General features: G+C 43.2%; 4 protein-coding genes and 1 long non-coding RNA gene across 5 annotated transcripts in view; all 5 read right to left on the bottom strand.

Moving 5' to 3' along the window:
• Positions 1–37,209: 37,209 nt before the first annotated feature.
• LOC120982248 (C-reactive protein-like) lies at positions 37,210–44,099 on the bottom strand. Its single transcript, XM_040412264.1, has 3 exons — positions 44,024–44,099; positions 39,503–39,558; positions 37,210–39,201 (listed from the first exon to the last, which is right to left on the bottom strand). The coding sequence occupies exons 1-3, from the start codon at positions 44,056–44,058 to the stop codon at positions 38,603–38,605; spliced, it is 690 nt and encodes a 229-aa protein (XP_040268198.1). The 5' UTR covers positions 44,059–44,099; the 3' UTR covers positions 37,210–38,602.
• Positions 44,100–44,604: 505 nt separating this feature from the next.
• Positions 44,605–45,386, bottom strand: LOC120982250. Its single transcript, XR_005774866.1, has 2 exons — positions 45,097–45,386; positions 44,605–44,880 (listed from the first exon to the last, which is right to left on the bottom strand). It is a non-coding gene; the product is annotated as an uncharacterized LOC120982250 (long non-coding RNA).
• Positions 45,387–46,349: 963 nt separating this feature from the next.
• LOC120982247 (C-reactive protein-like) lies at positions 46,350–48,487 on the bottom strand. Its single transcript, XM_040412263.1, has 3 exons — positions 48,408–48,487; positions 47,743–47,798; positions 46,350–47,292 (listed from the first exon to the last, which is right to left on the bottom strand). The coding sequence occupies exons 1-3, from the start codon at positions 48,437–48,439 to the stop codon at positions 46,679–46,681; spliced, it is 702 nt and encodes a 233-aa protein (XP_040268197.1). The 5' UTR covers positions 48,440–48,487; the 3' UTR covers positions 46,350–46,678.
• Positions 48,488–51,566: 3,079 nt separating this feature from the next.
• On the bottom strand, positions 51,567–55,567 carry LOC120982246 (C-reactive protein-like). The gene is made up of 3 exons (XM_040412262.1): positions 55,345–55,567; positions 53,267–53,322; positions 51,567–52,242 (listed from the first exon to the last, which is right to left on the bottom strand). Exons 1-3 carry the CDS (start codon positions 55,380–55,382, stop codon positions 51,629–51,631), a joined length of 708 nt encoding a protein of 235 aa, XP_040268196.1. The 5' UTR covers positions 55,383–55,567; the 3' UTR covers positions 51,567–51,628.
• A 7,719-nt stretch (positions 55,568–63,286) lies between these two features.
• Positions 63,287–71,892, bottom strand: part of LOC120981532 (SH2 domain-containing adapter protein D-like) — a 14,305-nt gene continuing 5,699 nt past the window's right edge. The window contains exons 3-6 of the mRNA XM_040411068.1: positions 67,909–68,091; positions 66,618–66,822; positions 66,420–66,533; positions 63,287–63,473 (exon numbers count right to left, since the gene is read on the bottom strand). Coding sequence (XP_040267002.1) covers positions 63,287–63,473; positions 66,420–66,533; positions 66,618–66,822; positions 67,909–68,091 — 689 coding nt within the window. The remainder of the gene's footprint in view (positions 63,474–66,419; positions 66,534–66,617; positions 66,823–67,908; positions 68,092–71,892) is intronic.

Genomic DNA, 71,892 nt, shown 5'->3' with positions numbered 1-71,892 from the left:
CATTGAGAACTTGTGGTCAATCCTCAAGAGGCGGGTGGACAAACAAAAACCCACTAATTCTGACAAACTCCAAGAAGTGATTATGAAAGAATGGGTTGCTATCAGTCAGGAATTGGCCCAGAAGTTGATTGAGAGCATGCCCAGTCGAATTGCAGAGGTCCTGAAAAAGAAGGGCCAACACTGCAAATACTGACTCTTTGCATAAATGTCATGTAATTGTCGATAAAAGCCTCTGAAACGTATGAAGTGCGTGTAATTATATTTCACTACATCACAGAAACAACTGAAACAAAGATCTAAAAGCAGTTTAGCAGCAAACTTTGTGAAAACTAATATTTTTGTCATTCTCAAAACTTTTGGCCACGACTGTACGTGATGTGATAGCCGGGCCCCTGCTACAATCGCAGCACGTGCGGGGTTTACAGAGGGAGGGGTCTGCGCTGGCAGGGGGCTGATGGTTGCCATGGCAGCTTCAATGCATTACACAGGCATCGGGAGCCTGCCAGCTACGGAAGCCCAGGAGATCCAGTCTGAGGGCTGGGTCTCCTAGGCAACTGTCAGCGTCTTACTGTTCAATGACGCTGACATTTCAATGTATTGTACTGAATTGAAACAGGGACAAATATAAAAAATGAAAAATAGGGTTTTTTTATAATAAAAAAAGGAAAGTTTCAAGTAAAAAAAAAAAAGCGTCCTTTTCCCAAAATAAAGTTAAAAAAATTGTAAAAAATAGGGAAGATAGGAAAAGTAGACATATTAGGTTTCGCCGCATCCGTATTGACCGGCTCTATAAAAATATCACATGACCTAACCCCTCAGGTGAACACTGTCAAAAAAATTAAATTAAGACTGTTCTAAAAAAAACATTTTTTTGTCACCTTACATTACTAAAAGTGCAACACCAAGCGATCAAAAAGGCGTATGCGCCCAGAATAGTACCAATCTAACCGTTATCTCATCCCGCAAAAAAAATGAGCTACTACCTAAGACAATCGCCGAAAAAAAAATATGGCTCTCAGACACTAAAACCTGATTTTTTTGTTTCAAAAATCCTTTATTGTTTTAAATGAAAAAAAAAAGACATATTAGGTATCGTTGCGTCCGTAAAAACCTGCTCTATAAAATTATCACATGACCTAACCCCTCAGATGAACACCGTAAAAAATATATTATTAATAATAGGATGATAAAAACTGTGTCAAAAAAGCAATTTTTTGTCACCTTAAGGCCTCATGCACACGGTCCTCAAAACACGGATGGCGTCAGTGCGCATTTGTGGAACGGCACGGACAGCCTTTAATATAAATGCCTATTCTTGTCCGCAAAGCGCGGATAAGAATAGGAAGTTATATTTTTTTTAGCGGGGCCACAGAATGGAGCAACGGATGCGGACAGCACACGGAGTGCTGTCTGCATCTTTTACGGCCCCATTGAAGTGAATGGGTCCGCTTCCAAAATGGCGGCTCGGATGCAGACCAAAATAATAGCCGTGTGCATGAGGCCTAAGGCTCATGCAGATGTCCGTGAAACACGGTCCGTGAGATACCGGACTGGCATTACAGGAGTGCACAGCGTCATAGCAACCAATGACACCGTGCGCTCCTGCAATGCCAGTCTGGTATCTCACGGACCGTGTTTCACGGACGTCTGCATGAGGCTTTACATTACAAAAAGTGTAATAGCAAGCGATCAAAAAGTCATATGCACCCCAAAATAGTGCCAATCAAACCGTCATCTCATCTCGCAAAAATTATACCGCCCAAAAAATAAAAAAAACTATGGCTCTCAGACTATGGAGACACTAAAACATGATTTTTTTGGTTTAAAAAATGATATTATTGTGTAAAACTTAAATAAATAAAACAATGTATACATATTAGGTATTTTGACATCCGTAAGGACATGCTCTGTAAAAACATCACATGACCTAACCCCTCAGGTGAACACCGTAAAAAAATAATAATTTAACTGTCAAAAAAGCCATTCATTGTCACCTTACATCACAAAAAGTGTAATAGCATGCGATCAAAAAGTCATATGCACCCCAAAATAGTGCCAATCTAACAGTCATCTCATCCCGCAAAAAAGATACCCTACCATGAACATGATTTTTTTTGTTCCAAAAATGCTGTTAATGAGTAAAACTTAAAAATTTTTAAAAAGTATACAGGTATTAGGTATCACCACGTCCATAAGAACCTGCAGTATAAAAAAAATCACATGACCTAACCCCTCAGGTGAACATCATAAAAAAAAAAAAGTGTGTCAAAAAAGCCATTTTTTGTCACCTTACATCACAAAAAGTGTAATACCAAGCGATCAAAAAGTCATATGCACCCTAAAATAGTACCAATCAAACCAACATCTCATACCAAAAAAAATTGCCCCTACTTAAGATAGTCTCCCAAACAATAAAAAAAATATGGCTTTCAGGATATGGAGACACTACAAAATATTTTTCAAAAATGCTTTATTATGTAAAACTGAAATAAACAACCAAGAAAGTAGTCATATTTGGCATTGTCGCATCCGTAACAACCTGCTCTATAAAAAAAGCACATGATCTAACCTGTCGGATGAACATTGTAAATAGCAAAAAATAAAATCGGTGTCAAAACAGCTATTTTTTGTTACCTTATCTCACAAAAAGTGTAATATAGAGCAGCCAAGAATCCTATGTACCCTAAAATAGTACCAGCAAAACTGCCACCTTATCCTGTAGTTTCCAAAATGGGGTCTTTTTATGGAGTTTCTCCTCTAGGGGTGCATCAGGGGGTTTTCAAATGTGACATGGCAACTTAAAATAATCCCAGTCAAATCTGCCTTCTAAAAACCATATGTCATTCCTTTCCATCTTCACCCTACCGTGTGCCTGTACAGCAGTTTACGACAAAATATGGGGTGTTTCTGTAAACTACAGAATCAGGGCAATAAATATTGAGTTTTGTTTGGCTGTTAACCCTTGCTTTGTTAGCGGAAGAAAAATGGATTCAAAAGGAAAACCTGCCAAAAAAGTGAAATTCTGAAATGTTGTCTACATTTTCCTTTAATTCTTGTGGAACACTTAAATGGTTAACAAAGTTTGTAAAATCTGTTTTGAATACCTTGAGGGTGTAGTTTCTAAAATGAGGTGATCTATGGGTGGTTTCTAATATGTAAGCCTCAGAAAGTGACTTCAGACCTGAACTGGTCCTGAAAAAAATTGGGTTTTGGAAATTTTCTTAAAAATTTTAAGATTTGCTTCTAAACTTCTAAGCCTTCTAACTTCCCCAAAAAATAAAATGTAATTTTCAAAATGATCCAAACTTAAAGTAGACATATGGAGAATGTAAAGTAATAACTATTTTTTGAGGTATTAATATCTATTTTAAAAGTAGAGAAATTGAAATTTGCTAATTTTTCAAAATTTTTGGTAAATTTTATATTTTTTTATAAATAAAAATGAAATATTTTGACTTAATTTTGCCACTGTCATGAAGTACAATATGTGACGAGAAAACAATTTTAGAATGACCTGGATAAGTAAAAGCGTTTTAAAGTTATTACCACTTAAAGTGACACATGTCAGATTTGCTAAATTACGCTGGGTCCTGAAGGTGAAAAATGCCTGTGTCCTGAAGGGGTTAAGAAGAATTCACTCTTTAGTGATGGTGTGGATAAGATCAAACTAATTCTACATGATCAATGGGAGATGGCAGTCATCTGAGAGCCAGTAAAACACCCTTCAGTGCTACACAGCCTTCTTTTCTACCTCCTACTTTGAAAGTGGGAGGGGTGCAAGGTGGAGGAAGAGAAATGGGGGGCGGGTGAGGGCCACTGTCTAAGGGTATTAAAGGGGTTCATATTTATGGCCTATCCTCAGAACAGGTCATCAACATGAGATTGGCAAGGTTCTCACTCCTGGCACCCCTACCGATCAGCTGTTTGCGAAAGCTGCAGTGCTCAACTGAGCTCTGGTGAGCACCACAGCCTCCTCACAGCTTACCAAGCATAGCACCATCTTATGTGACTGATGAACATGAAATCAGGAGTGTTGCGGCCTCTTCCTACAGCTGATCTGCGGGGGTACCAGCAATATTTAAATCCTGGACAAGCCCTTTAAACAGGGAGTCATTTAGGACCCTAAAGAGCCAGCTGATCTGAATGACCTGCTTGACCTGATATTCATCACTATCACCTATCCGCTATTGTGGATGCTTGAAACTGCATGTACAGACATACTTTCGTGCACCCTAATGCTTTGCTCAGATGGCCGTAAAGTGAACGGATTTTATTATTCACATCACAGCAGCAAATCATGGTCTGATCATGCGTCTAAAGACTCAAACCAACAACATAATACATGGGATTATTCCAGTTGGGATGGAATTTGTGCCTGCAATACAGGCACTCAAATACGTCCAAATTAGGGTCATCTGAAAAGGGGTAACCAGTCAAACCAGAGACTCATCCAGAAGGAAGAGGCACCCGCCTGTAGACATCTGTTTCGAGTTCTTGCACCTCTTTAGTACATAGCATGGTAGTAGATGAAATGCCTTTGACACTAGTTTCGGAGTACTGAGAGATCCAGTTGTGTATGGAGACTAAGGGTACGACCACAGTGTGGTGGTTTCATGGTTGCAACGCAGCCAAGCGGTGGTCGAACCGTGCTGCAGCTGCCTCTAATTAAACTAATGAGACCCTGCTCAGTGGGTCTGTATTGATAATGGCCATGTTGTATTGAAGCGGCTACGTGGCTATTAACTATATAGACCCACTGAGCAGTGCGGTCTCCTTAGGCTCAGTGGGAAAAACATGTAAATTAGCCCACCTCCAGAAAGAAGAAAGCTACTTTATACCAGCGACTTCTTGCATGTGTGCATAGATTTTTATGTGCCTGTGTTTATAAAGTACCTGGAGTGTGCATAGAGATGAGGGGGGCCTAAAAGATTAAAATGGGGTCATATTATGGTGCTGGTTCACACAACCAAAATCCTAATTACCTGGGGCAGGAGGACTTGGGCAAACTTAACTTCATCACCAAATCCCATCACTTTCTGCTTGCCGGCACCACTCATCATATCAGAAATGTAGCCAGTCTGGGCTGGGTCCCTTTCCTTCAAGGGCGCCCTACAACCGCATTATCTGCCTTCATAGTAGGTATACCCTTGGAACCAGCACACCATGAATATTAGGTAGAAAAGGCCTTGGTGATGTTGGTTCCCAGTTCACCTTTGGTTCGCAGTAGGTGAGACTACAATTTAGTAATAACATGTAACATTTCAAAGGCTTTATTCCCTGTTAGTTCAGCCATGTTTGACATTTCCTTTTCTAACACTGAATGTGAGAATTGCTTTCAGCTGTCTCGAGTGAAATGCCATGGAAAAACATCACCGGTTGTACCTTTCATACTGTTTTTACATGGTCAGTGCTCCTTCATGTGTTTCTTATTGAAAAGAACTTCACTCATTCTTCCCCCTGATGACCTGACCCATACAGAAGGATAAAATGTTCATATTTGTTAATGAAAAATCTTCTCTGTGGGTTTTTTTACTACAAATATGTAGCAAGACTTGATCGTGTGATATAAAATAGTATTTTGAGCTTTAGGAAGTTTAGATCTATTTCTTACTGAAATCTCTTCAGAAGAGTATCTTTTTGAGAAGATCACCACCAAGGTTGGTCTGGCCTATTAAAAGCCCAAGTGTCTGACAAAATAATGGTTCCCAAGGGAGTTTAATGGGATGCTGGCTCATCTCTGGTTTCTCTCTTACCGACCCAACTAGTATATTTTCCTTTTTTTTAACTTGTTTGCTGCTGTCTTGACCTAGGCCTGTCTATCAACTAATTACAAAGTACCCTGCCTGCCTAGAACTGTGGTTTGTCTAACTACAATTCCTGTCTGCTGCTTTGGTTCTACGTATTGCTGTCTTCGGACCTTCCATTTACCAGCCATTGCTAAAAGAGACTACTTTGGGGTGTTGCAAGCTGGGGACTCCTTGCAAGAAATTCCATACCACATTGTTAGGATTAAGGGAGAAGAATTCAAAAACCTTTAAACTCCTCTCCCTGGTTAAGCTCTGTGTCAAATCAGTTGGCAACCCAGTGGGACTCCTTTTACTTATAAGGTCCAACAGTAGAAAACCAAATCTGGAGGTGGATTTGAATCACCTAGCACTAGGGTCTATTTCTTAAGGGCTGATTCACATGAAAACTATAAGACCTCATTCATAGGCATGGATAGGTTCTGTATCGTTGGAAGATAGTTTTCTCTAGTAGACCCAAGGAATCCTAGTCCCACATTGACCACCTCTAATCTAGACCAGAATGTTTTTACATATTATGGTGTCACGGATGAAGTTAGCAGATAGCTGGAACATATAAATAAATGAGCGACTGGCTTGATCCCAAACTAAGGAGCTTATAGGTGAGCCCTATAAAACCCTAAGAGCTCTCCCTGACTGCTATGCACATGCAAGGGTCTGTATGGTAGACGATTGCATGCCCGCGTACCTAATACTGTGTGACACCTGAAAACCCTATAATAGTGAGGGGACGCGACCACCAGTCAGGGTCACCTAGAATCAAGCCAGCAAGGAAACACAATAAAGTAAATGACTTATCTAAACAAACAGCAGAAGCAGCCTCCAGCAGTGAACACCTCATCCAGGAAGTAGTATAAACCGCAAAGTGAGGCAGTATGGGAGGGATTATAAAGGAAGACGATTAGTCGAAATAACTGACACCTGGCAGAAGGAAAAGAGATGAGAAAGGGAAACCAAAACAAAGAACATCATACAAGAGGGAGAGAAGAATGTCTGCCAGACCTTCTCACAGAACTGGCGGTGACATATGGATTTTCTTATATTTTTGGTATATTAATCCTCTTGTTTGAGAATACCGGCATCCAAGATAAATCATGAAAGTTATCACAAGATGGTATTTGAAAAACAGAGAGGTAATATAAGGTACACTGTATTCACTCAGGACATTTTTGGTTCCTCATCATTTTTCTTTTCTTAAATCTTCATTCAACTTTTCATACATAGTATTTACCATTTTCAGGATTATGATAAAACAGATACCATTATCTGCCTTACCCCTCCCTCTTCTGTTTGTACTGCAGAAAGTTACAACAGCCTGAGCCTCTTACCAGCTGCTGTTACTGGATCCCTGCAGCTGCTCTGTCTATTTGTGTGGTGTCACAGTACTATGTTTGTGTGCTGTAATATAGTACTATTTATGCTTGTGACAGAGCACCGCTATACTGTAGTCTTTCTGCCATAAATGACAATGCAATTTAACACTTTACCACTGATACTTTTTATAGGAGATGGTACATAGAGTGAAGAAACACCTAGCTAGAGCTCTGCTGGTTGACTATGTGGTTGACTATGTGGTAACTAGGGTTGAACGAACCCGAACTGCAAAGTTCGGATTCATTCCGAACTTTGCGATTTTGGTTACCCGGACCCGAACCCGGAGTTTTTCACTGAAGTTCGGTGTTAGGGTGATTTTATTATTTTCCATTATAACATGGTTACAACTGAAAATAATAGCATTCTTAAGACACGTGGTGAGCGCGGTGATGTCATCGCAGGTCCTTTTGCAGGTCCTGCAGAAAGAAGAAAGAAGAGGATACCGGCTGCACGATCAAGTGGATGAGGTTAGTTTTTTTTTATTATTTTTAAACCCTCAATGGCCACTTTAGTTAGCATTCTGTCTTAAGAATGCTATTATTTTCCGTTATAACCATGTTAAAATGGAAAATAATAAAGTGAAGTTCGGGTCCCCCATTGACCTTAATGGGGTACGGGTTCGGAACCCGAACTTGACCCCGAACTTTGACCTGAAGTTCGGCTGAACCCGGCGAACCCGAACTTCCACGGGTTCGCTCATCCCTAGTGGTAACTGGAAATGTATTGTACAAATGTCTACAAAACATACAGAGTACCGATGGTTGCAGTTCTCAAGATTCTTGCACCACTTCTTCCTCTAGGTGCCATTATTCATTTTACAGCCTGACAAACATACCTCTGCTATAGTTATAACAACTGTGATAGTATTATTTGGCACCTCAAAATCATGTGGCAATCAGTCAGATTATTGTAGTGTATGCCTAGTAATATAGTGAGATCATGATTGCAATACATATCACGTCGCTGCGATCATGAACAAAAGCAGTAGCTGCTGGGTGAATCATGTGGTCGATCATAAGCTTGACCTAACTTGTCCTTATGGTTTATGAGTGAGAACTGTGAGCTGTACATTAAATCCACAGAGGGCAGTAATAATTTAGATATATATGTTGAGCCTAAGAGATATGATTTAAGACTGGAGGGGTGAGAGGCATGGCTGGTGGCGAGACGTGTCTTCTGTTAGCTCAGTTTCTGATGGGCATGTCCTCTGTGTACTCCTTGAAGATGAGGAAATCAATAAAAGCAAATAGAAATCCTGAGAGAACCCTAGAGGATCCTAAAGTATGCATTGGACAGGTACCTTGAGCACTACGTAGAGCGATGATCAGATAATTTTTTTTACTGTTTTACCTGCCCACTGTTAAGTAATTTGTCTCCTTTACAAAATTGGCTGCTTCATAGGAACCCAAAGCACCATACTGTCAATTGTCACTCTGTAGCTTTTGTGTAGACGAGGAAGTTTAGTGGATCGGTCCAATCACATGGATATCAAGGATCCACCGACTTTTTCATCAAACATTTGTATTCCATTACAACCAACCATAGTAATGTGAAGGCAAAACTTAGTAAAAAATAGACTTCCAGTTGAAGACCTAAAAGATTGCTCCTTAAAAAAAAGCCAGCATGTATCAGCTACAGATGAAGACTTTGAAAAGAATAATATGAAATATGATGTATGTTCATTATTCTCCATAGCAAAAGTCAAGTACTTGATGTGGATCACATCTCCCAAGCAATTCTCCTCACAGCTGCAAACCAGACATGAGGTCTATACCAGTTCTCAGTTGCCCAAGGAGTCATAAACCTCGAGGTCACTCAATGCTAGAGGTCCTTTTCAAGCCATTATGTTAGGTTTTACATAAATTATCAGGATTTGCGCCCAACAAAAGATTTTCATTGCTTACTAGGAGACACTAAAGAATGCCATATTATTACATGCCTCCATGTTGTCTTGGTCCAGGTTAATACTGGTAGAGTACACTTGCTTCTCAACCTTACAGGTTATACTTCATAATACTACATTGACTTCAAGACACATAGTACTGCCCTAAAAAAGATGCAGATTCCTAAAAAAGGGGTATTCCTTATTCCAAACTTGAAGTAGATGAGGATCTCCCATGCTTCTGAGTTCCTTGACTTTTCAAAGGATGCTAAATCGTCAAGTGATCTCCATTAATGAAACACTAAAAAGCTACTTGACTTGGACCTTCTGAAATGTCTTTCATTCATCTCTCGTTTCATCTCTCTTCTGGAGCCCCAGTGAGAAATGTGTACAAGCTCTCTATATTCTGAGATAACAGCTCACATAACAGGGTCATAGTTAGGGTTTTCAAAACAGCCCGCAAAGAAAGTTCTCTCTATACCAAAACATAGCGGTCCACAGAGTGCTGTCCATATACTATGACAGAACATTCTGCAGTGGCCGGGTTTAAAGTGGCCCACAATGCTATACTGAGTCCCCCAGACACCCCAATGGGAAATATGTCCAGAAAGATAAGGGTTGAAGTAAACCAGTGTGCTTCTTTAATGCAGGAAGTCAAGTGCAAAACAATATATGCTTCTCCAGTGTCTCCTCTGGTAGAAGAAGATTCTGTGCTGAGGAAAGGCCTGAGCTAGCGGTCTCTTTCTTAGACGGCTAGTACCCTGGCTAAAGGGCTAGTGGCCCAGGGTCTGTCGTTCAGTTATCCGACTGGCTCCCTGATCAAAGGGCTGGTGACAGAGGGTTTATGGCAGAGTATGCCCGTCTCAGCATCCTCTTCTAGTTACTTGTGCAAACAGGCAGAGTCTCTCCAACTAAACACTAGTCCCTATCTGCAGGCAAATAGGGGTCTGACAGCTAAACTTTGATATGGTTTCTAACTGATCTAGACACTGCTAGTGGGAGGTGTGAAGCTGAAGATGCACATCCTAAAAGAAACAATTTTGCAGTTCAAAGCTAGCAAAGACTTGTATTGGGCCTCAGTTCACATCAATGGGAATGAGAAAGCAGTTATTAGTTATGATTTCATAAACAGTCTGACAGAGCTAAACCAGATGGTCAAAAGTTCACTATGTCTGTCTTTTCCCTCCAAAACTCAGCTCTTTACAGTTCTTTGTGACAGCAGTGGAAAATTACTAGTTTCTCAGTGTACAGGCTGGAAATTCCCAAAGTCTCTTAGTGTGAACTGGTTGTGCATTAACCCTTTCCACAAGTCAGTGCCAATACAGTACAATAACAGTGCAAAACATTACAGTTCACATAGAGAGCTCTCAATATACCAAGGCACAACAGTCCATACAGAGAGCTCTCCATTGACTAAGACAGAAAAGTCCACATAGACAGCTCTCTGTGTAGCTAAAAAAGAAAAGTCCACATAAATTGTTCTCCATATACCAAGACAGAACCGTCCACATAGAGTTGCCTCCGTATACAAAGACAGAACCGTCCACACAGAGTGCTCTTTGTTTACCAAGACAGAACAGTCCACATAGAGAGCTCTCCATATACCAAGACAGAACAGTCCACATAAAGAGCTCTCCATATACCAAGACAGAACAGTCTACATCGAGAGCTCTCCATATACCAAGACAGAACAGTCCACATAGAGCTCTCCATATACCAAGACAGAACTGTCCACATCGAGAGCTCTCCATATACCAAAACAGAACAGTCCACATCGAGAGCTCTCCATATACCAAGACAGAACAGTCTACATCGAGAGCTCTCCATATACCAAGACAGAACAGTCTACATCGAGAGCTCTCCATATACCAAGACAGAACAGTCTACATCGAGAGCTCTCCATATACCAAAACAGAACAGTCCACATAAAGAGCTCTCCATATACCAAGACAGAACAGTCCACATAGAGCTCTCCATATACCAAGACAGAACTGTCCACATCGAGAGCTCTCCATATACCAAAACAGAACAGTCCACATAAAGAGCTCTCCATATACCAAGACAGAACAGTCTACATCGAGAGCTCTCCATATACCAAGACAGAACAGTCAAGTAACAGAACAAATAAACAAAATTTTGTTGTCACCATTCCAAGATTTACAGGAGAGCATAATGATATTACATTCCTCTACACAGAAAATCTAGGACATGTTCAAGGACAAATCAAGGAGAATGTAAAGGTAAATCCCCCTAGTACACAGGTAGTCCGTGTACTGGAACATTAGCCACCTAGTTAACATCTTATTACCTGTTAATGGGGTTATTCCCCAGATTCCACCCTCATTCCTACATCTGAAATAGATGTTGCAAATATTTTTACATCGTTACACGAATTTGCATTTCAAATCACGTCAATTAAACTAATGAGTATCTCTGCGTTTATCTGATTAACATAATTTTGAAAGTGTGCCCGGAGGGGGCTGGGAGGGGGATTTCTTGGTACAAATTTGCCTGGGAAAAGCCTTGCGGTTTGTGATGGGTTACAAGGCCGGCTGCTGATTAGACGCTTGGATTTTAACTGTATGTTACTCAACGCGTTTCCACCTGCCATCTGTGCTGTTGATACCGAATTAATTAGGGTAATCGTCAGAGCATGTGCTCGCTGTATATATGTAAAGCTTTGTGTCTCCTTGCAATTTGTACATGGTATGATATATATGAGTGCGTCCGTGTTTAGGCCGCCTGTACCCGCCTGTGAGTGTGCCAGGCCAGCGCCTGTACTGGTGAGAGGGCAGTGCACAAAGCAGCTGCATAGATTGCTCTATTAATAGCTGGATTAGTCTTGGACTAAAACCTCCTCTGGATAGGTTATCAGTATCTGATCGGTGAGGGTCCAACACCCAGGGCGCTTGCCGATCAACTGTTCGAGAAGGCAGCTGCGCTGCATGGCATCATTCTATAAGAAGGGAATAGTACTTTAATAAAGACATTACAACTATAATCTTTACGGATAGAGGACTTCTAAATTCTGAGCAATTTTTATACTTTAGATATTTTTTGTTTGTGTCTGAAGCTCTACCATCCTTATTGGGCCTCCTCTTCCTAACTTTGAGGTTCTGAATTAAAGGTTTTTGGCAAAAAAAAAATTTTGGTACTGGTTTAATAAATTATGTAGCGATTTAGTCTACATCAAGGAGGTTATTGTGTTTACTGTGTTACAGGCTAGGGCAGAGCTTAATCCCACCTATTAGTGCCGGTGACATTGCCAGGCTCACTGCGAGGTGGAAGCCTCTGCCTAGCTTAGCCATGGAGAACCCAGTACATCACTGGATCTCAAGAAAATTCCATTGTCCTGCGCAATTCTGAGGGGCTGACTGGGTGGAAAAGAAGATATGTCCGGGTTAGCTCTGAATCCTGACAACCCCTTTAGTTCTCCCTCAGAAGGAAGGAAATTGTCTATATAGTGGCAACTATAGGTGGCTACCCTCTAAGTCAATGTGTGATTTTTTATAGAGCCTTGCGCTGGACACTGAATTGAAGTGTAGTTAGAACTAAATAGACAGTCTTTCTGGAGGCCATCTATTTTTCATACCTTTTTCCAATGACCTTAAGAATTCTTACCAACTGGATCTTCTTAAGGACAATCAGCAAGAAAACACTGAGCCCATTTATCCCAAGTAAAATCTAGAGCTTACATTTTTTTTAGGAACCAGTCTTTCCTTAACTTTCCCCAGTTTTGAGAGGAGGCTCCTCAATCTCAACAAGGCCTATGGAGAAGAGGACTTCAGAAAAGGTTTGGTGGTTCATCTTCCTCATGGGTAATGTGATTCTGACCATGGAAAATCATGTACACAACCTTACACTGGCCAAGGATTAGATCAAGTATCATGAACAAACATTCACATAAATGTTCGTTTCCAATAATTAGTAAAGGTGGCAGCAATCACCTAATGAATGAGCAAAATTCTGTTTTGTTAGGTGATCCTACCTGAAATTATAATCCTTAAGCGGCAAATGAACCTGTGCAAAAAGGGAATGTGCTGCCGATAGTGACTCAGTGTCGAACAATCATAATTATGATTATTCATGCCTGTTCACTTTGCCTTGGGCCATGTAAAAGGCACTTTAAACAATTGCTGATTGACTTGTGGTCATCATTAGGCCAGAGTTTGCCTGCAAGGATAAATAAAACTGGTAAAGACCACCTTTGTCTCCTAGAAGAGATGCAAACTATAATAAAAGCATGGGATGTTATGACCCAGAACATTGAGCAGATATTTTTATTTCTTTATAGCCATATACCCCTGGTGCCAATAAACAGTGTCTCCCCCCAGACTTCTGTTTCCCATCATGGAAAGTCACCTCTAATTAACAGCAGGTAAGCCTGGATATACTAATAATCTGTGCTGCACAGTAATATGAAATACAACCTCAAACATTGTCAGATGTGGAGAATTAATTTGTAAACCGATGGAAGTCTCAGAAGAATTTGTTGGCTGGTAGCATCCATGCTAGTCCTCAGCTTTGATCTGCTGGGCTGCTAGACTAAGAACGTCTGTTTTCCAAAGTAATACCCCAATGCACTAATTAGTCCTTACCAATCTGACATCACACCTAAACGGCAGCGTATACATGTTCTTCTGAAACAGTCTCTAATAAATCGCCTGAAAAATTCAATGTAACTCAGACGTCCTGAGAGGAACATGATTTATCTGGCATCCAAGGTGAGTACGGCGCCTGGTGCCGAACCTGGCACATGGATTGTTACAATGGCTGGCTGGTGAATATTTCTTTTACCCAAGTTCCAATTTTCAATTTTTTTTGTATATATGCAGTAGTTCAATCTATTGCATTTTTTTAAGGTGTTGTAGGGGCATGTCTTTGTCAAAAGGGACTTGCGGATTCCAGTGGTGTGTCATTCATGAACTAAAAGTAAGTAGTTGCTGAGGACCAGCATCATAATTAGAGATAAGTGAAGTTCTTAAAAATTCGATTCGGCTGCTTCTTCAAAAAATTTGAAGAATTTTCTTTGTGACAAATTACTTCATCACAAAGCGCATTTCTTTGTAAGTAGCGGACCACCATCATTGAACCCCTCAGATGCCGCGTTCATTACTGATCGCGGCATCTGAGATTAATATTAAGGCTTTTCAGGGGTTGATCAGCTAAAAATTAAATTGTATTTACCTTATCTATCTGAGCGCGAAGAGGCTGCCGCGGACATCTTGCTTGAAGATTCAGCGTGAAATCTTGAGCTGTGCGTGATTAAGTCATCATACTGGCCGGTATGGTGACTTCATACATCACCACACATGAGATTTTGCGCAGGATCTTCAAGCAAGATGGCCACGGTGGCCTTCTCGCGCTCAAATGGATGAGGCGAGTATGATTTTTTAATTTTTTTTTATTGATTCGTTACCACGAAACACAAGGAAATTCGGCTTTGTGGCAAATCAAATTTTCACTGGAATTCAGATCGAAGTCCACTTCAAATACTTCATTTCGCTCAACACCAATCATAATCATCACAGCCCTGACCTGTTAAAGAGTCACGGCTGCCCGAGAAGAGTCATGGTTATTTATGAACTCCTGCTCTTCTCGCCCATCTGCTGATGATTAGCAGGTCTCTCCTAGGGAGTGATAACTAAGGGGGAGACTGCCAATCACCAGCAGGTGGAAGGGGAGAGTGGGATCTCAAGAATAAAGCCAAGTATATGGCCAATTTTTGCAACCAGCAGTAAGTGGCCCATACATAAGAACCTCTTAAACTATATAATGCTGGGTCTTTTATAGCACTTGGAGTATACAAAGAGGAGCTCGTCCGCACTGGGTCCGGGTCTTTTCATTAATGAAAATTTTTTGCATCCAAGCTTGGGTTGTGACTTGCGCCTTGTGTCCATCCACTCACCGCACGGACCCAGTGCGGACGAGCTCCTCTTTGTATACTCCAACACTTATCAAAGTGGCGGCTTGGTCCACGCCCATGGTTGACTAGGACACCACCCGGCAGCACCAACCCAGACAGCCTCAGTCCTTCAAGCCTCCCTCCATCAGAGTTGCACTGTACTCAGTGCAACCAAAGCAGGTGAGTAACACCCACTCATCCTGGATAGGAGTAAGTGGCAATATCTTGTTCACCGTCACCTATGAGCGCCTTCTCTTTTCTTGTGGCCATTTTTATAGCACTTGACTGGCATTGAACTACAGTGATGCTTGTTATCAATGATGCCAGAAGGCCTCGACAACGAATGCCAGGATTAAGGGTTTGTCTAGTTCAGAAAATCACATATTCATAGGCCCATTAGAAAATCCTAAAGAGTTAATAGAGTGGGGTTGGCGGTTAAGGACTCCCATCTGTTGGCCAGTGGAGAGCAGCTATAAAGAGCATTTCCATGCTAGAGGACCTGTCCTGTTCTGAATTACCAGGATGGAATGGGCTTGGTGTAATGTCTAAAAAGCATATGTCAGCAGGATCAACCCTATTAAACAAGGCAAACTGTCTGGCAGGGTTGATCTCGCTGATTAATACAATACCTCTCTTGTTAAAATCCATGGCACCATTCATGAGGAGTCTTCCATTTATTGATTACAATAATTAAGGCTTCAATGCACTGAAGGGCAGCTCCTCCGCTTTCCACCCTTAGCCACCCCCCTTGACTGTTAGGGCCAGGCAGCCTAACTGTCCTCTTGCCTGGCCCTGTAACCCCCCACATGCGCTGTTGAGTCTCCAATCAGCGCATGCACAGTAGAGCTGTCAACTTTTTCTGATGCTGAGATGCTAACTGGTCACGTGCCGATTGATTATCCAGTGACACGTGCGCAGGGTTACAGGGCCAAGCAAGAAGAAAGGGAGGATGCTTGACCCCTGTCAGTCAAGGGGGTAGAAAACCAAGGAGCTGCTCCAAAAGGCTAGGGCCCACTGTCCACTGCGCTGAAGTTTTTATTAGCAAAATTAATAAACAGCTGATTTTTCATGAATGGGTTCATGGGTTTTAACAAGAAAGGTATTATTTTAATCACCAGGATCAACTCTGCCAGGCAGCATGCCTTGTTTAATAGGGTTGATCCTGCTAATACATGCTCTTTAACTCCCCCTGTGGTGGCACTGCAGGGAAGCTGAACACTTACTGCCAGGTCTCCTCCCAGATTACAGATGATCACTGTCTTTGTGGTCATCTTATTGTCAAGGACCTTGACCATACAGGGAGTGCATAATTATTAGGCAAGTTGTATTTTTGAGGATTAATTTTATTATTGAACAACAACCATGTTCTCAATGAACCCAAAAAACTCATTAATATCAAAGCTGAATATTTTTGGAAGTAGTTTTTAGTTTGTTTTTAGTTTTAGCTATTTTAGGGGGATATCTGTGTGTGCAGGTGACTATTACTGTGCATAATTATTAGGCAACTTAACAAAAAACAAATATATACCCATTTCAATTATTTATTTTTACCAGTGAAACCAATATAACATCTCAACATTCACAAATATACATTTCTGACATTCAAAAACAAAACAAAAACAAATCAGTGACCAATATAGCCACCTTTCTTTGCAAGGACACTCAAAAGCCTGCCATCCATGGATTCTGTCAGTGTTTTGATCTGTTCACCATCAACATTGCGTGCAGCAGCAACCACAGCCTCCCAGACACTGTTCAGAGAGGTGTACTGTTTTCCCTCCTTGTAAATCTCACATTTGATGATGTCCCACAGGTTCTCAATGGGGTTCAGATCAGGTGAACAAGGAGGCCATGTCATTAGATTTTCTTCTTTTATACCCTTTCTTGCCAGCCACGCTGTGGAGTACTTGGACGCGTGTGATGGAGCATTGTCCTGCATGAAAATCATGTTTTTCTTGAAGGATGCAGACTTCTTCCTGTACCACTGCTTGAAGAAGGTGTCTTCCAGAAACTGGCAGTAGGACTGGGAGTTGAGCTTGACTCCATCCTCAACCCGAAAAGGCCCCACAAGCTCATCTTTGATACCAGCCCAAACCAGTACTCCACCTCCACCTTGCTGGCGTCTGAGTTGGACTGGATCTCTCTGCCCTTTACCAATCCAGCCACGAGCCCATCCATCTGGCCCATCAAGACTCACTCTCATTTCATCAGTCCATAAAACCTTAGAAAAATCAGTCTTGAGATATTTCTTGGCCCAGTCTTGACGTTTCAGCTTGTGTGTCTTGTTCAGTGGTGGTCGTCTTTCAGCCTTTCTTACCTTGGCCATGTCTCTGAGTATTGCACACCTTGTGCTTTTAGGCACTCCAGTGATGTTGCAGCTCTGAAATATGGCCAAACTGGTGGCAAGTGGCATCTTGGCAGCTGCACGCTTGACTTTTCTCAGTTCATGGGCAGTTATTTTGCGCCTTGGTTTTTCCACACGCTTCTTGCGACCCTGTTGACTATTTTGAATGAAATGCTTGATTGTTCGATGATCACGCTTCAGAAGCTTTGCAATTTTAAGAGTGCTGCATCCCTCTGCAAGATATCTCACTATTTTTGACTTTTCTGAGCCTGTCAAGTCCTTCTTTTGACCCATTTTGCCAAAGGAAAGGAAGTTGCCTAATAATTATGCACACCTAATATAGGGTGTTGATGTCATTAGACCACACCCCTTCTCATTACAGAGATGCACATGACCTAATATGCTTAATTGGTAGTAGGCTTTCGAGCCTATACAGCTTGGAGTAAGACAACATGCATAAAGAGGATGATGTGGCCAAAATACTAATTTGCCTAATAATTCTGCACGCAGTGTATGAGTGACTTGTTTGGTTTAGAAAACCCATACATAAATACCTAAGAAATTCTGATTTAATAGAGAGGGGTCTCTCATTTAAGACCTCAATCAACCAGTCAGAGAGCAGTTCAAGAAAGCCTTTTTTTTCTGGAGGACCCAATTTTTAAATACTTAATTTACCCTGTGGTGGCACTGCAGAGAAACTGTACACTCACTGCCAAGTTTCCTACCAGATTACAGATGATCATTGTGTAGGAGCAGGGGTACTTTGAAGTCTGGATACTTGTGGACAATTAAGGGTTAACTTGCATAACGTATACTGACTTATAACTGCTTTACACACATACATATATATATTGTATATAGTCATAAATATCCTGCTCATTTGCACTGTATTTGCACAGCACTGTGGAAAGGGTTAATGAATACTGAGAGACTTTTGGGACTTTTTAGCTAATACTGAGAAGCTGTTAATTTTCCACGGCTACCATAGAGAATAGCATGTTTTGGAGGGAAAAAGCCAGACCTGTTTACCACCAATATCAGACAGACTGAGATTTTGGATGTCTGGTTTATCTCTGTTTTTATGTCTGAAGACTTGTTTTTGTCTGTTATTGCCAGTGAGTTTCATTGAAGGTCTTATGTAAGTCTATGAGAGATGGGAGTTGTGACATTGTATCTGTTTGTGCAGAGTTTCTTCACTCCACCCATTCCACTAGAAGGTTCTAGTGCAGCCAGAAACTGGACAACAGAGAGAGCCCCTAGTGCTCTGCAGTTATAGAACAGCGCTTAGAAGAAGAGACTACTTGAGTGACCAGAAGAAGACGTTGAGATGGGGCTACTCTGCCACCAGCCTTTGTCCTCAGTACCAGCCTTCTGAAATAAAGAGAGATAGCTAGCTCAGGCCTTTTCTCAGCATCAAACACTTCTTCTGCCAGGGAGGAGACTGGAGAGGCCAGCCCAATGCCTCACCTGTATTGTTATGTACCTGAAGTCCTCCAGTGAAGAAGCACCCTGGTTACTGCAGACCCTGACTCTCTGGACTTATTTCCCATTGGGGAGCACCACACATTACCATCCCTTCAGGAGAGCAGCAACACGTGGTGACACCTCAACGGTGTCTGGGGGACCCGGCATAGCGTTGGGGGCCACCCCAAACCCATCCACTGCAACTGCCTTTGTGATCATCTTATAGTCCTAACAAGTGGGTATAGTATAGGATTGGAGAACCTATTTTCAATGTGATGCTACAGAGACAAAGGGGAATGAGTGATTTGGGCTAGAGTTGTTAGGTTTAGTATCATCATATATAAATACCTATGAATTTCTGATTTAGTAGAGATGGGTCTTTCATTTGAGAGCTCTATCAACAAGTAGGAGAGCAGTTCAAGAAAGTGTTTCTCTGGAGGATCCAATTGGTAAATACTTTATTTCACCTGCCGAGGCGCTGCAGGCAAATTAAACACTTACTTCTGGATTCCCCTAAAGATTATAGATGATTGCAGCAGCAGGACACCCTGGGATAAGCTCATTGCCAGAGGTCCCTTTAAGTAAAAAAGAGCTTATTCAAATCACACTCTTTTTAATGACTATTGGGGGAGGGGATGATGGGGGATTTTGTGCAGTCCGAGACTCAGCATGCCCGGGACTGATCTGATCTAAGGGGTTAAACATCTGGGAGTCCCAATGTCAGTCATACCCAGGTTCCCAGGGTTAAAAAAAAACAAAAAAATTCCAATATACCCTATTGCGGCAAGAAAATGGTTAACCTGATGCATGGAAAAGAAGGAATTACTAAGGAATGCTGTCCTTTGATTTGCAGTACATTTTCAGCACAGTCTGAAGATGTGACTCTCCAAAACGCTGAGAAAATGCCAGAAAAGTTGATCATTTAGTGTTGCAATACGCCACCTAGTGGTAAAAATAGGTATTGCTGTTATTTACAGTTTCTCTGCAATATACAATTGACACACGGCGATGCATTTCCTTAATATGTCTGAAAATAAATGATAATGCCCAAGGTCAGAGGAAGACACATAGGGTGTATCTATAGGCTGACAGGAGCCTGGGCGTCATTGCTATAAATCACTGATGCATCCTGGGTCATTAGGTTCCTGAATCTGATCTCATCAAGATTCATCCAACCCATATTCTTGGCTTTGGGTGAAGATTTTGCTATGGCAAATGAGACTTTCCGTCAAGATTTTTAGATACGTCTGTAATATACGTGATATGTGAGTTTAATACATAACTAAGTTGTTTTCAGATTGTCACCACCTGGTGGCATTATTATTAATGTCATGGTGGTGGTGGTGATGTCCTAGGCAGTGGTGAAAATGGACGTGTTTTTTAGAAGGAGGTCCATAGTTGACAAATTTGGTGGTGAGGGGCAGATTTGTAGCGAGACTTTGCTTCATCCTCAGCCAAGACAAAGTGGCTTGTTACAGCCCAATTGGAATCCAGCATCTGGGTGCTGGGTAACAAGCCAGAACTGCTGCGACATGGTGAGGGGTACTACCCTGGCCTTACCTATGTAAAGAGCCCAAGCGTGTGGCTGAGTCACCTACCTGGGAGGAGCCTGGAAAAAAAGGTAGTGTACTTTAGTACCAAATGGTTCCAGAGTGTGGGGCAAGCTGAAGCATAAGTTCTGAAGGACAGAACATGGTGCCCATTATGAGTAGTGACACCGGAGCATGGTAGGCATGCAGAACCTTTAACGGGTGCGCTACCTGCAGTGGCCATGCTGGGTATCCCTGACACAGAGGAGGTGTCACCATGTGTTGCTGGTAAGACATGGTGCATCTCAAAGGAAAATAGGTCCAGAGAGTCAGGGTCTACAGTAAACCAGTATGCTTTTTTACTGGAGAAACTCAAGTGCAAAACAATATAGGTGAGGCATAGGGCTGGCTTCTCCATTCTCCTCCCTGGCAGAAGAAGGTTCTGTGCTGAGGAAAGGCCTGAGCTAGCTGTCTCTCTCTCTCTCTCTCTCTCTTTTAGAAGGCTAGTACCCTGGCCAAATAGCTGGTTCCCCACAATCTGTGGCTCAATCATCTGGTTGGCCCTCTGCTCAATGGGTTGGTGACCCAGGGTCTGTGGCAGATTATCCTTATCTCAGGGTCTTCTGATCACTCGTCCAGTCTCTTCTACTAAACACTTGTCCCTGTCTGTATCCTAGGAGCTCTAGCTGGTCTCCTTTTATACCGTTTGTAGCTAAACTAAAACTTCTAGTGGGATGATAGGAGTGGAGAATTACAGCCTAAACAGAAACACTGTCTGCCATAGACTTTCAATACAAGTCTATAGGAATGACTAAGCTAATTTTTTCCAGACATAAGTCTTCAGACATAAACAATAGACCTAAACCAGACAGTCAAAAGTTTAGTATGTCTGTTTGTAACCAGTCATGACAGTCTGGTTGTTAGGTGTCTCCCTAGCAACCAGCCTGCCTCATATGCTCAGAAGGCTGCCTCTTGTCATGACAGACAGTCTGGTTCCCAGGGTTCTTCCTAGCAACCAGTCTGCTTTAGATTAACAGAAGGCCACCTCCTGTACTGACAGACAGTCTGGTTGCTAGGTGTCTATCTAGCAACCAGTCTGCCTCAGATGCTGACAAGGCTGCCTCCTGTCATGACTGACAGTTTGGTTGCTAGGTGTCTCCCTAGCAACCAGTCTGATTCAGATGCTCAGAAAGCTGCCTCTTATAATGACAGTCTGGTAGCTAGTGGTCTCCCTAGCTACCGATCTGCCTCATAAAGCTGAACTGAGGGCAGACTAGGGGTGGTAGTACAAAATCTTAGTATGACGGGCCTTGATATGACTAGCCAGGTGTCAGAGCGCTAGCTCCTATGGTTCTGGCTCAAGTAGAGGAGAAAGTACCACAGAAATCCAGTCACTGAAGGGTCTGTGGGGTTACAGTGCCGCCTTCTGCTCTGTTATGACATGGCTGACAACACCAGGACAATGCTGTGCTTTTTTATTACAAATCCATCGCCTGCTCGCCGGTTATTGTGGTGTGCTATAATACTGTTTACCGCCATTGTGCTTGTTAATGTCTGCCTCTTATTGTTGCTGTTCTCAAAGGCACCAGGAAGGAAAGAATACGGCCAAATGTTTCCCCCATTTCTAAATCAATCAATGCATTGAAAATGATTACACCGGTGGAAAGCCGATGGTTTCACTGACCGAGGAAATACAAAATTATCCGGAACTGTACAGCAACTAATGGAACGATGGCCTTCTATTGTCTGCTGATAACGCAGGAAGCTAAAGAAGGTACAACGCTGCCCCCTCCTGGCCGTACTGGGGCATTGCCAAAAAATAGGACATTGCGGAAAGACACTGTTTACTGTCAGGCAGCAGCGGCTACAGGGACTCTCAATGTGCCCACGTTTACAGTGCCATCAGATGGTAAAGTTGCCAACTCTCCCAGAACGTTTGAGAGTCTCCTGGAAAAAAAAAAGGAGAGATCCAATTCCCCTCGGACCCCCAGAAGAGTTGTCGCCTCCTAGGAGGCAGCACTTTCTTCTGGTATCCTGTACCATCAGACTCAGTCCTGGTGTTCGAACACACAATCAGGGGATGCCATGGGGGGCATGGTCCATGCAAAGGGGCGAGTTGTGTGTTTACATTTCTTTTTCCAGATATCAGAGCGCCCCCTGCTGGCCACAAGCAGTTGGCTGAAAAAACTACTAAATCAGGGGCAGATATACCACCTATGCAGCCGATTCAGCTAAATGGGGGTCCACTGGGGTAATTTCCTAGATGTAGAGCAGTAGCATAAGTGTCTAGAGTGCACTGCCAAAATAGAGCTTAGCTGTGCAGCAAAGTCCCCAGATATAACTTTGCCTGGGGGCCCCAGAAAAGCCAAATCTGCCCCTAATGTTCAACAGTACTAAGAAGTGCCTCCCCAACATCGATTACATAGTGATTCTGTCACGGGTGAGGAAAGTACCGAGGAAGTGCACCCCCTAAACTGCCACCCTCAACCCTGTCCCTGCCTACTTGCACCACCCGCCCTCGGTGATGGGGCGCAACTGGGCGACGGTCCCTGACCTACGTAAGTGTAGAGCAGAGCGAACAGAGAAAGAGAGGAACAGACAGCCAAGGCAGAAGGCGGTACACAAGACTAAGGCAAACAGATAGACAGGGAGGTAGATAAGACAACAGTACCCAGTGATCTGAAAGGCAATGGCGGGTCAACTAGCCGAGGTCGGTCCGGGATGTCACGTCAATACAAGGGATGAGGCAGGAGACAAAATCCGAGAACGAGCCGAGGTCAAATCTGAGAGATAGCGTAGGTACCAAGGGAGCGGGCAGGAAACAAACAAGGTCAATACCAGAGGTCAAGTAGGAAGCAATAATAATAGTATACACAGCCCTAGAGACGAAAATCACAGGCAACCTGTAGCCAGCAGGCCGCCTGTATTTGTAGTGGGGAGTGAGGGTCATGTGATGTGGCCAGCGTCACATGACCGACAGACAGACAAACAAGTCGAGCACCGAGTGATCAGCTCGGCGCTCAAGGCAGACCTAGGAGCAGGGAGCCTTCCATCTAGCAAAGCCGCCCTGGGAAAGAGGCCAAACACAGATCCTCGCTCCCGAAGCTAAGCAGCAGGTCTGCGGCTGATGGGAGACCGAGTGCGCCTTCAGTGCCCCGTTACAGATTCCCTTGACACTGCCTTAGAACTAAATGATAAAACTCTGCACCCCCTAATAGGAGGACATCTTGACATGTATTGTTGAAGTCAATGGGCTCAATGTAAAAAAATATGCAGCAAGCTCCCCCTAGTGGTGCCTTTGAGAAAGAAAAACCTTTAGATTGTGCAATATTCAGAAAACGCGCCTTATGCTAGAATTAAAAAACAAATTTGAGAGTTGGATGGTCGCCATCACAGTTTCCACAGGAGTTATAACACAGTGGGCATAGCAGGATATATAACACAGTGGGCATATCCATTCCGGGTCAGACTGGCCCACTAGAGATTTGAAATGGGATTGTCTGGTGGGTCCAGGTCTAACATGATAGTGTGGCCCTACCAAAACCATAATACTATTGACTAACTTATCTGGGGTCAGAATTTTTTAGGGGGCCTGGGATTTGTTGTAGAGACATAACAAAAGTTGTGATCGGTGGGTCTAAGTGCTGCGACCCCGAGGATCGCTACAATTAGGAGAGAAAAGCACAAGTATAATGTGCTCTCTCTTCACTGTAGAGCACACAAATGGGACAAGCCCTTAGACTTTCTGTTGAGCCAATCTCCCGCAGTGAAAAAATAGACATTAATATGTGAGTGCTTTTCTCTCCTTGTTCTAGCGATCAGTGACGGTCGCATCACAAAGACCCCCATCGATCGCTAGAAGGAGGAGAGAGATGCATGCATATAACATCATCTCTCTCTATACTGTACAAGACTGAATGGAGACTTGCTCATACACATAGATGAGTATGATATTTGAGCACTTCCCTCTCCTTGATCTAGAGATCAGTGAGGGTCTCAGCACAAAGACCCCGATCGGCAGAAGGAGGAGAGAGACGCACACATTTAAAGTTCTCTCTCTTCACTGTAAAGGACTGAATGGATACTTGCCCATAGACTTTCTGGTGAGCCCATCTCCTGCAGTGAGGAGATAGAGTATGATATGTGACTGTTTCCCTCTCCTTGTTCTAGCAATCAGTGAGGGTCTCAGCACTCAAACCCACACCAATCTCTGGAAGGAGGAGAGAGATGCACAAGCATAACATGCTCTCTCTGTTCACTGTTGAGGACACAATCAAGAAGGCCCCATAGACTTTCTGGTAAGCTTGTCTCCAGCAACGAGGAGATAGAGTATAATATGTGGGTGCTTCTCTCTCCTTGTTCTAGCAATCAGTGGGGGTCTCAGCACTCAGACCCCCACTGTTCAAAACTTTTGATATCTCTCTGTGACATTTAAAAAGTTTTACCAAAACTCAGTGACCATGGCAAGAATTCTCTGAAGTTGACAACGTTTTCATCAATGTTACAGTACAGTAAATCATTACTAGAAGATAAATTTATTGACAGCAAATTAGAACATTTTGTCTAAGCACAAACATTTTAAATAAATGCTGTGTGGTAAAAAACCCTTTAGTGGAGAGCAGGGCCGTCTTTAACAAGGGGCAAAAGGGGCAGCTGCCCCGGGCCCAGTTGCTTCTGGGGGGCCCAAGGCAGCTGCCTCTTGAGCCCTGCTAGCCACTGCCCCGGGTGTCAGGCTGTCAGCTACACAGGGGGTGCTGCGATGCCATGCCTGCCGGCACTCCAGGCAGCGTACTGTGAGAGCTGCGATTCTCTAGGACCTTAGATGACATCATCACCATGTGACCAGTAACCTAGCAATATTACTGGTCACATGGCTATGAGGTAATCAAGGTCCTTTAGTTTCTACCAGGAGTGTTGCTGTAGAAGTTTGCCTTAACTGTGGAGCATTTTTTGTGAAGATTACATCAGGCTGTTATGCTAATATACTGTAAACTACTGTATAGTGGGGTGCCTGTATTCTGTGGGGGCCTGTACACTGTGGGGGGCTGTATACTGTATACTGTGGGTGCTGTATATTGTGGAGTGCTATACTGCTGTACTGTATAGTGTGGGGTGCTGTATTGTGTATAGTTTGGGGTGCTGTATACGGAGAGGTGCTATACTGCTCTACTGTATACTGTGAGGTGTTGTATACTGTGGGGTGCTGTATACTGTGGGCTGCTATACTGCTCTACTATATACTGTGGGGTACTGTATAGTGTGGGGTGCTATACTGTGGGGTACTGTATACTGTGGGGTACTGTATACTGTGTGGTACTGTATACTGTGTGGTGCTGTATACTATAGGGTGCTATACTGTATACTGTGAGGTGCTGGGGTGCACTGTAACACTAGGGTGAGCCGAGCCCTGGTTATCCTTCCTGCAGAGCGGTGACCACTTCCAGCCTGAGCCCAGCTGCCCAGAGCAATGATCCTGAGCCGCTGGAGTCTTCAGAACTGGAAGTATTTACAGTCATTCACTGTACTCTACCAGATGTGTGGATTTTTTGTGTGTTAAGTGTTGTGATGGAGGGGGTGATTGCCTGCTAAGGTGTGGGAAGGCGGGATCCAGGGGGCCCAAGTAAATTTTTGCCCAGGGTCCAATCAATATTAAAGACGGCCCTGGTGGAGAGGTAGGAAAACTGGAGAAGGAAATCTGAAGTGATGTCAGTAAAGAAGTTCAAAGTTTTTGTTTTGTTAGATGGTTCCTCTTTCTCCTCTCCATCCTATTGTATGGCCCTCTGGTCTAGGCTGGATGAAGCATGGGTCTTACGTTCACCATGTTTAGCTGAGGAGACATTTTTGATTCTGTCTCACAATCAGTAGCCCCACAAAATTGCCCCTTAGGTAGTTCATCATGCATTTCTTATTATCACTATCGTCATACCCATAAACCAACTTCTAACCTTTTGTAGAAGACAATAACACCATGAGCTTTGACGTTTTCCCATCTCTCTTGTTTCCTGACCCAACATCTCCTGGCTGAAAGCCCCCATGAAGATTCCTATAGCTGTTTCATAGGTTTCATACCTAGGGTATATACACTATTTATACAGTGATTTTCCTTCTTTGGTTTTCAGCACACTTCTAAGTTGTCCACCATTCACCATCTTACTACATACAGTTCAAGGAAAAAAATTGATCAGCGCTTAAGGAACTGAGCTCGTATTGAGCTGCGGAATAAGGACCTCATGTCATTTTTAGTGTACAGTGAACTTCATTGATGTCAAAACCCCAAAAACCTTGGTGGAATTGTGTTTTTTTTTCTTTTCATTTTTACCTCACAAAGAATTTTTCAAGTTTTCCAATACAATACATGGTAAATTAAATGGTGCCATTAAAAAATTCATCTTGTCCCACAAAAAATAAGTCCTCATATGGCTATGTAAATGTAAAAAGAAAAAAAAGTTATGGTTATTGGAACGTGGGGAGTTGATATTGCAAGTGCATTGCCTTTAAAAGTTGTTGTAATGTTTGCATTGTATACTGGAGGGCAGTTCCTTGTTACGCGTGTGAACCCAGTAGTGTTGCAGTAGAGATCTAAAGTAAGTCTGTGGAGAGGAGTTCTGACCCTTAGAATGTAACTGAGCACTTGGTTGAAGACTGCTGCCAGTGCCTTGAATCTGAAGCATTACTAGATTAATTGGGTGTGCGGGGAAGAGTGCTGTGTGGCCGGTGAAGAGTGCCATTTGTATCTTGCAAGTGAATTCAGACCACTTCTAGCATGTTCATATATTGTGGTGTGATGAAGCTGTGTCATGCTTGCCTATAACTGTGACCAGAGTTGCTCTGTGAGCTTTACAGAGACAGTAACCATAAGGTTGTTTGCGCAATAAAGACAATAAATCTATATGCCTAGTGCTGACAGTAACAATAAAGATGAATGGTGAATAAGGACTATAACCATAAACTGTATGAGTAATACAGACTATAACCATCAAGCTGTATGCCTAATGAAAACTGTAACCATAGATCTATATGCCGAATAATGACTGTAACCAATACCTATACAGACTGTAATAAAGCTGTATGGCCAGTAAAGACTGTAACCATAAAGCTGTATACCCAGTAAAGACTGTAACCACAAAGCTGCATGCCCAGTAAAGACTGTAACCATAAAGCTGTATGCCCAGTAAAGACTGTAACCATAAAGCTGTATACCCAGTAAAGACTGTAACCATAAAGCTGTATACCCAGTAAAAACTGTAACCATACAGCTGTATGGCCAAAAAAGACTGTAACCATAAAGCTGTATGCCCAGTAAATACTGTAACCATAAAGCTGTATGCCCAGTAAATACTGTAACCATAAAGCTGTATACCCAGTAAAGACTGTAACCATAAAGCTGTATGCCCAATAAAGACTGACCATAAAGCTGCATGCCCAGTAAAGAGTGTAACCCTAAAGCTGTATGTCCAGTCATTGGTGGCAGTGGCCACAGGGTCCCCTCTCCTCCTCATTGGCGGCAGTGGCAGTTTCTGATCAGAGCCCCAGCAGTGTAATCCTGGGGCTCCAATCGGTTTACATGGCTGCTAGAACGCTACTGAAGTCCTGGCTGCCATGGTCAGCTCCCTGCTGCTGTGTGCACTATGCACAGCTCAGCAGGGAGAGTGTAAGATCCTATTCACCCTAATAGAGCTCTATCAGGGTGAATAGGACAAGGGATGAAAAGATCCCAGGTTCTAGCCCCTAAGGGGGGGAAATAGTTATTAAATAAAAAGTTAAAAAAATAATAATTAAAAAACAAACAAACATCAAAATATAAAGTTTAAATCACCCCCTTTCCCAATTTTACATATAAAATATATAAACCAAAATAAATAAACATATTACATATTGCCACGGCCAAAAAAATGTGAACTATTAAAATATTTTAAAAAATCTCCGATGCGGTGAACGCTGTAACAGGAAAAAAAAAAAAAAAACAGTGCGATTTGCCATTTTTTTGGCACCTTGTTCCCCCAAAAAATAGGATCTGACTGTTCGATTATGGGCCGCGGCAGAATGCACGCAGATTTTTTTGGTGTTTTATTATTTTCGCGTGGTATCAAATGGTATTGAGTATCACAATACTTTTTTATGCTATCGAAATCGAATCTAAATTTTGGTATTGCAACAACCCTATACACACCCCAGCTGCTGCATAACTTCATAATACACACCTCAACTTTGTCAGAAAGTTTTGAAAGGAAAGATTACAGAGCAATATTGTAAATGTTTTTCAGGTTTTTTTTGTTTTTATTTATTGAATCTCCACTTTTCATCCTAATGCCATTTTAGGTCCACCCTTCAATATAGGTTTATAGTGGTCATTACTCCATTTTTCTGATACAGAGCTCCAAATGCCCTGTATAAACCTAGAGCTAAAGGAGTTCTCCAGTTTCATATTGGATGTTTACATGCAGGACTTCCTGTTTTCATCAACTATCTGCTGAGTTTTCTAACCAACCCCAGCATACTTTGCTCTGTTATGCTTCTCAGGGCTTTCTTCACCGGCCACACTGTTCTCTCTGAAGTAGCCATGCCGTCAACACCTTCACTCTCTATGTTAACCATGTGAAACATTACAAAGCAAAGCATACTGGGTTTGGTTCCAGCAGGAAGCTGATGAAAACAGGAAGTTCTGCATGTAAGCATCCTGCCAGAAGGATAGTGCTGACATGAAAAACAGGTATAAAGAGCAAAAATATACAGTGCAGATAAAAACATTTTAAAAAGTTGTTTTTTTTCATTTAAAATGTAAAAAAGTAAACAATATTAACATAATTGGTATCACTACATTCATAAAAGTCATGACAGATTCGGAAAAAAAATAGAACTGCTGTTTTTTGTGTCAAAATGTCATATGTATTCCGAAACCTGAAAATGAAAAAAGTTACATTCCCTTAAAAAAAGTTTAAAAAAAAAAGAAAAATATATAAATTTGGCAACACCATAATTAGTGTTGAGCGAAATGTAGAAAAATTCAATTAGGCTACAAATCACTTTATCAGAAAGCGCATTTCGTTGTAAGTAGTGAGTGGGGAATGGCTGTTGCGCCGCCCACCGTCATTGAACCCCTCAGGTGCCACGCTGATCACTAATCACAGCATCTAAGAATAAGGCCTCATGAACACGACCGTATTTTGTTTCCGTGTCCGATCCGTTTTTTTTGCGGGTAGGATGCGGACCCATTCATTTCATTGGGTCCGCAAAAAACGCGGACAGCACACCGTGTGCTGTCCGCATCAGTATGTCCGTTCCGTTGCTGGGCAAAAAAAATAGTGCATGTCCTATTTTTTTCTAGTTTGCGGAGAAGGATAGGCATTATTACAATGGATCCGCAAAAAAAAACGGATCCGCAAAAAAACGGATGCCATATGGAACGTCATCAGTTTTTTTTGCGGATCCGCAGTTTGCGGGCCGCAAAACACATACGGTCGTGTGCATGTAGCCTAATAGTGAGGGCTTTCAGGGGTTAATCCGATAAAAAAACTCACCTTATCCATTTGAGCATGAAGAGGCCGCCACGGCCATCTTTATTGAAGACTCCATGCGGCATCTTGCACGGTGCATGTTGACGTCATCATGCAGGCCGGCGTGGTGACATCATGCGTCACTGCACACGATATTTTGCGCGAGATGTTCAATCAAGATGGCCGCGGTGGCTTCTTCATGCTCAAATGGATGAGGTATGGGTTGTTGTTTTTTTTTTTATCGCCATTTCACGGAAAATAAATTCGTTATCACATAGCACAAGGAAATTTGTCTTCGATTCACTCAGCCCTAACCATAATTGTGCTGAAGTGCAGAATGAAATTTTCACGTCATTTATATGACTTGGGGAATATGAAACAAGAAAAACAATATCAAAATATATGGTACATTAAATTCATCCCACAAAAAAAAAAAAAAAAAAGCCCTCATATGGCCATGCCAGCAGAAAACTTAATAAAAAAGATAACTTTTGGAATTGATGAGAAAAAAATTTAAATAAAAAAAGGCAAAAAAGTCCTTGTATGCTGCATTATCATTGAGTTTATAGGGGCTTTCCAGCCTGGAGATATTGATGACCTATCTTCAGGATAGATCATCAATATAAGATCAATGGGCATCCAACAACCGGTAACCCCACCGATCATCTGTTTTGGGTAACCGCCAGCTACGGAAACTATACAGTGAACAGAAGGCTCTTCCACTATGTAGTTGGAGTGGATGCTGAGCTGCAGCACCCTGGCCCAGCCACTACACAATGGATGGAGCCTTCTGCTTCCTGCTCTATCCATGGTATAGTTTCTGGCTGATCAGTGGGGTGGCAACAATTTGATATGGATGTCCTATCCTGAGGAAAGGTCATCAATATCTAAGTCCCAGAAAGAAAAACTTTAACATATAATCAGTATGTAGTTAGCTCCTCCTAGTGGTGGCAGCTGTCAGTTAGAATTATATCATTGATATCTATGCAGGGTATATGGAGCTCATTTGAATTTTCAATTTATTCTAAAAAGCAAAGAGGTATCTGCCAGAGAAAGATAACCTTCCCGATAGCGCTATCTTCCCTTGTTATGTTCCAAGATTTGCTAAAAAGTTGGACATTGAATCATAGGGAGCCATTTCCAGAAAGTGGCACTAGCGAGACGGTTCAGTGTAACGGTCACGTACACACACACACAGGGGAGAGGATAGTGAACACTGCGCTCCACCCTCACCCCTGGCCTTGCCTATTTGCCTCACGAGTCCTGATGACAGGGGACAGCTGGATGGCAGTCCCTAACTTAGTATACGTGCGGGAAGGACAGACAAGACAAATAACGGATAGTGAACGGACCGGGTTAAAACCAAGAGGACAACGCAGTACAGAGGGATAAGCAAAGAAAGGTCAGGAGAAGCCGGGGTCATAAATACCAGGAAAGTCGAGAAGTACCAAAGGAGTCCGCAAAGAATAGTCAGTTGGAAGCCGAGGTCAATATACCAGGAAGGATGCACAGTACAGGAGGAGCAGGCAAAGGATCGTCAGGGAATAGGATCAGGTAAGTACACAAGTATCCAACAACTGCCAGGAACCTAAATTAACAGGCAACCTGTGGCCAGCAGACTGCATGTATTTATAGTGGGGAGTGAGGGTCATGTGACGTGGCCAGAGTCACATGACCAACAGACCGACCAGTCGAGCACCGAGTGATCAGCTCGGCGCTCAAGGCAGACCTAGGAGCAGGGAGCCTCCCAGCTAGCAAAGCCGCCCTGGGAACGAGGTCAAACACAGATCCTCGCTCCCGAAGCTAAGCAGCAGGTCTGCGGCTGATGGGAGACCGAGTGTGCCTTCGGCACCCCGTTACATTCAGATTCTTTGGAAGTTAGCTCTTTGCATATTGTTTTCCCATGGAGTCTCCATACCACCAGTCCGCCCTTCCCCAATCACATATTAATTGACTATCCTAAGGACTTCCTGAAAAATGCAGCTGGCAATACATTTCTCCTGCAGACAGGGTCCCAAGAAGAGAATCCCACCTCCATGATATCCATAGGCTCAACTATAGCCTATGGATAGTGTTTTGTCAGGTGTTGCATAATTAAAGCCACACAGTTTTACATTTTGCCCACCAGGTGGCGGTAGAACACCATGAACAATCATTCTAATAGCTTACAGAAAAATCTTATAATGTAAATTGTTAGTCTGGGTCTGAATGAAGAAGTTATAGTGGATATCGGTCCTTTAGCCCCGGGAAAGATTGTCCAAAATGACAGGAAGACCCACAGTAATCTCGACCTAATGCACCCTTACACTGTCCCGACACGTGTGGCTTCAGCAAAGGACTTACCATATGGAAAAAAATCAACAAGTGTATAAAAATACATATAGCCCACAACCATGTGTCTGAGAAGGTAACAAGAAATATGCTCTCTAATGAATGGGCTGGGACAGTGTAGGAACATTATATGGTGCATTAGGGTGAGGCTTCTGTGTGGTGTTGCCCTTTTAGGACCTAAAATCGGTTTTCTAGCAAATATAAAAATAGCTAGTCATTAGCGAGGAAAACTTTTCAGTAGTGTACTTCTCTTTGAAATTTCCCTTCCCTCCATGACTGCTGCTATGACCAGAGGTTCAGTAGTTGTACTGTGTCCCAACACAAGAGAAAAGGGCCCTCCATCTGTGTGAAGAAGTCCTCATAGCACCTGAACCAACACTTTTCCAACCTGCATACCTTGGTTCCTTCCCTCTTTGAAGAGTCTTCTCCCCTCTGTACCCACATCTGAGCAGCCGACCACAGCTCCCAAACTGTAGCACCACCTCCCTTGCAGATTGTATGAGCTCCCCTTACTTGTGTCACGTATACACATGACCTCTAACTGTCTGACTATGAAAACCGCCTTCCTAATTGGAACAGCATGCTGATGTCATCTGCCCATTTCACATCAGCTGTTGCTAATGGAGACCTCTCCTGGGAAAGCAACTTCAGAAGTCCCTGCAGCAAAGTCCATATTCCTGTATAGGGTTTAAAGGGTGACTACCAAGTAAATCATTTGACTCTACTCTTGGGATTAGCCCAAGACCAAAAAGACGTAGCAGCCCGGTAGGTCAATTCTCAGATTTCACCTCACATGTCACCTCCACGCTACCATACTCTGTTTATGCTCTCAGATACAAGACTTCTTTCGTGCATTTCCCTCATTTTTGGATTTCCCTACCTCTTTCCGTTTGATACTCCATAGCCCTTCAAAGCTACAGACCCTCTCTTAAGACTCAACTGTTCCAAAAAGCTCCAAAATTTGTACTAAACAGTCCTTCCACCAATATGGTCTCCATTTGATGTATAGAACTCCGTACTCCATTCTCCAACCTTACCTGAACTGAACCGACTGTATATTACATGTTTTTATGATGCCGTCAGCTCATATCTGATCGGGGATCTCTTGTATTTAACTGTGAGTTTAGTAGAAGAGATCCGCAATTGGATATCAACCGACTGCATCATAAAAAAGCACTAAGATAAAGTCAGTTGAGTTCAGTGGAACTGTGGTCAGCCCGAGAAATCCAGCAGAAACATGGAATATGTGCCCTGGGTCAACCACGACCGTGTGCATATGCTCTTTTCCTGAGCAATTTGGTTTTTACAGATCTTGCTAGGTCTTGCTCACTAGCTAGAGCCTGTAAAAGAGCTTTTATACGTTTGTCTGTCTTATGCCTGATTCCTGGTTACTAACCTGAGTTCACCATATTGTTCCTATGCTGCCTGCCCTGATCTTTGGATTGTTTCACGCATTCCCACAAAATCTGCCAGCCCTGATCTCTGCCTTTTATTGACTACATGTATGACCTGCTCCCTCTGTGCCATGTATCGGTGTCTCTGATCTCCATGGGTCAGCAGACATCCACAATGGGACTATTCCAAGAGGTAGCAGCCTGGTGTTTCCCCTGCAGCGAAGTCAGATCTCTATATAGAGGTTAAACGGTGAATACCAGGGGACTGCCATGACACTGTTCTTAGGTCTAACCTAGAGATGAGCGAATTTTTCAAAAGATAATTGTTAACTTGCATAAAGCTGGAAAAGGTTATAAAAGTATCTCCAAAAGCCTTGCTGTTCATCAGTCCACAGTAAGACAAATTGTCTATAAATGGAGAAAGTTCAGCACTGCTGCTACTCTCCCTAGGAGTGGCCGTCCTGTAAAGATGACTGCAAGAGCACAGCGCAGACTGCTCAATGAGGTAAAGAAGAATCCTAGAGTGTCAGCTAAAGACTTACAAAAGTCTCTGGCATATGCTAACATCCCTGTTAGCGAATCTACGATAAGTAAAACACTTAACAAGAATGGATTTCATGGGAGGATACCACAGAGGAAGACACTGCTGTCCAAAAAAAACCATTGCTGCATGTTTACAGTTTGCACAAGAGCACCTGGATGTTCCACAGCAGTACTGGCAAAATATTCTGTGGACAGATGAAGCCAAAGTTGAGTAGTTTGGAAGAAACACACAACACTATGTGTGGAGAAAAAGAGGCACAGCACACCAACATTAAAACCTCATCCCAACTGTGAAGTATGGTGGTGGAGGCATCTTGGTTTGGGGCTGCTTTGCTGCGTCAGGGCCTAGATGGATTGCTATTATCGAAGGAAAATTGAATTCCCAAGTTTATCAAGACATTTTGCAGGAGAACTTAAGGCCATCTGTCCACCAGCTGAAGCTCAACAGAAGATGGATGTTGCAACAGGACAACGACCCAAAGCATAGAAGTAAATCAACAACAGAATGGCTTAAACAGAAGAAAATACGCCTTTTGGAGTGGCCCAGTCAGAATCCTGACCTCAACCCGATTGAGATGCTGTGGCATGACCTCAAGAAAGTGATTCACACCAGACATCCCAAGAATATTGCTGAACTGAAACAGTTCTGTAAAGAGGAATGGTCAAGAATTACTCCTGACCGTTGTGCACGTCTGATCTGCAACTACAGGAAACGTTTGGTTGAAGTTATTGCTGCCAAAGGAGGTTCAACCAGTTATTAAATCCAAGGGTTCACATACTTTTTCCACCTGCACTGTGAATGTTTACATGGTGTGTTCAATAAAAACATGGGAACATTTAATTCTTTGTGTGTTAGTTTGTCAGTTTAAGCAGACTGTGATTGTCTATTGTTGTGACTTAGATGAAGATCAGATCACATTTTATGATCAATTTGTGCAGAAATCCATATCATTCCAAAGGGTTCACATACTTTTTCTTGCAACTGTATAACCGACAACGTGAACTGAGAATATATTTTTCTTTCTGTACTGAAATAGGCCACTAAAGTCTTTCACAAATAAATGCAACAGTGAAGTGCGTATATTTTTTTCCTTTTTGTACTGAAATAGGCCACTAAACTCTTTCTACACAAATAACTGCAGAAGTGAACTGAGAATATATTTTTCTTTTTCCACCGATATAAGCCTCTAAAGGCTTTTCAACATAGCACTTGCACCCCAATAACAAGAACAAATTGCTGGAATGCCAGAGCTGTATAATTGCTATTTGGATCCCCAAATAATGTTTCCCAGCAATTGTAAATCGCTTTTTTTTCACAATGAGGTTTTTCTAGCACTGTCCATAGCAACTTCAGACGTCTCTCCCTGCACTAAGATGCTGTTAAATTAATCCTCCCTATCCTTTCCCTGCACTTATAAATCGTTTTTTCAGGGGGGTTTTCACAATGAGGATTTTCCTATTGCTGTCCCTAGCGCTTTTTCACATCTGTCCCTGCACTGGAAAATGTCTGACTCTCTAAGATGGCCACCGTATTTATAGGGCTGCTCCACCACAGGGCTGGCTGGCTGCCGATTGGCTGCATGCAAGGCATTATGGGTCAGCCCGCCTTCCCAGAGCTCCTTACCCCATGTCCTCACACGTGTAGCCACCATTTTAGGAAAATTGTGATTCATTACCACGAAGCGCAAGGAAATTCGCATTCGTTCCGAATTGAATTTTTCCTGAAGTTCGGATCGAATTCCACTTCATCTGATTCGCTTCGCTCATCTCTAGTCTAACTCAAAGTCAAACTGGTTGGCTGGTTGGTTGACACAGTGGTTCCACAACCTTTGCCTGTAACACATATATATTAGTTCTTGTCCAGAATCTTTAACTTCCTCTCAGTTTGGAAATTTTGCATGGTAGAGAGACTTACTTAACACTCAGACCAGGGAGGAGTTACGGGTAGTGGCTGAAGAAGAACTGACTTAATTGTGGCTAGTCAGGGTTTCTCACATTATACTTATCAATGCACTGCTCCTCTGTGGACCCATACTCTGCCCTCATCCTTGTAAATATATAAAAGACAATACAGAGTAAGTCCAACTATAAATAGAGAGCAGAGGAGGATTGGCCATAGACCTTACAGGGAAATTTCCCTGTGGGCCGATGCCAAGGGGGCCACCTGAGCCCTCCTAACGGCCGGACAAAGGAGGTTTTTGGGGATGTATTTTGTGCTGATGGGGGCAGTATTTTGTGATGAACTGTGGTATTTGGCTCTGTTGGGGTGGTATAATGTGCCACAGTATGGTATTTCTGGCCCGCCTATTTGTGTTGGCCCTGCCTTCCATCAATTAAAATAAGGCTACTTTTAGTATTTTTTCCAGGGCCACTTTAAGCTCCCAGTCGGCCTTTGATAGAGAGTATTTAAAGCCTGAGGCATACAAAAGTACAGTATGGTTCCATTGAAGCCTATAGGTGCTTTAGTATGGCACCTTAAGACTACAGGTGTAAATGCGTCTAAGGAGTTGGTCTATTTTGTGTCTCTCCATTTAGGACTAGCATCAGGGAAGAAACCTACCTATTTTCCATGCCTATGGGAGTTGTCTATGTCAGCAACTGCAGAGGTCAGCACAGTTGCCATGGGTCTACAACTGGGGGGTGTTAATAAGACAAACAGAAGCTGTTTCCATCATTCATGGTCCAGTGCTTGGCTCACAGCCTTGAAAGAGTTCATACAGCAGATGTGATGCCTGAGTGGGTCCGAGTCACTATTAGAGTCTTTGCAGAGATTGTGCTAGGCGGTGATAGGCCTATGTGACTGCAGGAGTCTGCATGATCCCTCTTTTTTGAGCTGGGACAAGCCAAAGTTGCCAGTGTCTCTGAAATTCAGGACAATCCAGGTACATTTTTGACCACTATAGTGCCCTTCCTGTGGACTGGTGTTACTTTTAAAGAAGTAAAACAAAGTTCAGTTTCTACGGCACTTCTGTGCATGGGGATGCATTGGGGGTAAACCCCAGTACAACATCTGGCAGCCATTTGAATTATCCATGAGCAGGTCTGTGGAGCTTGTAGATCAGAGTTTTGACCAATCGGGTTCACTGGTGCAAAGAATTGAATGTGAGGTCATATGACAAGCCAGACAGTGGTCAGCATGTGGATGAAGTCTTATAATATTTTATTTTTAGGGAAACCCCTGATAAATTTTAATGATCAGCCATTTTGTAGAAAGTAATATAATAGGCAAAACTCAAGCCCAGAGAGAAGGTATAACATAGGATTGCAATGAATAAATGTCTGTCCTCCACGGAAATAAGTTGTATATTAGAAGATTATAAGGGTACATTATAAAACCCTGGATAAGAATAAAAAAGCATGGTGCACACAGCTGCATCCAAGAGTCCTTAAAGAGTTCGTCCTATCTGGACATCTATGGCATTTCGATAGGATATACCATAAATGTCCTACAGGTGCCAGTCCCACCTCTGGGACCAGCTTCTATCTCAAGACGGTGAATGGAGACCAAGCTGCGCATGCCTGGCCTTCTCTATTCACTGCTTTGACACTTCCAAAAATAGCTGAGCGTTGGCTTGGTTATTTTGGAGGTCCCATAGCGATGAATGGAGAGGTGGCCCCAAATACACAGCGTCCACTCCATTAATTGTTGTGGGACTTTCAAAAATAACTGAGTATGCATGCATAGGATGGAATGGAGAGGAAGGATGCATGTGGGCGTGTTCTTTGTCCACGTCGTGGCCCCTTTCTTATCCTATGGATATGCCATAAATGTTCAGATGGGACAACCCCTTTGAAGGAGGACTACCATTTACAGACAATGATGGTATATCAGTGTGAGATGGATGTGGGTCCCAACACTAACCTGTACTAGAAAAAGGAAAATCAGATTCTGATTGGTTAATGAAACCCATTGCCCTTATCATAATAATGAGCATTCAGGAATGGGGAAGAATGGTCATGGGGACACAGGTAGAGAAGTCCTTCTGACAAGATTCCAGCAACTTCAACCTGTGGTAACTAAAGTCAGGAGAGTTGAGAGTGGTTGAACTTGATGAATCTCTGTCTCTTTTCAACCAGTGAAATAGGAATATCCCACAGGGACATAGCTTTTTGGGGGTGCAGTCTGCAGAGATAATAGCCACATTCTTCTCTAATGCTTAGGGGGGACCATATTACAGATTTTACATTGGGACAAATGCTATAAATGTCAGGTGGGGGTCTCAAAGGTAGAGGAGAATGTGGATCCATAACTCTGGCTGGGCACATAAATAGGGCCAACCTTCTCTTAAGAAATTGTGTGGAAAAGAGGTCACACCTTTTCGTGATTCTCCCCCTTGAAGTCTATGTACAGTATGGTACACAAAGAGTCATGGGGACCTGCCAAAGCTTCTAAAAGTCACTTCTCTACCTGGTCCCCTATATGAACTAGACTGCTTAATCTGCCCTACTGGGGTTAGAGGTCTCTTGTTTTCTTAATAAGTTGGGATCGCAGAGGTTCACCTACAAAATAGCATCCTGAAAATTGTAAAATAAATCCACTAACATTTCTTTGATGGCTTATACAAGAGGACATCATCAATCTCGTAGTCCACAAACTCCCAGTTAATGACATTTCCACAACAATTATAACTACTTTTAGAGTACATCAATTGCATCTCACTGGGGTGGAGAGCCTGATCCCACATGTTAACATTTCTAATTTCACCCAAATAAGAAGTAAGTCCTGCATAAGCGAGATCCTGCCCGAGGACTGCAGTAACCTCTGGGTCTATGATGAAACCTGGCTTTAAGACCTTCCTTGGAAAAAGTTTCCCATTGACAACAAAATGGATGATCCCAGTGCTGGACTCCCAGGTCACACAGATGAGTCTCCACTCCATGCTCTCTGTGCTGATCTTATAGGAAACATACTGTTGGTCTAGGCTAATGAAGTAATAATCTGATTGCCGGTAGAGCTGGAACAGTGCTATGGAATTATTTTCATTCTTCAGTTTGAAGAGGGAGTCTCTCTGGAGGATGTCTGTGTAGGATTGCAGACAGACAGTGATATTGCTCAGTGGTCCAGTAGTGGTGGGCTTCAAAACCACTTTTGCTGTTCTGCCGATTTTGTAAAACACAAAAGATGCTCCATGCAAATCTGAAAGAGAAAGAAACAATGATGCCTAAAGGAAAGTTCAAATCAGATCCCTGTCATCATTCTAGGGGAAGAGTGAAAAGTAGTGACAGAGCAAAAGGAGAATTGTTTGTTATACGGCCCAACAAAGAGATAGATAGATAGATATGAGATAGATAGATAGATAGATAGATAGATAGATATGAGATAGATATGAGATAGATAGATATGAGATAGATAGATAGATAGATAGATATGACATAGATGATAGACAGAAAGACGATAGCAAGTGCCAGTGAAATACCCAGCTTACTAACTGACTCACTCTCATTGGCGCAACATCCAGAGATGACCACAAGCAGCAGAACCGGGATCTTCATCCTGTACAGAACACAGACACAGGACCTCATTTCAGTGGATGCTATCTATACTTTATTACTAGTGTCGAGCGAGCATGCAGCAGTTCGTGTCGAGCAGTGTTCAGCCAAATACTATGTATGCTCGAGCACAATGAAAATCAACGGGAGACTCGAGCATTAAACCAGGCACCCCCTGCTCTGAAGAAGAGAGAGTGCCTGGTTTACAGAAAAAGGTTAGAAATTGATGGAAACTGTTGAGGAACGGTTGAGACGTGTGCATATATATCCATGCATGCCTGCAAACACGTGCGGGCATGCATGGTATATATATGCATACATTAACCACCGCATCATGGGGTGATGCCCATGGTGATCCCCAGGGGCTCATGGTGGCCCCTGTGGGAAATATGTGGTCCCTGGAAGCTGTGCCCCTTTATAATCCCCCTTATATTAGTATATATATGTGCCCCCTTATATATGTCCCCTGTATGTGATGCCCCAGATATATGCGAGGGTGTGTGTATATATAGATATGTGTGTATGTATTTGCACACGTGTCTATGTATATACACTTATGTCAGCATGACAGTATGTATGTGGGCTTATTGCTGCCCATTCATACCCCCGGTTTTGTATGTGTTTATAGATGAGCCCCCAAGCATCTGTGGATATATATATGCATATATGCAATTCCAACTGTTATCAGCAGAGTTGTTTAGAGGAAAACTTGTGCTGATAGCCTGTAGGATAACAGCTGATTAGCATCTAGTCCCCTTTTGTTCAGGCCCAAAGCAATCAGACTCTGTGGCACCGTTGTGAGGGGACCTTCTAACCAGAGACATCATAACCTGTTTTCCACACCTCTGCCCCATGGCCATGCCCATTACTCCCAGCATTTTTGGGACTAGGAGGGGGGACTAAGGCACACTATGATGTCACATGCCTGAGGAAGGAGGAGGGGGTTGCTTTTGGGCTATAAAACCCCGAACCGGCCAGAGGTGCCTTCTCTTGCAACCAGACTAGATTCAGAGACGCATAGGAGAGAGGAGCTCCATGATGACCACCTGGATAAGGCCTAAGTATCACCCCTGGTCCTGTAACCCCTATATTTGTGTCCTCGATGTGATGTGACCCTGGGCCCTGATTTACCCTTGCCGTGTTACTGGACACCCTGATCCCCCAAACCCTTGCCTTATTGTATCCTTGTTTGTACCCCTGATCCTGTGCCACTGGTTCCCCTGATTGTATTTGTGGTTACCCCCACTGTATCTATTACTGGACACCCTGATCCCCCAAACCCTTGCCTTATTGTATCCTTGTTTGTACCCCTGATCCTGTGATCCCCCAAACCCTTGCCTTATTGTATTCCCCTGTTGTACCCCTGATCCTGTGGCCCTATTAGTACCCCTGATTACCCCCACTCCCTGCTGTGTAACCCTTGGTTACCCTTAACCTCTCCTGCCCTGAGTCCCCCTATAATCATATATCCCCTGTGTTCCCCCAGGATTGTAGATCCCTCATATCCCCTGTTCCGTAATAACCCCTGGTTATTCCCCGTCAGGATTGGGTGGGCTGCTGGTAAAGTGCATGCATGTGTATTAGTACAATTGTAGGTAGATGTTGGGGAGGACTGGGGAATGTGTTAGTGTAGTTAGTACTGAAATAGTGTATTGTTACTTATATTGTTGTCTGCTGCTATAAATATATATATCTATTCCATTGATATAGATATATATAATTATAAGCAAATATTAGACATAACCCTGTGTCCCTTGGCCTGCAGGTAATAACCCCTGCATAGCCACCATTCTGTTTAACTCCTTGTACCCCATAGGGACAGTGATTAGTCAGGCGGGTGTGTTACTGATATTTGTGTGGATACGAATGTATTATTGTATTATATAGATAGTGTGTGGGGTGGAATTTGGGATTGTGCTGTGTAGAGTAGTTAGGCTTGTATTGTGTTTATTGTAGTACCATTTCTATACTGTGGTGTGTACTTCTGTATGTATATATATTCATATCCATTGATCTATGAATATATATAGATATAGCATATTGTTAGACTTGTATAATTGTATTGTGTAATAAATATTCCTTATTGTTCATAATACAGTGTATGGTGTTTTTACTAGTCGCCGCCGTAGTATAGTGATAGTAAGTCGCACGTAGTGTAGTTCAGTGTAGTGTATAGGCAATCAGAGGTAATCAGTAGTGTTTTATGTTTATTTAGGTATAAATGGGCGGGGTCATCAATAGACGGCTCCTCCTATTTATGAATATTAATTATCGATATTTGCATAAATATTGATGATTAATATGCCCCCTTAACAGAAACACCAACGAAATGGTTTGGAAACAGCATGGGGAGAATGTCTGGATGCATCTCGGACTTCCACTACCTATGACATACAATAGACAACCACACAAAGGCTATATGCCAAAAGCTGGGTATGTGGAAGCCAACAATCTATCCATGAGACAGATACAGTCAACATACCTTACAATGGCAGCCTTGTGCACTATGAGACATTCCAAACCAGCTCTCACCTGACTGAGAGCCAGTAAGCCTCAAAGTTACTTCATAACTGTTGGATGGCTTGGGTGGACCTGCACACCTAGATCATTATCATTAGTGTGACAAAAAGTTTTCTGATTGTCCTAATATAATATTCAATAATCTTTCTATACAGTCTTGTCATGTAAACTAATTTGCATAATTGTGGGCATATGCAAATTAGCAGAATCTGCTTGTTTTTCAGCTGAAACACCATTCACGATTAGAATATTCGCGATCAACATTACTCATGAACAGCGCCATCTATTGGTTTCATAGTCTTGTCATAAGACTATGAAACCAATAACATATAAAGCATCATCAATCCTTACATAAAGATGCACTACAATGAGACTACAATACAATAAATCGCCATGAACTCCGAAATGAGACACTGTACACCTCCAGGAATACCTGTAATTAAAAAAACTTTAAACCACATCACCTGTATAGAAGGGGAGAGGGTTAGGGGGGGAAGGGAAATGTTTAGGGAAAGGATTATTGCACTGTTTATATGTGTTTTATCTTTATTTTCACTGCACATATCTGTAAAAAAGGAATATGACCTGTAATTTGATCCAATATGTACCTTTGAATGTAAATGTGAAAATTATATCAAAACCTAATAAAATGTATTTAAAAAAAGACTATGAAACCAATAGATGGCGCTGTCCATGAGTCATGAACAGCGCCATCTATTGGATTCATAGTCTTTTCATAAGACTATGAATCAAATAAATGGCGCTGTTCATGAGTAGTGTAGATCACGAATATTCTAATTGTGAATTTTAAGCGTGAATTTCCCATGCAAATGGTTTTTCAGTTGAAAAACAAGGCAGATTCTGCTCATTGGCATGTCTTTCCCATATGCCCATGTTTATGCAAATGAGTTTACATGATAAAACTGTATAGAAAGGTTATTGAAAATTATGTTAGGACAATCAGAAAACTTTTTGTCACCCTAATGATAATGATCTAGGTGCACCCAAGCCATCCAACAATTATGAAGTAACTTTGAGGCTTACTGGCTCTCAGTCAGGTGAGAGCTGGTTTGGAATGTCTCATAGTGCACAAGGCTGCCATGTAAGGTATGCTGACTGTTATCTGTCTCATAGATAGATTATTGGCTTGCACATACCTGGCTTTTGGCATATAGCCTTTGTGTGGTTGTCTATTGTATTTCATAGGTAACAGGAGTCGAAGATGCATCCAGACATCCTTCCCATGCTGTTTTCAAACCATTTTGGTGGTGTTTCCATTCATTCCTAACCTTTTTCTGTAAACCAGACACTCTTTCCTCTTCAGAGCAGGGGGTGCCTGGTTTAACGCTTGGCTTTTCCTATTGACTTCCATTGTGCTCGGGTGCTCGATGTGTTCGGCCAGAGCACCCGAGCACTTTGGCGCTCGATCAATACTAGTTATTACATCACCAATCATCACATGTACATATTCCTGGAATCTCTCAGGACTGGAGATACATTAGTGGTGATAACGAGGGCAAGGATTTTACTTTTCTTCCTCTCAGTCCTTCTTTTAAAGAACCCTATAGACAGTCTTTCCACTGCCTGAAATGGCTACAGGTCCTTTGTGAAAGGGACCAATACCTTGACTGTCTGTAAAATTTACTTTTTCATTGCCTTTGACCACCTAAGCCACTAGTGAAATTAGAATAAAATCTGACTATGTAGGGGGAAGGTGGTACTTTGGTTGTTGCCCAGAGACCCATTTTCTATAAAACTGGCCCCGAATGGCTGATGACAAAGAATAATAGATTGTAATCATCTTTATAGCAGCTCAAACAAGGGGTTGTCACTACTTTTCTAAATACTTAAAAAAGAGATAGGACCTACTCAAGTCCAGCAACCTTGACCCAAAACCCCATAGACTACTTTATTTATTACATATCACATCTTATGTAATGTTCACTTACCTTGATTCAGACTTGATTGGTCCAGAGTATCTCATCTAGAGTGTAAAGAGGCTGTGTAATGACTGAACTTCCCTCATACCATATTTTATATATTGTTGAGATGTCCCACCCAACCAACCCCCTTACCCCATCCTCCCATCTGTTTTTGTACATATACTCCTTTGTTAAATCAGCTTCTCAACATTTCCAGGAATAAACTAGTGAAACCGCAAGACCGGACATCCAGTGTAGGAAAACCTGAAGAGTGATATAGGTCTGGCAGTAGATAGAGGAGTTTTAGAATGTGATTATGAGAAATAAAGCCTGACAAACACCGATTGGGCTCTCCCTTTCTCTTAGAAGGATCCCTTGAAGATAAACACTAATCACAGGCGTCCAGCTGAATCTGCGTAGGAACCCAGTTGTATGTATATGTTAAATTCTTCCCTAGCACCCCCCCCCCCCCTGGAAAAAAGAAATCACACTGAAATGTATAAGCTGTCCATGTAATTCATGGATGAGCCACATCCTACAGAGCAAGAGATGCCATTTGGGGGTATGCTTCTGTAGGAGGATCTGTAACTTGAAGAATGACGTAGAACTTTTGAGGCTGAAAGAAATAACTTTATTTCCTTCATAACAGTGGTATGATATGCTTGATGGTTTTAGAACACGTGACACAATATTCTTGATGGTTACAGGACCACATTTGGTGGCACAGTAAAGAACATTTTGAGCAGTCCATCACTGGGGCAAGAGACCATGAGGAACTCCAACTAATCCACCATAGTAGGGTTGCACCAAATGTCAGCTTTCTCCTGCTCTTGTGGTGGTGATGTGGGTCCCTGGGAGGCAACCCCAGCCACAGCCTGGCTTACCTAAATAGTTTTGCCTTGTGCATCAATGGGGCAACAGAACAGTCTCAAGCCACCAGGTGGGTAACCCATCAGTCTTCATAAATGTAAATTTTATTGGCAACTTGCCATCCAATACTTGAACTTGACTTGAATACAAAAGGAGGTGTGCTCTCTAACACTTTGATACCTTCTAAGAGCCTGTTGGGCTTGAAGGGAGTCTTTCATCAGGAAATTCACCATCATTCCAGGCACAATGCCTTATAGGACAAGCTTAGATGAAAGTAATGATACCTTTCACTTAGTGACCCATTGCTTCATTCTGGAGAAAAAGTACTTTTAGTCTATATGCAGATAAACAGTTAAGAGCACCAAGACATTCTGTACACATTTGCTCTTCTGCCTTCCTTTTACAGCTCCTCTTTCTCCTTCTTGATTGACAGGTGCAGGTTTCAGCATATTCACCAAACCTGGCCCTGCGGGGGAGGGGTTGACAGAAGTGAAGGAGGAGGAAGGATGCACAGAGTGGTTTAAGAGTGACCCCTACAAGGCATTGTGCCTGGTGTAACAGAGAATTTCCTGGTGACAGACTCCCACTAACATTACCCTTTTACACTTCACCAGTCTGCTCACACTACAGGACTGTAATATATAGGCCTCACTCTAGACCTCAAGGAAGCCATTGTCTCTTTTTTTATCTGCAGGTCATTCTCCAACTTTGGTCAGGTGCCTACAGGGTCAGACTGGCCCACCAGAGCACCAGAGAATCATTTCCTGTGGTGGGCCCACAGGATTACTGAGATAATACGTAGTTTCAGGTGCTGCACATCTCGTATCTTCACAGCATAGACGATTGCCTTCAGATGATACGAGATGTGCAGCACCTGAAACTACGGATACTGGAAGCCTGTGCTAGCATTTCTCCTGCGGTGTTGCTATCAGTGTGTGAAGAGTGGGAGAAAAGGGTTGCATTGACAATCCAACACAATGGGCAGCACATTGAACACATTTTATAAGTGGTCAGAAACTTGTAAATAACTCATGAAAGAATAAAGTTACGTTAAAACCAAGCACACCATTGTTTTTCTTGTGAAATTCCCAATAAGTTTGATGTGTCACATGACCCTCTTCCTATTGAAAAAACAAAAGTTTTATTCAAAATGTCCGACTTCAAAATGGCCACCATGGTCACCACCCATCTTGAAAAGTTTCCCCCCTCACATATACTAATGTGCCACAAACAGGAAGTTAATATCACCAACCATTCCCATTTTATTAAGGTGTATCCATATAAATGGCCCACCCTGTACTTTTGATTTTCACCTGTTCCACGAGCTTTCTAGATGGACCTTGGGTTGCAGCCACACTTATCTATGTGTCTACATGGATGTTGTGCTCCCAGCACAACCATCCAAGATGGGCATATTTCATTGCATACCCCCACCCTCTTTTATTGGGATAACGCCCTATGTTGTGCCATTGTGTTTTTTTTCTTACAAAAATGTCAGATAGGTGGGAATCTTAAATATGGAGGAAAATGGGGATCCCTGACCCTAGTTCGGCAAGTAAAGACAGCCTGCAGCAACTGAAAAAGCCTATGTAAGGTAGTGGTACGTCAAGTGGACTTTCCAGGCTTCAGTGACCACCTGGTTCAAGCTTCTCCATCCTGTTAACTATATGCAGCAATCTGCCTGACTTGCCTAACTGGGGTTAGGGGTTTCCTGTTTTTTTCGTAAGTTGGGGTCCCACAGGTTCACCTTAAAATAGCATCCCTACAATGTTAATCAAATAATATGATGATTATCTCAGTAATTTAGACCAACTAAGGTTTCATTGATGGCCTATACAAGAGGATGTCTCCATAAATCTTATAGTCCACAGACTCCCAGTTAATGACATTTCCACTACAATTACGACAATTATTAAAATACATTGATTGCATCTCACTGGGGTGAAGAGCTTGATCCCACATGTGAACGTTTGTAATTTCACCCACATATGAGGGTCCTCCTACTCCAAAACCAGCATCAGAAACTGCAAGATTATGCCCTAGGACCGCAGTAAACCCTGGGACTATGCTGAAACCTGGCTTTAAGACCTTCCTGGGAAACAGTTTCCCATTGACAACAAAATGGATGACACCATTGCTGGACTCCCAGGACACACAGATGAGTCTCAACTCCATGCTCTCTCCGCTGTTCCTAAAGGAAACTTGATCTCGGTCTATTTTAATGTTGTAAATGTTTGAGACTTGGTAGAGATGGAACGGAAACACATTTTGATTCTGCAATTTGAAGAGGGAATCTCTCTGGGTGAGGTCTGTATAGGACTGCAGACAGACAGTGATACTTCTCAAAGGTTCGGTGATGATGGGTTTCAAAATAACTCTATCTGTATTAGTAGTCTTAGAAAACAAGAAAGATGCACCAAGCAAATCTAAAAGAGAAAAAAACAAAGACCAGATCACATCTCTGTCACCTTTCTAGGAGTCTGTTTACACAGGCAGATAGCTTTGGTTTGGGCAATTATCACCCCATGTTAAAGCAAAAGAAAGAGGCATTGACTGTTACAGGACCTAGCAGGACTCCAGCCAGGTCCTGTTCCATTTGTATGTGGATAGATATGAGACAGGACAAAAAGATTAGATTGCTTAAATAAAAATTCAGGCCACAGACCATGTGCTTTCTTCTCTCAGGTCCTCCCTCCTCTGGTCACTGCCATTCTAAGTCATGATGCTGGCCAGTATCAGTATATTGTATGAGCTGATGCACACTATGCCTTGGTTTTGTTTGGCATCTGAACCCAGTATGGCAGCAGGTACACCCAAAGGGACCGGGAGTGCCATGAAGAAGATCCCTGAAATGCCCAGCTTAGTGACAGACTTACTCTCCTCGGCACAACATCCAGAGATGACCACAAGCAGCAGAACCACAATCTTCATCCTATACAGAACATAGACACAAGATGTTACTACATCACTCCTCAAATGTACGTATTCCTGGAAGCTCTCAGGACTGGAGATATATTAGTGGTGATTACAAGGGCAGGGATTTTACTGTTCTTCCTCTCAGTGCGTCTTTTGAAGAACCCTATGGACAGCCTTTCCACTCCCTAAAATGGCTGCAGGACTGGTATTAGGGGGTGACAAACTGGCCACTTGTCCATGACCCCCATCTCCTAGGAGCCTCCAAAGACCACCAAAATTTGTCTTTGCCCCTCACATAACTTTGACTGCCAGGAAACATAACATAAAACCCTCTCTCTCCTAGGCCACCTAGATCTTTTTATTACCCTAGACTACCAGTGAAATTATGATAAAAAGTAACTAGGGGGCACTTTGTTTCCCATTTTCTAGAAAACTGGTCCTGAATGGCTGATAGAAGAGGATAGTACATTGTATTCACCTTCAGAGCAGCTCCAACAAAAGCTTTTTACTACTGTCTTAACTACTTAAAAGAGGATGGGATCTACTCAAGCTTAGCCACCCTGACCCAAGCCCACAAAGACTACATCATTTATTACACATCACATATTAAGTAAGGTTCACTTACCTGGATTCAGAGATTGGTCCAAAGTATCTCATCTAGTGTGTAAAGAGGCTGTGTAATGACTGAACTGCCCTCATACGTTACTTTATATATTGCCAAGATACCCAATCCCTGACCCTCCCCCAAGATATTTTTCTCCTTATCATTCTTTCTTTGTTAAAACCATTTCTTAACATTTCCTGGAAAGATAGTGGTAATCCAATTTTAGTTGCAATGGTCTCCTGAGAGATAAGCAGATCACAGGATGTCCTGCCGCAGCTGTAATCTGCGGAGGATGGTAGTAGAAAGTGATCAATTCCTCTCTGCAGCACCCCCACGGGTGAATTAAAGAACTGCAACCCCTATCAAGTTAGGAAAAGCAGGTTTTCTTTTATTGAGATTCCTCCTAACAAACCTCAACCCTATAGCAGTGTAGACAAAGGCTGAAACATCTGAGATCAGCTGGCATAGAAGATGTGGAGATAGCAGTTGCAACCAGTTTCTGGTGCCAGTTATTGTATTATTATTGGCATATAATAAGTGGGGGGCCCTATTACAGATTTTGCTTTCTTACACTGAACTTTCCCTGTACCCTGTTATCTCATTTGCTTGGACGTCCATGGAATACATGGCTGTACTAAGTGTGCCATGCAGGAGCTGCTCTTTTTTGGCTGATGAAGGGGGTCTCTTTATGATGAACATATGTCTTAATAGGGCTTTGGATAGGGTTTGTCCATTTGGCACATGATGATATCCTGCTCCATACACCCATAGATACATCTGCACACATCTAATAGTTTTTTTTTATGGACACAATGGCAGTCAGCATGATAAAGGCACTTTGGCAGGCAATATTATGGGGATTCAATAGGAGGCACTATTATATAGAAACCTGGCAGGCACTGGAGGTACTATTACATATATCACTGCAGTACGGAACGCTATCGAGGTTAGATAAAACTAATCTTTATTAATACACAAAGGGAAGAAAGGAAACCTACAAACTATATATAAAAATCTAGATGACCATAACTAACCACAATCCCTGAGAACGGGTCAGGATGACACATGAAAACAGCATGAGCGGTACCCGCTCAGGTGTGGATAGGGTCACTAGAAGATCCACTACTGGTGCGTTACTAATGGCTGCACCACCAAGCCAGCCGGCCGTGGTGAGCTCATGCAACCAAAGGTGTGCACCGTGGCACGGACAAGGTGCTATGCTCAAGAAAACCCAGCTTGTGAGCCCTGGACTAAATTTAACAAGCTAATCCATTGATAAACATCTACCCATAGGGTCCGGCCCTACAAGCACGAATCAAGGGACACTACGCTGGCTGGGTATGAGCAAAAGAGAAGCTTAGTTGCAGCTGCTCACATACTACAGAGGGCTGGATTGACACAGACCACTGCTGTAGTGTGAGCGCAATTCAAAGCAACATATAAAAAGCAGGAGTTTGCCCCCACTATCGCTCGACGCGTTTCGCCATGTGTGGCTCGTCAGGAGCATAAAATGTGGGTGAGAAGACAAACAGAAAAATAAGCTGCTGACCCCCGTTACAGAGGCTGCAGCTGTCAGCACTGAGTGGCCGTACGCGGACGCAAGGACGTGCACTATATAAGGAGAAGGTACCTCCCCTCTTCTGGATCAAGCCCCTGGAGCGGCCAATAGGGAGGCAGGAGGCCGCATCACACATCCCGCCCCAACTACCCGACACTGTGTCTCCTTTTGCAGTAATCGCTTATCAAAGTTGCCTCCTCTTGGAGATCTTCAAGAGGAGGCGACTTTGATAAGCGATTACTGCAAATGAAGGTGTGATCTAAATTGATCCACCTGATATTTATAATCGGACACCTGACCCCTTGCAGTCAATGGGGGACCCAGTGGTACTATATACAGTCTTTGCAGTTACCCGCTATATCAGAATAAGCATCACTTCTATTGTGATATTAAGCAGGACCCTTTGGTCGGGGCGGGATGTGTGATGCGGCGGGATGTGTGATGCGACGCTTGCCGCGCCTCCTGCCTCCCTCTTGGCCGCTCCAGGGGCTTGATCCAGAAGAGGGGAGGTACCTTCTCCTGATATAGCGCGCGTCCTTGCGTCCGCGTACGGCCACTCAGTGCTGACAGCTGCAGCCTCTGTAACGGGGGTCAGCAGCTTATTTTGCTGTTTGTCTTCTCACCCACATTTTATGCTCCTGGCGAGCCACACATGGCGAAACACGTCGAGCGATAGTGGGGGCAAACTCCTGCTATTTATATGTTGCTTTGAATTGCGCTCACACTACAGCAGTGGTCTGTGTCAATCCAGCCCTCTGTAGTATGTGAGCAGCTGCAACTAAGCTTCTCTTTTGCTCATACTCAGCCAGCGTAGTGTCCCTTGATTCGTGCTTGTAGGGTCGGACCCTATGGGTAGATGTTTATCAATGGATTAGCTTGTTAAATTTAGTCCAGGGCTCACAAGCTTGGTTTTCTTGAGCATAGCACCTTGTCCGTGCCACGGTGCACACCTTTGGTTGCATGAGCTCACCACGGCCGGCTGGCTTGGTGGTGCAGCCATTAGTAACGCACCAGTAGTGGATCACCCTTTAATCCCTATACAGGGATCTGGTCTTTCCTGCAGAGAAGCCACCAGGCAGCTACCTCTTGAAATGGTCCAGATGTAACTGGTAGCTGACCCACAGGGTCAGAGACACCAATGCAAAGCATCAAAAGATCAGGCAAAGAACATAGTCAAAATTAGGCTGAGGTCAGGCAGGCAGGGTAATCCAAGAACCAGTCAGGGCAGACGGAGTCAGAATCCAGGCATCAGGCGGAAGACGGTGCACAGGCAGACAAACAGATCAGGGTAACAGGCACAGGTGTGTTAACATCTTTTTGGACCTGTCATGATTGCTTTTTAATGGATGTGGAGTGCTACGAGTTTCTATTAAAGTGCTACGAGTTTCTATTAAAGTGCAAATTTCCCTGCTGCTAATACTGAGTGTTCCTCTTTCCCCCTGCACTGCCTGAATAATGGCAAAGTAACTTGTATTCAATACAGTGAGCAGACAACATCTTTATTATGTTTGGCCTATGTAATGTCCCTAATACAGATTTCGCCCAGAAGATCGCTTTTATTGCTTAACTGGGTTTAGGGGTCTCCTATTTTCTTTATAACTTGGGTTCCAGAGGTTCACTTACAAAATAGCATCCCTAGAATTTTGATCAGCTATAGATTTTCTCAACAGTTTAGTTACATCCACTAAGGTTTCTTCGATGGCTTATACAAGAGGACATCTCCATAAATCTCATAGTCCACAGACTCCCAGCTAATGACACTTCCATTACAGTTATAACAATTATTAAAATACATTGATTGCATCTCACTGGGGTGGAGAGCCTGATCCCACATGTTAACCTTTCTAATTTCACCCACATAAGAAAGTTCATGCATACCATAACCAATATCAGAAAAGACAATATTATGCCCGAGGATCGCGGTAACCTCTGGGTCTATGATGAAACCCGGCTTTAAGACCTTCCTTGGAAAGAGTTTCCCATTGACAACAAAATGGATGACTCCGGTGCTGGACTCCCAAGAAACACAGATGAGTCTCCACTCCATGCTCTCTTTGCTAGTCTTGAAGTAAACTTGATCTCGGTCTATTCTAATGTAGTAATAGTCTGAGGCTTGGAAGAGATGGAACGGATAGGAATTTTTAGCCTCCAGTTTGAAGAGGGAGTCTTTATTGATGAGGTCCGTGTAGGACTGCAGACAGACGGTAATATTACTCAAAGGTTTGGAGATTGTGGGTTTCAAAACCACTTTTGCTACGGTACTACTCTTAGAAAACAGGAAAGACGTGCCATGCAAATCTAAAAGAGAAAGAAACAATGATGTCTGAAGCAAAGCCCATATCAGATCTTAATGAGGGTCAATGAATGATATACAAAGTCGATAGGCTCTAGTTTAATTGCATTGATATGTTTCAATTATTAGGCCTTTTTTCTGAAAATATGAACATTTGGTATGATCTGCATCCCCCAACATTTTGTATGATCTACCTCTCTCCAAACTGTCTTCATTACATCCCCTGTTTACACAGTGATTTTTTTTGCCATCGGAAAAGATGTGACCAAAGACAAACAAGCAAATTGTGTTCATCATTTGATCACTGGACATGTTTACATTGGGCATTGATCGTGAGCTTTCGTTCGGCCAATATTCCCCCCATGTTAAAGCAAATGTGGCGTTGATTGTTACAGGGTCCAGTAGGGCTCCAGCCAGGCCCAGTTCCAGGTGTATGTGGATGTATATGAGATAGGATAGAAAGATAAAGTAGATTTACATGTAGCAATAATCAGACAGATTATTGGGAACGCTCGTTATCGATAATATGGTCATCTAAATATGCCACCGATCACCCGATGAACAAGCGCTCGTTCATCGGGTGATCCTGTCATTCATGCAGGTACTCCAATCATTGTTCCTGGGCAGCAGATCGTGCTGTCTAAACAGCGATCTGCTGCCCAGAAACAATAATTCTGCTATAGCGATCTCTCGTCCTCATACTGTGAAGGAGATCACCTTCACTGAGCAAGCAGCTTCCTTCCCAACAATTGGCCTTTTAATCGGCCTGTGTAAACCCACCTTTAGACCTCAGATCTGATCCCTTAAATCAGATCCCAGAACAGGCCCCCCCCCATAAATTAAACAGACCAGACCCTCTAAAAAACACATCAGAATACACTGAATTAAACGGACACCAGATCACACCCGCTAAATACATCAGACCCCAGATCAGACTTTCTAAATAAATCATACTCCAGACCAGAGCAAAAACATCAGACCAGGAGTGTCATGCAGAAGATGTCTTAAATGCCCAGCTTAGTGACTTACTTTCTTTGGCACAACATCCAATGATTACCACAAACAGCACAAGTGGGATCTTCATCCTACACAGAACACAGAAACAGGGCATCACTCTAGTGGATGTTATTTATACATCACTCATCATTACATGTACTATATTCTGGGAGGCTCTCAGAAAAAGGGCATATACAGTGATGCTTGAAAGTTTCAGATCCCTTCAGAATTTTCTATTTGTCCTAAAACTACATCAGTCCTAAAAGTAGATAAAAATAAGCATTTAGTGGTCATTTAATGAGGAAAGTCATACAATATCACATGTCTGTGAGTGGCAGAAGTTTGTGAACTTTTGCGATTTGAAGATGAAATTAGAGTCAGGTGCTTTCAATCACTGGGATGACAATCAGGAGTTAGTGGGCGACCTGTTTTATTTCAATAACAGGGATCATCATAACACATGTTTGTGGAAATGCATCATGACCCAAACAAAGGAAATTTTTGAGGACCTCAGAAGAAGAGCTGTTGATGTTCATCAGGCTGGAAAAGATTACAAACCATCTCTAAAGAGTTTGGATTCTACCAATCCACATTCAGGCAGATTGTGTACAAATAGAGGGTACACAAGACCATTGTTACCCTCTCTAGGAGTGGTCAACCAACAAGGATCACGGCAAGAGCAAGGCGTGTAATAGTCTGTGAGGTCACAAAGGAACACAATGTAATTTCTAAGCACCTATTGACCTTTCTTATATTAGCTAATGTTAATGTTCATGAGTCCACCATCAGGAGCGCACTGAACAACAATGATGTGCATGGCAGGATTGCAAGGAAAAAGCTGCTGCTCTCCAAAAAGAACATTGCTGCCCGTCTGCAGTTTGATAAAGATCACCTGGGCAAGCCAAAAGACTATTGGAGCAATTTTTTGTGGATAGATGGGACCATTATAGAAATGTTTGGTTTAAATGAGAAGCGTTTGGTTTAAATGAGAACATGCGTCATAGAGCAAGACAAAGACTGTATGCACACAAGGTTGTTCTACCGAAAAATGGTTAAAGACTAAAGTTTTGTAATGGCCAAGTCAAAGTCCTGACCTTAATCTAATAGAAATGTTATGGAAGGACCTGAAGCGAACAGTTCATGGGTGGAAATCACCAACATAGCAGAGCTGAAGCTTTTTTCTACAGAGGAATGGTCTAAAATTCCTCCAAGTCAATGTGCAGGACTAATCAACAATTACCAAAAACGTTTAGTTGCCAGTAATGCTACACAAGGGGGTCACACCAGATACTGAAAGAAAAGGTTCCCACACTTTTACCACTCACAGTGTGTGATCTTGGATCATTTTACTCAATAAATTAATGACAGAGTCTAATATTTTGACAAATTTCTTTAATTTGATTATCGTTATCTACTTTTAGGGCTTGTGTGAAAATTCGATGTACGTCACATTTAGGCAGAAATAAAGAACATTTTGAAGGGTTCACAAATTTACAAGCAGCACTGTATTAGTGGTGATCAAAGCGGCAGGGATTTTACTATTCTTACTGCCAGTCCTCCTGTTGTAGAATACTGTAGACAGCCTCTCCAGGGCCTGAAATGGCTACAAGGCTGCTTTTAGGGGGTAATAAACTGGACACTTGGAGCCTCCTAGCAGACCTTACTGCCAGGAAATGTAAAATGTAAAATTGACCCCTCCTCTACCCTAGGCCACCTAGGAAATTAAAAATTAATTATTCCGGTAAATTCCAGATGCTGTGCAGAGAGAGAGGAAGGGGGGTGGTCCAGATGACAATGTCCCTCAGAGCTGGAGGTTGACAATAATAAGACTCCAGCTGCTGCCTGGTATGGCCGGCATTGTGATGAGGCCACCAGGGCATTCATGAATAAAACTGACTAGGACCACCTTCCTTGTTGCTCAGGGTCTAATTTTTTTTATAAAACTGGGAAAAGTACATTGTAGTTACCTTCGTAGATATCATAGGAAACACTACTGTCCTAAATTCTGGAAAAAAGGGTAGAACCTGCTTAAGTTCAGCCACCCTGACTGAAGCCTTCATAGACTACACCAGTAAATTACATATCACATATTAATAATAATGTTCACTTACCTAGATTCAGACTTGACTGTTCCTCTGAAATATCTCATCTAGTGTGAAGAGAATGTGTAATGTCTCAACTGCGCTCCAATCTGTTTTTATATACTGTCAAGAGACCCAAACTCCAACCGCCCTCCCAACATGTTTTTCTCCTTGCCATCCTTTGTTTAAACCATTTCTTGGAAAAATACTGGTCACACAGCCAGACCAGATTTAGATAATCCATTTTTAGTTACAAGAGTCGCCTGGGAGATAAGCTGATAACAGGGTCCCCTGCTGAAACCAGTTCCAAGTGATTAGTTCCTTTCTACAGCACCCCCACAGGTGAAATAAAGCATTGCACCCTCTTTTAAGTCAGGAACTTTTTTTATTGAGATCCCTCCAGTCTAGATCAGTGGACCTCCTGCTGAAACACCTGAAATGAGCTATCAGTGGTGTATTTATAGACACTCGATGGGATCCTGCTCAAAGAACCCATAGATATATCTACACAATTTTTTTTTATCATTATTATGTGGGCCCAATGGCAAACATTATCATGTAACATTTGGCAGTCACTATTATGTGGATACAATAGAATTCACTATTATATAGGCACTTGGAGCCAGGGGAGGGCTGGCAGCCTTAGTCCTCAGGGGCAAATCCAGCCAAGTGGCCAATTTTTAGCCCCGCCCATTATTAAAAGCCCCTCCTACATATAAAATGCCACTCCCAACAAACACTGTACAGCTGACATTCTATAGTTGAGGCCTGTCTCTACACATCATACGGAGAGGGGGGGCCCGTCCTGGCTGCACTGCCTGCTTCACATCATACAATAAACAGCAGGCTACAGCCAGGAAGCTCCTCCGCTCTCCTCCCTCCCCAGATCCTGCTCAAGGCCTGTGGTTCCCCCACCATCTGCCACCCACCCGTGGCCTGCTGCCCCCTATGGCCGTCCTCACCCAGCTCTGAATCCTCCTCCTGCAAATGTCAGGGGGGGGGGGGAGCATCTCCTCTCCTACATAGCGCCTCATACCTCTTACATCCAGTGATGTCACCTTTGTTGTAGACATTCTCTTTCCTCATCTTCTCCATTCAGACCAGACCGCCATGATGATTTTTCTGCCATCTCCCGTCTCTGCAGAGATTAGTTTCCCACATTTCCATCATCTTCTGAACACCCTTTCCTGCCACCCCCAATACTATACTGCAGAAACAGTCCCCCTGGAAATACTACTGCCACACAGATAGTGCCCCCAATACTGTGCCCGCTGTGCTCCCCAATACTATACTGCAGAAACAATCCCCCTGGAAATACTACTACCACACAGATAGTGCCCACAATACTGTGCCCCCAATACTATACTGCAGAAACAGTCCCCCTGGAAATACTACTACCACACAGATAGTGCCCCCAATACTGTGCCCACTGTGCCCCCCAATACTATACTGCAGAAACAGTCCCCCTGGAAATACTACTACCACACAGATAGTGCCCATAATACTGTGCCCACTGTGCCCCCAATACTATATTGCAGAAACAGTCCCCCTGGAAATACTACTACCACACAGATAGTGCCCCCAATACTGTGCCCACTGTGCCCCCAATACTATACTGCAGAAACAGTCCCCCTGGAAATACTACTACCACACAGATAGTGCCCATAATACTGTGCCCACTGTGCCCCCAATACTATATTGCAGAAACAGTCCCCCTGGAAATACTACTACCACACAGATAGTGCCCCCAATACTGTGCCCGCTGTGCTCCCCAATACTATACTGCAGAAACAATCCCCCTGGAAATACTACTACCACACAGATAGTGCCCACAATACTGTGCCCCCAATACTATACTGCAGAAACAGTCCCCCTGGAAATACTACTACCACACAGATAGTGCCCCCAATACTGTGCCCACTGTGCCCCCAATACTATACTGCAGAAACAGTCCCCCTGGAAATACTACTACCACACAGATAGTGCCCATAATACTGTGCCCACTGTGCCCCCAATACTATATTGCAGAAACAGTCCCCCTGGAAATACTACTACCACACAGATAGTGCCCCCAATACTGTGCCCACTGTGCCCCCAATACTATACTGCAGAAACAGTCCCCCTGGAAATACTACTACCACACAGATAGTGCCCATAATACTGTGCCCACTGTGCCCCCAATACTATATTGCAGAAACAGTCCCCCTGGAAATACTACCACACAGATAGTGCCCCCAATACTGTGCCCACTGTGCCCCCAATACTATACTGCAGAAACAGTCCCCCTGGAAATACTGCTACCACACAGATAGTGCCCCCTTCAACAATTATTGGCACACAGTGCTCTAAAAAATAACTGCGCCCAGACACTAATAGTATAAAGATAATGTCCCCCAAAAATATTTGTGCTAAGCTGATACTGTGCCAGGGTGCCCCCCAAAGTAACAGTGCTCCCCAAAATCCCACCAATAGAAATAATTCTCTGCCAGAGCACACTTAGCAGTAATAATGCCCCTATAGTGCCCATACTAGTAATCATGTTCCTCATAGCCCCCCCAGTAATAGTAAAACTCTGCATAATACCCCCTAGTAGTAATAATTCTCCTTATAATATGACAGTACATGAAATACCCCCGCTTAGTGCCCGCAGTTGAGCTAATGTCCCCATAATGTATGCCAGTATAAAATACCCCTATATAGTGCCCCAGTAAATGCCCTCATAGTGCTCCTCTCCCCCTTCCCCATAGTGTCCCCCATAATATGCCAGTAAAAAAATGCCCCTTCTTAGTGCCCCCCAGCAGATGCTCCTATAGTGTTCCTCTCCCCTATAATGTGGCAGTAAAAAATGCCCCTTCTTAGTGCCACCAGATGCCCATATATTGCCTCCCATAATGCGCCATTAAAAAATGCCCCCTTAGTGCCACCAGATGCCATAGTGCCCCCATAATGTGCCAATAAAAAAGGCCCCTTTAGAGCCCCCACTTCCCCATAGTGCCGCTCTCCCCTATAGTGCCCCCCCATAATGTGCCAATAAAAAAAAAGCCCCTTTCGAGCCCCCAGATACCCCCATAGTGTTCCTCTCCTGCATAGTGCCCCCCATAATGTGCCAGTAAGAAATGCCCCCATAGTGCCCCCCCAAAATGGGCAAGAAATAAATGCCCCCAGAATTCTACCCCCAAAAAAATGGGGCTGTAAGAAATGCCAGCTCCCCCCATAGTGCCAGCCCCCCCATAGTGCCTGCTCCCCCCATAGTGCTAGCCCCCCCATAGTGCCAGCGCGCTCCTCCCATAGTGCCAGCGCGCTCCTCCCATAGTGCCAGCCCCCCCATAGTGCCAGCTCCCCCCATAGTGCCATCCCCCCATAGTGCCAGCCCCCCCATAGTGCCAGCTCCCCCCCCCCATAGTGCCAGCTCCCGCCGCAAAGGAAAAAAAAACAAAAAACACTGATACTTACCTCCATCAGCAGCGATGCAATGCAGGCCTCTTCCGGCCTGTGTCCCGCGCTGTGTGCTGCCCGGCTCAGGCGGCGCGATGATAATGACCTCATCGTGCCACCTGAGCCGGCCTCTGATAGGCTGCAGGCATTAGTGCCTGGGGCCTATCGGAAGAACAGGGGAGGGACGCGCCTCTCCCTCCCCTGCCACAGCACAGACATTTGCATCGCTGTCCTGAGGACGGCGATACAGATGAATATGGAGATGAGCGCTTCCACAATGGAGGCGCTCATCTCCTACTGCCCGCCGCCAACCATTGCCGCAATTACATCCATTATTACAGTAGACAGACTAACATATCTACTCTGTGGCAGGCACTATAATGTGGACAGAATGGCAGGTGCTATTATACACTGCGTGCAGAATTATTAGGCAAATGAGTATTTTGACCACATCATCCTCTTTATGCATGTTGTCTTACTCCAAGCTGTATAGGCTCGAAAGCCTACTACCAATTAAGCATATTAGGTGATGTGCATCTCTGTAATGAGAAGGGGTGTGGTCTAATGACATCAACACCCTATATTAGGTGTGCATAATTATTAGGCAACTTCCTTTCCTTTGGCAAAATGGGTCAAAAGAAGGACTTGACAGGCTCAGAAAAGTCAAAAATAGTGAGATATCTTGCAGAGGGATGCAGCACTCTTAAAATTGCAAAGCTTCTGAAGCGTGATCATCGAACAATCAAGCGTTTCATTCAAAATAGTCAACAGGGTCACAAGAAGCGTGTGGAAAAACCAAGGCGCAAAATAACTGCCCATGAACTGAGAAAAGTCAAGCGTGCAGCTGCCAAGATGCCACCAGTTTGGCCATATTTCAGAGCTGCAACATCACTGGAGTGCCCAAAAGCACAAGGTGTGCAATACTCAGAGACATGGCCAAGGTAAGAAAGGCTGAAAGACGACCACCACTGAACAAGACACACAAGCTGAAACGTCAAGACTGGGCCAAGAAATATCTCAAGACTGATTTTTCTAAGGTTTTATGGACTGATGAAATGAGAGTGAGTCTTGATGGGCCAGATGGATGGGCCCGTGGCTGGATTGGTAAAGGGCAGAGAGCTCCAGTCCGACTCAGACGCCAGCAAGGTGGAGGTGGAGTACTGGTTTGGGCTGGTATCATCAAAGATGAGCTTGTGGGGCCTTTTCGGGTTGAGGATGGAGTCAAGCTCAACTCCCAGTCCTACTGCCAGTTTCTGGAAGACACCTTCTTCAAGCAGTGGTACAGGAAGAAGTCTGCATCCTTCAAGAAAAACATGATTTTCATGCAGGACAATGCTCCATCACACGCGTCCAAGTACTCCACAGCGTGGCTGGCAAGAAAGGGTATAAAAGAAGAAAATCTAATGACATGGCCTCCTTGTTCACCTGATCTGAACCCCATTGAGAACCTGTGGTCCATCATCAAATGTGAGATTTACAAGGAGGGAAAACAGTACACCTCTCTGAACAGTGTCTGGGAGGCTGTGGTTGCTGCTGCACGCAATGTTGATGGTGAACAGATCAAAACACTGACAGAATCCATGGATGGCAGGCTTTTGAGTGTCCTTGCAAAGAAAGGTGGCTATATTGGTCACTGATTTGTTTTTGTTTTGTTTTTGAATGTCAGAAATGTATATTTGTGAATGTTGAGATGTTATATTGGTTTCACTGGTAAAAATAAATAATTGAAATGGGTATATATTTGTTTTTTGTTAAGTTGCCTAATAATTATGCACAGTAATAGTCACCTGCACACACAGATATCCCCCTAAAATAGCTAAAACTAAAAACAAACTAAAAACTACTTCCAAAAATATTCAGCTTTGATATTAATGAGTTTTTTGGGTTCATTGAGAACATGGTTGTTGTTCAATAATAAAATTAATCCTCAAAAATACAACTTGCCTAATAATTCTGCACTCCCTGTATAGGCGCTGTAGCAGGCACTATTGAATGGGCACAGATATCGATATCACTACCATACGGATTGTGTCAGGAAGTGTTATGTCGGCACTGTGTGGTATATGACTCTATAAACTGGGGCTGGAAGACTATATATGATCTATTTTTCTTTCAGGATGTTGCAGGGTCTGAATAGGGGTTAACACCGCTTAGTCCTTGATAGGCTCGCTTCCTGTTTTTATGCATGGAGGAGAACATGCTGAAGCAGGACATTTTTCTGCCCAAGCTCTGAACTTCAGTTATGGTCATCCTGAATTCCAGAAGATCACATACGAGAGAAAAAAGGGGCTATCAAGTCACATGGGGGACATTCAAAAATGGGAGTTTTAGTAGTATGATTATGCAGCAGATTCCTAGCTTTGAAATATGTCAACTGAGCCCAGTCAACACCCTTCTTCCTACCCTATGGCCGCTAGGGTCACGGTAAACTCCAGATGCTGTGCAGAGAGAGAGGAAGGGGGATGGTCCAGATGACAATGTCCCTTAAGAGCTGGAGGTTGACAATAATAAGACTCCAGCTGCTGTCTGGTATGGCCGGCATTGTGATGAGCATGTTTTATGCTATATTAGACAACTGCTCATGAAAACCCCCTCCCCCACTGTGTACCGGTAATTTCTTTTTAACCCCTCTCTTTGTACTACATGAGGAACCAATGTGCAAGATAGGTGTCAGTCAGGAGGCCTAAAGGAACATCCTGAGATGACTCACCCTAGGGATAGAGAGGACAAAGACAATGTAACTCAAAAGAAAACAGGGCTTTTAAATATAAAAAGTTTAATTTGTGGTAACCAGAAAATCCCAAAAAAGTGGATGACACAACAGGACAGAAAGGACGGCACCTTTACCCTGAGGGTCTATGGTCTTCATTCAATCTGCTGTAGATAATGATGACTTTGAGGAGACAATATATTTACCTTTCTGGAAGCATTGACTGTCCAAGGCAGGGGGTAAACCCAACAATGGGTTAAACCCTAGTCACTCATCGCCCTATTTAATGTGCAAATGAAGAACACGGCAGGTGATGGGGTGAGGACATTGTTAGGACACATCCTCAGGGTTAGATGAGTCGTGCTGTCAGTCAGAGAATGTATTTGTTGCAAACGTTCCTCCAGTTGTAAAAAAAACTTCCCATAAATGAACAGTACAGATGAATATAAGAAAATTTGTAATGTATTTTGTTTAAGAAAAACGCTTCTGTCTTCTGCTTTTAAAATTGATGTCTATGGAGAGAGGAGGAGGAGGCTGCTGAATGAGAGACACGCAAACTGCAGTTTCTTAGCTCTGCTACACTTACCACTTTTGACTTTACTATAACTAGTAAGATAAGGTTCTACCACTGTTCAGAGAGAGGTAATACATCACTTACTAGCTGGAAGCAGCCTCCTCATCCATACTCTTCTCTTGACACACTTTTTAAGGCTGGAGACAGAGTGCTAATAGAAACAAGTGGCTGAGTAACGGGAAGGGAGGAAAGAGCCCAAGAAGCCCAGGAGGAAGCATCATCTTTAATGAGATATATTACAAAGTTTCTTATAGTCACCTGTACTATTCATTTTTGAAAACTTGAGATACACTTTAAAGGCAATGGATACCTTTAGAGGCATTTTTATTATTGCATTCCTACTAATTTTGGGCTAAAAAAATACTATTACAAGTAGTCTTTATTAAAGGGGTTAGCCAAGCCAAAAAAAAAAGTACCCAAAATAAGTAGAATGTAATAATAAAAAAAAGTCCCCAAATAGCCTTTAGGACAACCTAGGTCTTAGTAAATACCTGCATTCAAAATAATATAATAGTTCTGAGCCATCTATGCTTATAGCTGTGTGTTGTGGTGTTCCCCTGTTATTCCTGCTAGAAATGGATGAATAAATTAACAACTGGGTTTTACCAGTTGGAGAGGGGGGGGGGGGGGTCTTTTTACAGACTCTATTAAGACACATCCCTTTAACAAGGGGAATGATAACACCAAGTTTTCAATTTATTATTAAAGTTCTAGGTGGAATAACAGAGGAATGGAGCAAAGCAGAGTTATAAGAACAGATGCTTCAGAATTGTATGGAGAATTCAAGTATGTATTAAAACAGGCATCTTAGGAGAGGCGACAGATCCTTTTCAAAGTCGCTTATGATGAGATGAGAAAAACAAGGTATTATTTTAAACCCCCAAAACAGCACCACCCTTGTCCACAGGCTGTGTCTGGTATTACAGCTCAGTACTATATGCAAAACAAAGCATATTTCCTCTTTGGTCAAGTAGCCAAAATGGCAGTGTAGCCCTATGCCACAGGTTACTTGATCCACCAGGCAACTCTGAGTCCAGGTGGAGGAGGACATCACATGTCCTTCACCCATGTTGACTTTATGAGATGCTTTTTTAGAAAATTGAGTTGCAATTATGATTGATATTTTTTGTCAAAAAGTTAAAAATACAAGCTCTTTAGTCCAAAATGCTTCTTCTTCCATTCTGGTTTTAAGGCTTTTGTTTTACCAATGGTTAATGGTAAAGTCACAATCATAGAGTCACTGTTTGGTTTCATTATTGTATGACTGCAGGCAGTGGATGCTGAAGACACACTTGTCCCTCTCCCGGGAAGAGCAGTGGAGACTGGATATAATGCTGGACCAGATCAATGATGCATGGAAAAGATGGGCCACTGTCACCGAGCATGTACCGACCATCTGGCAGGCCTATCACCTTCACATGTAAGATGCTTCCACGTCCCCTGTCAAATATAAAGGACTTTCAGATTATTGACGGATTAGAGCTCGATTTTAGGTCATAGAAATCACATCAAGATGAAGTCCATTAGGATGAGGTTCCTCCATCAATTTTATTCATGCTAAAGAAGAGTAACGCCCCTAAGTTGTCCTCTTACATGAAGAGCCATGTATCTATTGTCTGACATCTTTACTCCTTATTACACTTGGTTGAATGGTTCTCCTAATGCAGAATACATTTCCCATCATGCCTCTGGCTTTGAGGAGACAGAGGAGACACTTCCCAGTGACCAGTGATGTAGAACTTCCTAACTGCCACCTGGTCTCCATACATTCCCGTGTGATGCATCAATGCTGTGTGCAGGATCTTCAGTGTATTCATATGTGATGAAGCTTCAGACTGTCTCATCTGCAGGGATCTCAAGTCTCCCGGAGGTTCAGGGAGTCTCCCGCTATTAGATGGCGGCTCCCTGACACCCGCATGTGAGACAATATATCCCAGAAAGGTTTACTGATAGCAGAGCAGAGAGATAAGAGAAGTGACAGGACACAGAGTTTAGATTACAGGTTGAATTAACCCTTTAGGGTCAAATTGGCTTCTCAAGGAGATATATAATGTTAAAGGCATCCCTTCTTCTGTCTCATTCAGTAGCTATAGAACTATTGAGAGAGATGTAATTTTTTTAAATACATTTACACATTTAACCCTCCATTTTTATTATATTATTTACCCCAGTGTTAAATTCACCCCCCCCCCCCCCCCCCGGATGCTTTATTTTTTTCCTACAGTGGGGTAGATAATTACACACAGGGTTTTAAAGAATAAACTTCCTGACTCAGACCAAGAGCCGACTCAGCGAGTCAGCAAGTTAATCGAAGCATCCGCGCATGCGCATTGCGCAACCTAAGCTTCGGTTCACTTGCTTCTTGTCAGATCAGCGAATGAACCGAAGATTTGATTCATGAATTGGATCATTTGAATGAACTGATTCAAATGAACCAATTCATGTGAAAGATCCGAACTTCCCATCTCTAGTTTACTCGCAGTAAACCTTTCCGGCAACCTGTAGCAGTGTCCCCTTCTGGGCGCGTGCGCACAGTGCAAGAAGAAGCCGATGCCAGCAGTCCGCAATGGCGCATCAGGCTGAGACTGTGCGCACGCGCGGGATCTCAAAGAGGGAGGGAGAGGGAGGGAGAGGCGGCGCTGGGCACGAACAGCAATGCGTGCGGCCGGGCACCATGCATCCACAGACCTCCCCTGCTTGGGCACCTTAATTCAATGATTGACAGGTTAGTAAAACCTGTTTTTCCACAGAATAAAGCCACAAATAGCTGTTATAAGGCCACCTTAGAAATCAGAATGCTACCCTGGACATGAGCAGATGTTTAGCTCACAGGGCTGATAGGTGGTGACAGAATCCCTTTAATCATATACATAAATATGATAATTTGGGGCAGGGTAATGAGCCCAGTCCTCCAAACCATAGAGCAAAGTGTGCAGATACTGCATATGTTTGGAAAATTTAATAAAAAGTTTGTGAAAGAAAAAAATAAGAAAACCTCCCTGAAATGAGAAGTGCACCTCCCTGAAATGGGTTTTTGCAGGTTGGGATGTCTGCATCTGCCTGCTGCTTGTGATAGGTCTATCCCTATTAGCATTTACAAGAAATAGGAAAGGAAGAGCAGCGTGAAGCTACAGCTCATAGAAATACACTGGAGATTCTGCACACAACACTCACAGAAAGTACAGACATGCAGTGTGAGTCACCTACTAATTCACTGGTCTACTGCAACCATCAAGCAAAAATGATATCTTCAGCAGCAGTCTATACATGAAAGAGGGGTACAGAAATATAAGAAGGGTATAGTTTGGAGTGTAGTGGAGGTGTCTGAGTGACATCCATGTGCATTAAGACATTTTGTAACCAGCAGGAATGTACACAGATATCATAGGGAATAGGGTAAATCTTAGTATGATCCACCACCTCCTTGTAAAAGTTCAGCCAAATTTACATGTTCTTAAATAAAACAAAAATTCTAAATTCACATCCTGTTTCAGTCTTTACCCAACTTCAAACTTGGTAAAGTGGAACTGATGTTTTCTAAATATGGTGCTCATTCTCAACACTGTATTGCGCCATGTATTTACATCAGACAACCAGTATAGAAATGTATTCAGCTGCCATTGAGCTCAATAAAAGCTGTAAAACCTCTTTGAACCAAGCTCCTCAAGTGGTGGCTGCCTGAAAATACTGTGGTTTTATGTTGGGAACAGGTGAAGGAGTTCAGAGCCGAGGCACCCTTCACCATGGGCTCCATAGCAGTGGTGTGGTCTGCCTCTATGGTAAGCAGTTGGCATGATAGGGCAATCGCTTAAAGATAACCAGCCCAAGGGTCACAACCATTCCTCTCCTTTGATGAGGAGATTGAGAAAGAAATTTAGGGCCTCTCTATCCTGGAATACTTCTTGATTTAAAGGCCTATTCCCATCATAAGCACAAGATGTGCCATAAATGTTTGATAGATGGGATTCCCACCCTCACCTTTCTCTAGAACAGCCACTTGCCAGTGCATTTAGATAAAGGAAGGATGGGGAGGTGGCCACGCATGTGCATGGCTCTCCCCATTCATTTCTATAGGTGATAACAGTAAGAGTGCATGGATGTTTCTATAACTTTCATAGAGGTGAGTGGAGAGAAACATGTGTGGTCACCTATCCTTGAGATAGGTGAGTATTCTACATGTGCAACACAAATCAATTAGACATTTATGGCATATCCTGTGTATATGCCGTAAAAATGTAAGATAGGATTACCCTTTCAAGCCCCCATTTTGTTTTTTTTTGTTTTTTTGTTTTTTTACTATGGGGCTCCTCTCATCCATGAGTACTGTCAATTCTTCTTCCTAATAAAAGCATTGAATAGGACAGAACCCACCGATCCCATGCTTACCTAACTGATAGGAAGAACATACTCTCAGCCTCTGTACGCACTAAAAAGCTCCCAGGTTCACTTTTGTGCAAGCGTCTCTCTGCATCGGTGCAGCTCAGAGCTCCATGGAACCACCTGTATATGACATAGACTTGGGTTAGACGTCATCTTTCAATGTATTCCCCATTCTGCATCAACATTTGCTGGTGGAAGACTCACGTTTGTCTTTGTAACTCTACAAAATTTGCTTTCCGCACCCTTGAGTAATCCATAAGCTCTTTAGGGGGAGACCCATGTTCTCTCAGATGAGCGGCCATCTCAGGGCTAGATGGTCTGAGGTTTACCGGACTTCTGGGACTGGACTGTAGAAGCCTTGCTCTCATGTGGGGAGAACTACAAGACCAGGCTGAGCTCTCAAACTGTACTGAAAATGACAAAAGAGAACACATTTAGGTTTTTCTTCAAGGGTTGGGTGGATGCCACCAATTCGAGAGTACACTGCAAGGAAGGGCGTATGTGGCATAGAGGTGGGCCATGCTATTCCTATAGGACCCTTGGAGAGAGGTGAATGGTGAGGAACTTAAAGTACTCCCCTGTTTAGAAGAACTGTATTGTTACCAGACAAGGGGTTAAGAAGTGGCCCAAAGAAAGTGGAAAGGAGAGACACGGTGGGCCCATTTTGATCATTGCTATGAGGCCTCCTACATATACGACTGGCTAAAAAGTTATACAAAATGTAAATTTTATTAATTTGGATGAAATTGTCAATATTGGGTAAACTCTGCTTCAAGCTCGTCATAAACATTAGATGAATGTTGGCCAAACCCATTGATTTTGTGACCTGTCGATCATTTAATAGAGGAGTCCCAACTCTCCCACCAACTGATTTCAACATGCCTCATCCTTGTGTTTTCGAGGTAGATAAGCTGCCAACAATATATTCCCCTCTCCTGATTGAGAACATATACATGCTCATGTTGTGGTCTGGAGAGATAATTGTTCAGCCAAAACCTGTTGAAGGTGTATGGTCACATTTAAGATGGCAAGTCTACCTGACAGCTCAATCTCCTGACCAACATCCTTCCCCTTACCCATACATGCGGTATGCTTGGTTCAGCCAAGCTCCCTCTCAACAGGGTGGAACTGCTAGACACATCTGGTGGTAGCTCATTTCCCCTGAGAAGATAGGGTCGGACGTGTTGAAATCTTTCTTTTTCCCCTGACATCTGCTATCAGGTTCAGCTGGCTTTGTTCTTATGTGCATGGGCACCTTTAATCAGGAAAAGTCCTGACTCTTAAGAATCGGGATTAAAGGCTGTCAGGGAAGAGGAACATATGACCCATCTCTACTAATGAATAGGCATAGGTACACTATTAACCAATCCCTGACTTCGAATTTGGAAGGTCATATAATGAGTGCAGTGTTATAATAGCACCTATAAGATTTCCTAAGTTAGGTTAGGTTACCTACTATAATAAAACCAGCCATACTTGTCTCCTACTCCCCTACCTGCGAATGCTCTGCTGATGTCATCTTTCTTCCACTCCCAAGGCTGGTCATACTCGTCAGCTGGTCTTTCATCTTCGGATGGCTGGCACCTTTCATGGGGGATTGTCCTATATTTATCGTTATACGGCGAGTCATAGAGCTGCAATACCTTGTCCGTCACCTTCTCTCCTCCATCATGCTGATCTGTAGATGAGGAAGAATAAAGTATTGGGAGCTCCACCTTCATTGGCAGTCCTTCCATCCACTCTTAGGACCTCTCTACTGCTTCAAGATAAAGATTTATTTCCACTTCCTTTTTTACTATGCTCTCAATGAGATGTATTGGTCCTGGTGGTCATGTGTCTGATGACATGATGCCAGTTACAAACTCAGGACAGCCATTAATCTCTCAGTGTACCATGACATACATGACGGAGCCCAGCAGTGATTGACAGCTGAGCTACCGTCGAAATGGTAGGAATTCGAGAAACCTCGGCTTAAGTGATCAAAGAGTTGTATGTAATCTAAAATGGTGCCCAAACACAAACCCTCACAAAGCTCCATCAACGGAAAAAAATAAAAAGTAATGGCTCTAGATTGGAGATGACTGCTAGATCGGTACAACCACTAGGATATTAACAGATCCCCAGATTTGGTGTCCCCTGTTCCCACCATCTGCAAGACCATGGCCAGAAGGAGTTGAATGGAGTGCTGGTCGAGCTCTCCATTAAAACTCTATGGCAGAGATAGATTCGCCCATATTCGTCAGTGCCCTAGACATTGAATGGCGCTGCATTTAATACGTTCTGGCCCCGACCTTGCAACTTTATAGCTTTTCCGATGATGGCATTATTGATGGGTTATCTAAACTTTGCTCAGCTATTATTTCCTGATCTTCAGTGTTGTCCATGGGGTCTGAATTAGGCATATCTGTAACACCCCAGAGTGGTGTTACCATTTCTGCACCCTGCTACAGTATTTATTGGTCTAACCTCATGTCATCTTGTGTATTTATTCCAGGTCCACTACACTGTGCATATCTATTCGTTGAAACTGTTATTGTTCGTGCAATTTACCTGGTTCACTAGTAGGTGGCAGCAAACACGGCAGAGCTTCAGTTAGGTAGAATAGAGCTTTCCATTCCATTCTAAACCCTCCTCTATGGAGGAGTGGGTGAGTCCCACTTTCTGCAGGAAGGGTGGGGACCAGTTAGAGGTTACTCCAAGCTAGGTGAAGGTGTGCAGGGCCATGTATATTCGGGATGTACCCAAGCCCAAACCAAGCCAGCCAGAGCACCCTAAGCTCAGCTGGATATGGAGGCAGAAGCTTAAAGCCTCAGAAGCCAGGAAGAAAGTTCACTGGTATAACTTAAGAGACAGACTACAAAAGGAAAGTGCAGTATACAGCTAAAGCAAAGTTATTCAGTCAGTACAGCCTGTCAGTACAGCAGAGCCAGAGAGCAACTGATGTAGCAGAGTTGAGTTTGTTTGCCTGCCAGAGTTGATGCTAAAGCCTGCTGGGACCAAGATAAAGTCTGTAAACCATTTGTAGAAACGTTTATGCAAAGTAAAGCTGCTTTTCAACTTCATTACAAGGTCTGGACTCAATTTATTCTTCATCCCACCATTCAACTACCCCCTTTGTCTGCTTCAGAGCCAACGCCTGGAGTTCCAGCGTATCCAAGTAGGAGCACAGTGACAAGTGCACAAGACATTAAGGGACATTATAGGCAACCCTATACCACTCGGCTATTCTTACACCTGGGTACCAACACCATTTCTTAAAGGAACTCTCTCCCGTTGTTGCTTCATTGCAACTGGCGTCACGAAACACTTATCTCATCTTAAAGGGACCCCTTGCGGACAGCGCCTCTGTTGCATATCCGGTGTGCTCATTAGATTATATTCCTCTTCTGGCTCTGATTTGCTATTGCTCTGATTTCAGCATCCAGGTTTCTGACAAATTTAAGCTATAAAAATACTTTGGGCTTGGTACAAATATAATTAGCCTCTTATCTTTTACATGAAAATGGACTAAAACATAAAAATTAACACAACATAGCAAATCCTAAAAAATACAGAGGTTGTCTCACAAAGAAGCCGAAGAGGTGATCAATTGATCTCCAAGGATTCAGGTTCTCTCACAGCTGTTAGTGCTGGGAAGCCATGTCTAGACTTACATTGCTCAACTGAGCAGACGATTGTCAGGAAGGAAGCGTTCCTTCCAGGCAATCGTCTGCTTGTCAGTGAACAAGACATTTACATGCAGCGATCTCTTCCACGGTATGAGGAGGAGCGATCACTAATGCCATCACATGTCCCAATACAGAATCATTGTATGCCGGCAGCAGAGTCTACTTAGTCATCACAATCCGCTGCCTGCAAACAAGGATTTAGGTGACCACACAAACTATCTTATAACCCAATGAATGAGCATTTCAGCCATTCATTAGGTAATCGGTGGCACCTTTACACCGGCAGATTATTGCTAACGAGCATTCTTACGAACCCTTGTTAGGCCCCTTTCACACGGGCGAGTTTTCCGCGCGGGTGCAATGCGTGAGTTGAACGCATTGCACCCGCACTGTATCCGGACCCATTAATTTCTATGGGGCTGTTCACATGAGCGGTGATTTTCACGCATCACTTGTGCGGATGCGGTGCGATTTTCACGCACGTTTGCTAGGAGACGATCGGGATGGAGACCCGATCATTATTATTTTCCCTTATAACATGGGTATAGGGGAAAATAATAGCATTCTGAATACAGAATGCATAGTACAATCTCTTCTGTCTTCTTCTTTGCTGTGTACAGGAAAAGGACCTGTGGTGACGTCACTCCGGTCATCACATGGTCCGTCACATGATCCATCACATGATCCATCACCATGGTAAAAGATCATGTGATGGACCATGTGATGACCGGAGTGACGTCACCACAGGTCCTTTTCCTGTACGCAGCAAAGAAGAGAAGCCGGGCTGCGCGAGCAAGTGGATTAAGGTGAGTTAAATTATATACAGTACAGACCAAAAGTTTGGACACACCTTCTCATTCAAAGAGTTTTCTTTATTTTCATGACTATGAAAATTGTAGATTCACACTGAAGGCATCAAAACTATGAATTAACACATGTGGAATTATATACATAACAAACAAGTGTGAAACAACTGAAAATATGTCATATTCTAGGTTCTTCAAAGTAGCCACCTTTTGCTTTGATTACTGCTTTGCACACTCTTGGCATTCTCTTGATGAGCTTCAAGAGGTAGTCCCCTGAAATGGTTTTCACTTCACAGGTGTGCGCTCCATCTACAGTATAACGTTAGCGCAACCGAAATATCAGTGACATTCAGTGTAATTTTTTTTTGCCGCTGGTGCCAGCGACATTATCTGCGCTACATCTCCCGTGTAAAGTGTGCGCAGCCTAAAAATATCTGTGACATCCAGTGTACTTTTTCCGTAGACCGTGTCCGCTGCGGACAGTGACATTACATGTGCTACATCTCCTGTATAAAGTTTGTCCATCCTAAATGTCAGTGACATTAATTCAGTGTAATTTTTTATTAGCCGCTGGTGACAGCGACATTACTTGCGCTATACCTCCTGTATAACGTTTGCGCGTCCTAAATATTAGTGACATTAAAGGGGTTGTCCGGGTTCAGAGCTGAACCCGGACAAACCCTTTTTTTCACCCAGGCAGCCCCCCTGAAGTTGGCATCGGAGCATCTAATACTCCGATGCGCTCCCTTGCCCTGCGCTAGATCGCGCAGAGCACGAGCTCTTTTGTTTACATCACACACTGCCGGGCGGAAGCTTCTGCCCGGCAGTGTGTTCGGTGACGTCACCGGCTCTGATGGGCATACTTTAGAGCTGCCCTAGCCGTTTTATTGGCTAGGGCAGAGCTAAAGCCCGCCCATCAGTGTCGGTGACGTCACCGGGCTTCCTGGCAGCCCCATGGAGAGCCCGGTACGTCACCGGAACTCTTGAAAATACCTTTGCCCTTCG

Source organism: Bufo bufo, chromosome 11 (genome assembly GCF_905171765.1).
Source record: "Bufo bufo chromosome 11, aBufBuf1.1, whole genome shotgun sequence".
In the NCBI taxonomy this organism is placed as follows: Eukaryota; Metazoa; Chordata; class Amphibia; order Anura; family Bufonidae; genus Bufo; species Bufo bufo.
Note: the sequence above shows the minus strand (reverse complement) of the source record. Positions and strands in the feature narration are given on the sequence as shown.

Coding starts and splice junctions, on each gene's coding strand:
- LOC120982248 (XM_040412264.1), bottom strand. CDS start 44,058: ATGAGATACTCTGGACCAATCAAGTCTGAATCAAG. Junction 39,559..44,023: donor CCAATCAAGTCTGAATCAAG/GTAAGTGAACAT, acceptor TGTTCTGTACAG/GATGAAGATCCCGGTTCTGC. Junction 39,202..39,502: donor TGGATGTTGCGCCAATGAGA/GTGAGTCAGTTA, acceptor TTTCTCTTTCAG/ATTTGCATGGAGCATCTTTT.
- LOC120982247 (XM_040412263.1), bottom strand. CDS start 48,439: ATGAGATACTTTGGACCAATCTCTGAATCCAG. Junction 47,799..48,407: donor GGACCAATCTCTGAATCCAG/GTAAGTGAACCT, acceptor TGTTCTGTATAG/GATGAAGATTGTGGTTCTGC. Junction 47,293..47,742: donor TGGATGTTGTGCCGAGGAGA/GTAAGTCTGTCA, acceptor TTTCTCTTTTAG/ATTTGCTTGGTGCATCTTTC.
- LOC120982246 (XM_040412262.1), bottom strand. CDS start 55,382: ATGAGATATTTCAGAGGAACAGTCAAGTCTGAATCTAG. Junction 53,323..55,344: donor ACAGTCAAGTCTGAATCTAG/GTAAGTGAACAT, acceptor TGTTCTGTGTAG/GATGAAGATCCCACTTGTGC. Junction 52,243..53,266: donor TGGATGTTGTGCCAAAGAAA/GTAAGTCACTAA, acceptor TTTCTCTTTTAG/ATTTGCATGGCACGTCTTTC.